We start from the raw sequence: 69,047 nt of genomic DNA on the forward strand, positions 1-69,047 counted from the left end.
AACAAATTACTGTTGAGCAATTGACAGAATTGAGCATAGTTATGAGAATATCTAGGTATGATCATGTATACAGGCATCACGTCCAAGACAAGTAGACCGACTCCTGCCTGCATCTACTACTATTACTCCACACATCAACCGCTATCCAGCATGCATCTAGAGTATTAAGTTCATAAGAACAGAGTAATGCTTTAAGCAAGATGACATGATGTAGGGGGATAAACTCATGCAATATGATATAAACCCCATCTTCTTATCCTCGATGGCAACAATACAATACGTGCCTTGCTGCCCCTACTGTCACCGGGAAAGGACACCGCAAGATTGAACCCAAAGCTAAGCACTTCTCCCATTGCAAGAAAGATCAATCTAGTAGGCCAAACCAAACTGATAATTCGAAGAGACTTGCAAAGATAACCAATCATACATAAAAGAATTCAGAGAAGATTCAAATATTGTTCATAGATAAACTTGATCATAAACCCACAATTCATCGATCTCAACAAACACACCGCAAAAGAAGATTACATCGAATAGATCCCCACGAGAGAGGGGGAGAACATTGTATTGAGATCCAAAAAGAAAGAAGAAGCCATCTAGCTAATAACTATGGACCCGAAGGTCTGAGGTAAACTACTCACACATCATCGGAGAGGCTATGGTGTTGATGTAGAAGCCCTCCATGATCGATGCCCCCTCCGGCGGAGCTCCGGAACAGGCCCCAAGATGGGATCTCACGGGTACAGAAGGTTGCGGCGGTGGAATTAGGTTTTTGGCTCCGTATCTGGTAGTTTGGGGGTACGTAGGTATATATAGGAGGAAGGAGTACGTCGGTGGAGCAACATGGGGCCCACGAGGGTGGAGGGCGCGCCTGGGGGGGGGGGGTAGGCGCGCCCCCCTACCTCGTGCCCTCCTGGTTGATGTCTTGACGTAGGGTCCAAGTCCTCTGGATCACGTTCATTCCGAAAATCACGTTCCCGAAGGTTTCATTCCGTTTGGACTCCGTTTGATATTCTTTTTCTGCGAAACTCTGAAATACGAAAAAAACAACAATTCTAGGCTGGGCCTCCGGTTAATAGGTTAGTCCCAAAAATAATATAAAAGTGTATAATAAAGCCCAATAATGTCCAAAACAGAATATAATATAGCATGGAACAATAAAAAATTATAGATACGTTGGAGACGTATCAGTTCTCAAAAATTGAAGTCTTGGAAGAGCTCGGATGTTTTCTCTCTCCAAATGGACCCCATTTGTTAGGTGGGGGGGTCATTCATGAATATATTTAAAGTTCATGAATATTTTTAAGCATGTGAATATTTTTAATTTTCTAACTTTATTTCAAAATTATAACATTTTTTATAATCTTTGAAATTTGGAAGGAATGATGGTTTTTAATTTTCAAATTTTCGAAAATTCAAGATTTTTTAGAAAAATTGTGAACATCTTATGACTATAGAACTTTGTCAGATAAAAAAGGTACCCAGCTTTTATGAGCTAGCTTGTGGAATGGGAAGCCAAGCTGAGCGACATGAGTAATTGCATTGTTTCTGGAATGGCAGCTTCTAAATACCGTTTAACACCGAGGACAAAACATGTACAAACATCACAAACATGAAGTGAACAAGTTTACTCTCCTCTCGAAGTAAATACCATCTCTAACAATGGTCCTTAACAATATACAAACGGAAAAATACCATGAAACATAATTAAAATCTAAGCAAACACAGATAAAACCAAAACTAAACAACCGACCACAATAACCTACTATAGAAAAAAAACATTCAATCAGTGAAAAACGGCACGGTGAAACGCTCATTAGCCTCTAGTACGTTAGTGCATCTCCAACGCCGACCTCAAACTGCCCCGCATCCGTACTCAGCTGTCCGGACTGCGAAATTCATCCAACGCGGTCTTGTATCGGTCTGCGGCGCTGTCCGGACTATGATGTTTTCGCAAACCGAGACCAAACGTGGGGGGAGGGGAGTTGCGGGAGCCCGGACACGAGAAACTTCAAATTCTGACCCCCCCCACCCCCCCCCCCCCAGCCCACCCAAAAAGAAGGCGGAGCCCCTGTGGGGTGGGAGGTCGAGCGGGCGGAAGCCGAATGAAGGTAGTTGGGCAGTTGGCATGTGACCGCCAATTTTACATCTCATGTAGGTGGAGATGCAAATTTGCATCTCGAAGTGTTGTCATCTTCAAAAGGAGGAGATGTAATTTGTTTTGCATCTACATGATCTGTTGGAGGTGGGTTTTTGGGTCTCGGGGATGCAAAGGATAATTATTTTTGCATCTACGTCATCTATCGGAGATGCTCTAAGTGTTCTTCCTTAGTTGTTTTGCCAAGCTTTTTTTTTTGAGTTTTTTTACTTGTGTCTTGGCCAAGCTGGGTCGCCCTACTCTACGCTTGTCTGCTAGTTCGGATGAGTTGTCAAACATGGGTGCTCCTTTGTTGCAAACGCAGTCCTGATGGATGTCTAATGTGTTTGGTTGAGGAATGAAGTGGAATGGAATGTCATGGTTCCATTCCACTAGAATGGGTCGGTTCCGTCTCTATGTTTGCTTGAGCACAATAGATGGAATGGAATGGTTACATTTCGGTGTTTGGTTGGAGAGATTGAATCGAATGAATTTGGTTCCGCTCACAATAATTTATAACTCCACTCGCAAGCATAAATAGTTTTGAACAACATTTGAATTTCACAATGATTTATCACTGAAATATATAACCTGATATTTGATTGTTTACATATAAAAAATGGTAGTCACAGCAACTTTTCAGAAAATAAATAACAAATGTTGATGAAGCACAAAATCTAGATCACAAAGTATTAATGACAACAAAAATTGTTACTACCAGTCTCAACACAGAGCACACAAAGCTAGCACTAATCAAGCTGAGTACTACTGATTATTGGACGGAGAGCGCCAAGTTAGAAAGAGCCAATCGAAGAAGCTTGCTCTTGCCGCCGCTGATGCTTCTCTTGCTGCTTGCCGAACTGGCTGCTCCCTGGTTGGTGCTGCTACCGCCCAGGTGTGTGGATGCCACCGGCCGGCTAGCTGCCGGGAAGGAGACGAGTCGAGCCGACCGCCGCTTATCTGCGCTGCTTCCCAACAAATGGGCTGCATCTGACCTGCCATCGTTGCTGCCTACTGGGTGAGAGGAACGGGAGGAGGGAGCAATCAGCTGCTGCTTGACGAGAGAGAGACGGGGGAGGAGCCGTCGTTCCAGAGGGCGAGCCGAGGGAGAGGCCGGATCGAGAGGGAGCCGCCCCGTCCTTTCCCAGATCCTTGGTGGAGGGGCAGGAGACGCGGCGAAGCTGCATCTCCGACGAGGGGAAGGAGACGCCGGCGAGGCTGCATATCCAACCGCGACAAGGGGGTGCCGTAGAGGAGGGGGAGGTGTATGGCCGGCGCCATGCCCATCGAGGGAGAGGGAGCGGGGCGCCGCGCAGGACGCCTTCGTCGTTGGTGAGTGGGGGACGACGCGAGAGAGACGCGTTCCGCATGGTCCGGCCAATTTGGAGTAACCACCCGGTTCGGCATATAGGGGGAATATTCATCTCCAGAGAAGCAGTGCGTTCCGTTCCCTTTTTCAACTAAATACAGGAATCGCTTCCAGGTGCAGGTCCGACCCGTTACATTCCACTTCATTCCCTGAGCCAAACACACCTTAAGGAGTTAAGGCCGAAGGCCCTACTCTACGCTTGTCAACGTGGGTGCTCCTTTGCCGCTGTACACTTAGAGCATCTCCAAAAGAGCAAAGAAATAGTTGCTGCCAAAAAAAGAAAAAAAAAAGAAAAGAAATAGCTGCTGCCATCTTTTGTACTTGGGTCTGATTTTGTAAGTTGAGAACTACTAAGGATTGAGAAGAAATATTGATTGCAATTGTTCTGTGCCATAAAATATTGGGAAAAATTATTTGCATCGTCGATTCGCTCTTTTCGTCGCATCACATCTACACCGTTGGCATTTGCAACTACAAATGGGGCTGATGTCGAGGCAGGGATAGTGGGCCTTTAGCGTTGCCCATGCTTAGCGAGCTTCTTCTCGGTCTTTGAAGACTTCCACTTCATTATCTGGGGTGAGGCGTGCTGGAGTCGGATTGCTAACTCGAAGAAGTTGGTCGGAACGTCATCCCCGGGCCACAATGTCATAAATATCGCTTCCATTGTCGGCTTGATCAGATTGAGCAGCTCTCCGATTTGCTTCAGTCTGTCAGGGAGAAGGTCAAGCCGGCTGGTTTCTTGGAACTGCGCCCAGAAAGCCCGGAGTACGTCCTGCTCAGGATCATTGAGCTCTTGATAGTACTTGTGGGCGCTCGCAGCACTCTGGGGCAGGTCGGCGAAGATCTCTGCGTGGTGCCAAATTTGAGTTAGTGCGGTATAGCTATTGCTTCCAAATCGACATTGGAGAAGATATGGTTGACCAGCGACAATCTGCTTGGCTTGCTCTACTTCGTCTCGAGCATTGCGACGGACTAGGTTGGATTCCTTCAGACTATACTCGAGCAGTTTAATTTGGTCACCCAGCCTGGTCTTCTCGGCCTTCAGCTGGTCACACTCAATCTGGCTCTTCTTGAGCTCCTGCTGAAGTAGGTCGGATGCATCCCGGGCGGCCTGGCACGCCTCTTGTTCTTGCACAAGTTTGGCAGTAGTCTTTTGGGCCTCTTTTTGGATGTCCTGGAGCTGTTGGTTGCTGGAATTGAGCTGGTTCCTCAACTCGGTCATACGCCTTTCAACTACTGCATTCAAGTTTGGAGGTGGTCGGCACAAATGTTGCAAATATGCAAGTTATGAAAGGAGTTGCAATAGGAATAGTCGAGCTTACCCATGGAGTCACTAAGACTTTTGGAGAGATTTTCATTCTTATGCTCGGCTTCAGCAAGCAGAGTCTGGAGCCGGGCTATCTCATTCTCCAAACGATTGTTGTCCCGAGCTGCAGCCTGTATAAAAAAAACCCAAGTTACAAGAAGGTTATCATGGATAAGGGCTCCTGCTAAAAGAATTTGATCCCCAGGCCGGCCTTCGGAGGCCGATAGTCTTGAGGGCTACTGGATCTATTTAATTCAAAGGCAGTACGTGTTACTTTGAGAAGATTCAATCCTAAGGTTGGTTTGCTAAACTAACCTAATTCTCGAGGGCTACTGCACATCGGTTTGATCTAAGTTTGAGTTCTACGAGGAGAGTATCGACCCTCAGACCAACTCTTCTGCCCGGTTTGAGTCTTGGGGGCTATTGGATCACTGATTTTGACTAAGGAAAGCTATTCCCGAGGATATTTTGATCCCCAAGACGGACATTCTGCCCCGCCTGCATCTCAGGGGCTACTGCACCAACGTTTTATCTCGAGCGAAATTAAGATGAACTACAACCCAATTTGTTATTAAACCGGACTCCAGCTGGGGGGTTAGCATGCACGAAAGTGCTAAGTTGAGCTACATGACTCATGGTGCAGACCGGATTTAGTACTGGTCCGCACCTTGAGAGCTACTGGCTATACATCTATGTAAAGATCACATGCATAAGTAAAATTACCTCCATGCCGGGAGCAAAGGCGCCCGTCATCCGTATAACGCCAAGCTGCATCTCGTGGGCTTTCTCCTTCAGGTACTTCACCGCATCTTGCTGGGCCTCATTTAGGTAAAGGTTGACCCCGGATTTCTGGACTTCCCGACGCTCCAATACGGGCGCGTCTTCTGAACTATTGACAGACATCTCGCCGGGAAGCCGCTGGGTCAGGACCGTATTGCCCGACGTGCTGGGGCCAGGCAATCGCATGGGCATGTCATCTCCAATGACTATATCGACTAGTGGCCCATGGCGCAAGGTTGGGACAACAGTTGATGGTGGCGGCGGCGGTGCTTGGAGCTCTTGAGTTGATGGAGCCGGGGACTTAACCACCTCGACATTTTCTATAGGCCCGATCTCCCGGTTGCCAAATCCATGAGCCTGGGGCTGGCCTTGTTCGCCTGCGTTAGCTGCAGGCGGGCTTCTTGATGTGGCACCTCCAGATGACGCCACTTTCGACATGGACTTGATCTTTCAGAGTATAGTGTGGACTTGCGCTCTGTTTCTAAGATAGGGCATGTGCAAGACGGTATATATAGCCATCGACCAGGGGCTATCGAAGGATGATATTAATTACATCCAATAAATTTGAAAAAGGAAAGACACTAATGCATACCATAAACGCCATTTTATTTATAGTGACAGTGCAACACATACTATAAACCATGACATGTGCAATTTATTATAAGATTTCGCAGGGGTACAAGTATAGAACATGTTGAATGCGGCATTTAATATTACCCTTTTTTTGGCCTTCCACTATCTGGCTCATAATCACCTACCATATGCAAAGGTTTCTACCCGTTGCGGAGAGGCTGACCTGCAGCTCATTTTTCGTCATGAGAAAACGACGCGCAAAGACGAAAAATGCCATGAAACAAAAAAATAATCTCGAGAACCTTCGGTGCTTTCAGTGTGACATGCTTAATTTGCCACAGGCTTTTCCTTTTGCATTTTTGGTGCAGCTTACATGAAAAAAACTGTGGACGAATCGTGACCAGTTAATATATGTTGTTTAGAAACTGTTTTGAAATTTGAAATTCAGAAATTAGAAACCCTAGTTCTTGGGCTGTTTGCTCGGGTAAGATGGGACCCAACAAGCAAAACGGGCTGAATGTGTGTGTGTGTAAGCCCAACGTGAGATGGTTGGGCCTTCCTTATCCATCGTCCCACCCCCACGGTCCCACCCACCTCTCTCCCTCCGTCCTCGTCCACACTCTCTCCTCGATGTCGCCTGTCGCGGCGCACCGAGCCTCTCCGGCCATGTGGTCCCCGCAGCCTCCGCCGCCCCGCCTCCAGCTCCGGCGACCGGCGGGGACGCCCCTTCACTCCTCGCGCCGCCTCAGCCGCATCGCCGCATCGCAGGAGGACCCGCTGACTGCGCTGACCCGCGTGCTGTGGGGCCGCGCGCTGCCGCCGTCGCAGCTCGTGCTCGCCGTGCGCCACGGCTGGACCTCGGCGTGGCGGCTCCTCATGCGCCAGCTCGCGCCCTCCGACCCGGCCACGGGCGCCTTCACCCGCACCCCGTCCCGCTTCCCGGCCGTCGCGCAGCCCGCGCCCGGCCCCGGCGCGCGCCTCCACCTCTACGTCGGCCTCCCCTGCCCCTGGGCCCACCGCGCGCTCCTCGTCCGGGCCCTCCTCGGCCTGGGCCCCCGCCTCCCGGTCTCCGTCGCCGTCCCCGGCGACGACGGCGCGTGGTCCTTCACGCCGGAGAGCCCCGACGCGCTCTACGGCTCCCGCAGGCTCCGGGACGTGTACGCCGCCCGGCGCGGCGGGTTCGAGGGCCGGGCGTCCGTGCCCATGCTCTGGGACGCCGACCGCCGCGAGGTGGTCTGCAACGAGAGCATCGAGATCGCCAAGTTCCTCTGCACGCTCGCCGACGACGGCGCCCTCGACCTCTGGCCGCCGGAGCACCGCCAGGAGATCGACCGCTGGTACGGCGTCATCTACCCGAGCGTCAACAACGGCGTGTACCGGTGCGGGTTCGCGCAGAGCCAGGCGGCCTACGACGCGGCGGCGGCCGAGCTGTTCGACGCGCTGGACATGCTCGAGGGCCACCTCTCCGGGTCCCGGTACCTGTGCGCCGGCGCCGGCGTGACGCTGGCCGACGTGTGCCTCTTCACCACGCTCATACGGTTCGACCTGGTGTACAACCCGCTGTTCCGGTGCAGCCGGAGGAAGCTGGTGGAGTACCCCAGCCTCCACGCCTACATGCGCGAGATCTACCAGCTGCCCGCCGCCGCCGAGACCTGCGACATGGCCGCCATCGCCGACGGGTACTTCGGGACGCTCTTCCCGCTCAACCCCGGCGGGATCTTGCCCGTTGTGCCGGCGAGCTGCAGCCGGGAAGCGCTCATGAAACCTCATGGCAGAGAGGCATTGCCTTCTGCTGCTGCTGCTGCTGCTGATGGTAGGCAGCTAGGAGCAGCTGCTAGTATTGTTGGCTAGGATTACAGAGTGTTAACTGAATTTGTAGCACATCAAATTACTTACTGAATAATACCTTGGTACATATAGAGGATGAAACAAAATGGCAGAATATTACTGTGACCAAGAGTTTCATGTCATATAAATGCTTTATTAGCGATATATTCTGTTGGTCGAAAGACCGATACATTGACAACAACGTAAGGAAGATTCAAGAACCTTCTACTAGTAAGTATTGTGTATAGCCTACTGGTCCATACATTTGCATCCATTCATGATGCTTCAAAGGCAGTCAGACCCATTCATGATAATCGCAGCTTGTCGATGATAGTTCAGATTTTATCATTACACTGAAGCCCAAGGCGGCACAGTCCATGCTCGATGGTTGTTCCGAAAGGCTTGCAACTGCAAAGTAATAAAATGGAAGTTTTGGAACCAAGGATTCTCACTGTGGAGTGTATGTACAAACATGCATCTGGAAAATACTAGTTGAAAATATCAAAAGACTGCTGGGTAGATGTAAATATTACCATTGTCATGATCTGGTATCACTCTCTCCAGTTTCCATGTACAGTCTGTGCTCTCTAATGTACTCGATTACTTCGTCGCAAGTAAGATACTTTATTGAGAGATGTTTTCTTATACATTCTCTGCAATTTGATAAGAAAAGAAACAGGAATCAACATCCCAGCATCAAAATGAAAGTGAAATTTGAAGGTGGTAATATTATCTAATCATACAGAAACCAGCGTACATGAAATGATGTACCTTACTCTGGATGAACTGATCTGATTTGGCACAATCTCATCAACCGAAATGATGTTATCCTGAAAATTACACAGGGATATATACATCTGAGCAAATCATCATAGTCCATCGGTGTAATAAGCTCCTCAAGCTAGAACTTTCTCACCCTGCATTCTTGCAGTGTCTCGCTGCTGCATATTAGCTTTTGAACATCTTTTCCTTCCCTACGTATACAAACAACACCAAAGTCTTTACATATGGCCCTGACCTGGAAACAGAGAAGGTTGTGCATCGAAGTTACTTCTTCGATAAGGGCAATTCAAACAACAATTAAATAGGACACCGTGATTTATAAACAAGGGGTGCATAAATTTATACCTGATCTGGAATCCAAACCCCTGGCGTGCTGAATGATTCGAGAAGGTCAGAACCACACAAAAGCATTACATTGACACCACCTGAGAGAAAATGCAGGTTATAAACGACTGATTTATGTACAGGGTAAATGCACAGATACATTTGAATGATCATCGAACAGTGTGAGAGAAGGCATTTATGTGTTGCAACAAAAAATCCTTGCCATATATATACCTTGATCAGCTAAGCCGTCCTTGCATAGAGAGTTCTTAACTCGAGATAGAACAGTCAAGGTGCGCTGATAACCTTTTTGCATTGCCTGTATCAAGAACACAAGCATGTGTCCATTAAATACCGCATTATCCAAACTAAAGACATCTTACATTACAACACAAAATCCAATGGCACACATCTACTAACATGAAAAATCAGGTTACCTCCCATGGATCAACCATCACGAAAGACGAGTTTCCGCATGCCAATTCGCAGAGGCGAGCCCGGTGAGCAGCCGGCAAGAGATCCTGGCCAGCCCCAAATTGTGAATTCAGTCACGAGAACGGCGTCAACACAAAGCGATATACATTTCCAGTTCCGCATAGTACCTTCTTCTTGTACGCGTCGTTCACCGGGGACATGTATCCACCCAGCACAGAGTACCCTCGCTGCTGCAGCTCATCCTTCGCCAGCTCTGTATGAATGAAACACATCAAAGATGAGGTAAGAGGTCATCTTTGCACTTTGCTGATCCCATTCTTAGGCTGCCCTTGAGACTTACTACTGAACACAGTAACACACTGAATCACTTACCGAACATGCGCAGGTGCATGTAGGTGGGGGGATTGAAGCTGCCGGTGGCCACCAGCACCACACCACCTCGATCCCCCCCATCCCTGCCGTCATTCAGATGAATCAAGAAACAAATGGTGGATTACGATGGATATGAATCAAGCAATCAAAGAAATCCAAGAGCAAATTCTCTTCCTTTTGCTTACCGATTTGGATCCATGGAGAGCTTCTCCGTGGGGAGGGGCACCTCCACCTCCTCCATGGCCATGGCCACGGCCGTCCTCTTCAAGCCCCCAGCCGAGCAAGAAGCCGGCAAAAAATCTTGGCTTCTCTCTTCCTGGGGTCACTGTGCGCCGCCCGCCTGAGGTCGCGCCGCCGGCGAGAGGTCGGCAGTTCGTCCGGCGTGTGCGGCAGGAGCAGATTCCACTAGCAGTTTTTTTTTTTGGGAGAGAGTTCCACTAGCAAGCTGTGGGGATCGCGAACTGGGCCCGTTAGGCCATTCATCTAAAGGAACCAACTGGGCGGAGGACGCCTGCTAAAGGAACGAACAGGTCCACTGTCCATAAAACGGGCCGGGCCGGCCCACGTAGCCTTGGGCAGCTCCGCGCGGCTCTATAAAGCCGCCTCCTCGAGCCGCTAGGTTTTGGTGCTCTCTTCTTCCTCCTCTCCTCTTTCCTCGGCGGCGGCGCAGGCGGCGCAGCGGCGACAGGAGAAGGCGAAATGGTGAGCTGATCGCCGCGGCTCCGGCGGAGGCCTCCTCCCTCCGCCGCGCTCCTTCTCGTCTAGATGGATAGATCTGGGGTTCTGACTGTTCCTTTGCTGTTGTTGTTGCGCAGACGAAGGGAACGGGCAGCTTCGGCAAGCGCCGGAACAAGACCCACACGCTGTGCATCCGCTGCGGCCGCCGCAGCTTCCACCTGCAGAAGAGCACCTGCTCCTCGTGCGGCTACCCCGCCGCCCGCATCCGCAAGTGTAAGTCCCAACCTCCAGATCCCTAGGTTGCCCTGCTCATATGCGACTCCGTTCCTTCAAAGATATCTCTTTTAGCTAGATGCGGCGCTTCATTCTGGCCCGTGAGGCCGTGATTGCTTAGGTTTTCGATGCTGTTACCTTGAATAGCATGCTAGCTCTGTTGCCCTGATGTACCATGATCTTTGAGTAGCTCATGTTTGATGTGATGTGGTAGCTTTTGATCACAAGCATGATAGTTTGAAGATGCTATGGTCTACTGTGAAATTGAACTGTAGTTCATCTTACATGCTCTGTTAACCCTGATGGAGTTGTTGGAATTAGTGATATTATTAGTATAAGGTCGATTACTTGGTTGTCTGTTCAAATGCTCCTGTATGTGTATTGTTGATCACAAAATTTTGCAGCCAGCCTTTAGTGTTTAAGTTTGATTTAGTGCATGAGAGTTGGATTGATTGTCATGGTGCTCTTGATCTCTTTCTATAATTTGAAGCATAGCTCACATTTTGCTGTTGACGGAAGCAAGTGTTTAAGTTTTCTTCTTCATCTGATAAGAAATTCTGTCTTGAAACAGACAACTGGAGTGTGAAGGCCATCAGGAGGAAGACCACCGGCACCGGGAGGATGAGGTACATGCGCCACGTGCCCAGGAGGTTCAAGAGCAACTTCAGAGAGGGTATATTTCTGTTCTCTCTTTCGTCCTGTTAATAAAATGTGCCAGCATCCACCCATTGTGAGCTCTGTTTTGCTAAACTGCAATCCTCTGAATGTGTTCTGCAGGAACTGAGGCCGCACCAAGGAGCAAGGGAGCCTCTTCCAGCGGCAACTAGGTGTGACAGTCTCCATTTGTTGCCCTAAGCGAAGCCCTGATCATCAAACTTAGCTTTTTTGTTGATTTCTACTGGAACTCTATGTTTCTATGTCAGAGAGGCAGACGATATGGTGCCTGGTTATGTTATTTGCACAATTGTCGTGGACATTAATCCTTCAGTTTTGAATGTTGAATCGTGTCGATGTCCTGTGTTAGATGCTGCATCTCTTGTTCAATGTGCTATTTGTGATGAGTCTTTTTGTTGTTGTTTCAATATGAGATATTTGCTCAAGTTGTTATGCATGTAATAGATCATGACATGGTCACTCACATAGTGTTTGTCTGTTAATATTTACGCTGTGCAGGTCCAGCAAGAACATAAAAATGCAACTTTCAATGTGAATAGCTCAATGGTTCATTTCTCTCGTAGCATTTTGAGTTCCTCCATTGTCTCTCATACATAGAACAGAGAGATTGTATGGAAGGTCGTTTTGAGTTGCACAGTTTCGTTTGCTAACTCAAAAATCATACAATGTTAGATTTTTAGCATTCTTTGTTTGAAGAGCTAAACTGTTCTTTACTGGAGATCCAAAACATTGGAAAATAAATTATTTATGACGTACGCATTTGTATAGCATCTCAGAAAATATCAAACCCAAATATGAATAAAAAGTCAACAGACTCAATAGTCAAAATGTTAACGGCCGAAATTTATGGTTAGAGGTCGTAACCTCTGACCGTCCAAATCTCTCTTATAAAAATGCGAGTTGGTGATGATGGTGTGGCTGCCTTCACGTTATCTGCACCGTCCGATTTGAAACGTAAGGCTAAGGTGGATTGTCCTCAAGCCACTCACATTTTTGCAAAGACATCCGGCGCAGATATCCGAACTCCACATCACGTCATGCTAGGTTCTCTTTTCTCTTTCTCACCGAGTGTTCGAGAACCCTCCCAGATTCCTTTTCGACGGCCCCTCCCCACTTTTCCCCGGCGACCGCCGGCGTTGGGCAAGGGTCCCTCCCTTTTCTAACTGTAGTTGTATTTAGGGTCTGAATAAATCATATTTGACTTGGAGCTTTTGTTGGTATCTCTCCTTTTAGATCTGGCAGTTTAGGTCGTCGGAGACGATAGCGGTGGTTTCTACCAGTGGCAGAGAGTGGGGGGGGGGGGGGGGGGGGGGGGGGGGGATAGCGGTGGTTTCTACCAGTGGCGGAGACCGGGGGGGAGGGGGGACCAGCAGGGGCCCCGGCCCCCTCTAAGATCATTGATTTGCTGCTAATTAGTAGATGAACAGTGTGTAGTTTATACAAAAATATGTGTATTAGTATTGTTTTGGCCCATGTTATCAGAAGTTTGAGTCATTTGGCCCCGCTGATCCTTAATTCCTAGCTCCGCCACTGGTTTCTACCGTGCTGAGTTTGTCCATATAGTAAATTGCATCGTTTTCTCTTTGTGGTTGTTGGGATTGATATCTTTTTGTGTTGGCTCTGATTATCAACTTCGAACATGTGCCCTATCTTCTGTCCTACCAATGGAGGCAACCAGTGGCAGGAACGCCATGAGTATGCTTGGGCGTTTCAAGCGCAGAGGTTTTCTGCCGGAGGAGAGCTACTCGTTTCTGGAGCTGCCGATGCCAAACTACCAATACATGACGAGCAGTGTATGTACGATAGATATTTTTTCAGTTTTCTTCATGTTCGATTAGCTGCATATTTCACGGTATAATCCCGTCCTTGTCTCTGATTCTGATTTTGATTATTCTTGTGGATTTCAGATAGAAGGGCACTTCGCAGCAGGATCATGACGAGAAAGGTGGATAATATGTCTATTTTTATGTAGTTTTTTTTCCAGAGAACTCGCACTAGTTTCTCTCAAAATATGTCAATTTGCAGAGAATTTAGTAATGGAACGGTCTTCAGTGAAGGCTGGTCTAGAAGTGGCAGTATATGTGTAAGCGTTGTGCCAATTTTCAATGATCTGACTGGACTGTTCGTTTCTAAAATTTAGCCAAAAATTATGTCATTTTTGTACAGAATTCTTGTCTATTTGGGTGGTGCCAAACAGTGCCAAATTGCATAGTTGTATGTTATTTAGGATCTCTATTGGCTATTGCATATGACCTAGAGTTGTCTCTGAATATGTTGGCATCACATGGCAATGAAAATTACAACATTATTTATTCCTGGTGCAATCTTAATCAAACAATATACCATTTGATTCCCTACTTGTAAGGTGGTACATAAATAGTCAAACCAGGGTTCATGGCATCAACTATTTTTTTGCTGTATGAATCACAATGGTGCAGAGGCAGGGGAATAGCCTACTTTTCAGAAAAAATGTTCCTTTTTTCGACTATGAGGTAGTATTAGCATAGTTGTACCAGAAATTATTCTGTATTGCTGCAAGGCATTTTGAGTAACATGTGATGTTTCTACTTTCTACACAAGTGACAATAAAACTTCTTCTGAAAAGTTAGAACATAAGTCAGTCAAATATTGAGTTTCACACTTATGTTGGGAGTATCGAGGTTGAACTAAATGGGTGATGTTTCTTTGGCTGGGTAGGGAAGTAGGAAGCATGTAGCTTGGATCAGAGCACAAAAATTTGTAAATTTTTGTTGCACCTTAGTATTACAATGTACAGGGTTGTACAACTTTGATACTTGCTTCAGTGTTCGTGATATTTTCCACCGGATGACGATGGGAGTGTGCCCCCCATAGAGCTCAGAGAGGTCTCTCTGCTGCAGATGTTGTTGTAGGGCCTTCATGTCATGCGTTTGCCTGATCTCAAGCAGGGCCAGGCCCAGGCCCAGGCCCAGGAGAGGGCCAGACCATCTTCTACATCATTGAGTACATGGATACTGACCAAGAAGTTCATCCACGACCACGCCCAGAGCTATGAGAAGATCCCCCGCCACACCGTCAAGGTTTCCCCTCCGTACAGTCACCGATCTAGGTCCTTAGTTATTCATTTTCCCAATTTTTGCATGCAAGGTTTTTCATTGAAAATTAGGCAACGGTGTTCTATTTGCTGATTGGTAAACTGATGATGTTGTGCGTGTAGATATCCCGAGGTACCAGCCCTGCAGACCTCAAGCTGCACCGATGCCTCATGTTCTTCTGAAGTCATGTGACTTTTTAGATGCCAATTTGAAATACTTTGTCAGATTGTAATTCGAGAATCATTTTCCATCAAGAAGAATTTATTTAGTTAGTGTTGAATCAAACCAGAGTCATGCTCTATATATTATGGGGTTAGGTTACATTTGATAATCCTTTGAGTGATGTCAATGACTTGAAATCAAGGATTAGGCCATGAGTTTTAGTAACCCTGTGAGATGCAGTTTTAACTCTATACAGAATTTTTGAGGGTGTCAATCATTATACAAGTTAACTTTAACCCTGTGAGATGCAGTGTTATGCATGGTCTTGATGATTTCAATTTATCAATGAGCATTCATTTCCTTATTATGCTATATTCCAATTCATGTCATCCTAACAATATTTCGGCTTAGGACATGTCCTTTTTTTGCATTACACAAGTACATAATTTGCTACAATGAAGTATTTTGAATAGGACAATATAAACTGAAATTTGCTACACTTCTAACATACATATTGCATACATTGTCAATGTAGAACACAAGAATTAGCACAATGTGATTACACAGTTGGTCACTGAACACTCAAATAACCGGAACCATCAAAGAACACGACTTCAAACATAAATACCATATTCGAAACCACCTTGTGCTTCATCTCTCAAAAATAGTGCTACCTCTAGACTTTTTTTGGGGTTCCGTGGCAACGCACGGGCACCTAACTAGTATAATTATATTTGGGAACAAGGGAGTATGTATCTAATTTCCAGCAATCATCGATTTTACGCAGGGTGTGTCCATGCATATTATGCATAGATCAATCATAGTTTCTTTCACCCATCTCGAGGAATCAAATGTACCCACAAAAAACTTACTTTTCTTTACGAAGAATTCTGAACATTCCAGTCTTCCAAACTTGTTTGACATCTCAATTAGGCGACTTCCCAATGACTTTTTAGACGCTTCCCAATCTATTAGTATAGTAATATAGAAGTGAAAAAAATGATTATGGGTTTACCCTGGCAAGTTCAATAAGCTCTTCCGTGGCATTGTGAAAAAAATCATCTACCAAATCATGGGGCACTTGGACAATCAAATCTCCACACTTGTCAGCTTACCATGTTTCTTGACTGGCCCTGGAGGCCAGAGCTTTGGCATTATAGCCAACTAGGAGCAACAACCAAATCAACATCACTCAGACTCGCATCTCATTGAGTTTGAAGTACGGATCTCAAGGAACAAGAGCAACACATGGATATGCAGAAGACCAAAGGCTGAAAACCCTACCAGCCCGTCGCTTCAATTGGTTGACCCAAACGCCAAGAAGGACCGTGACAACATCCAAATAGAGAAGACGAAAAGAGGCCCACCAAGCCAGAGTCAGTGAGGTGAAGGCCAACCACAAAAAAAACACCTCTGTAGAACCTCCTTCGGACATGGGGAAGCTGCAAAAAATCATGCTCGACACCCCACACGAAACGGCCACCAAATGTCCCTGTCTCTCCCTAGATCTCTTTTCGCCTTTGTGCAGCCGCACAATGACACAAACCTAGCGAAAGACCAACCAAACAACCCATGTCAAAGCAGTGCTTCTCACCGGCGGACCAACATGACACACTAGGAAAAACACTAGAGCACTCAGCTCCCTAGAAAATAGGGTGCTTAGGGCATCTCCAAGGCGGACCCGTAAACCTCCCGCAACCGTCCGGATCGCGCTATCTGGACCGCGAAAGCCATCCAACGCTGACCTGTATCGGTCCGTGGGGCGGCTCGGACGCTCTCCCGCAAATTGGAGAAAAAAGTGTGGGAGGTTTGCGGGAGTCCGGACACCCGAAATGTAGGGCTCTGACACCCCAGCCCACCCAATCCTCCCTCACGGTCCCATTTCCTTCCACTCCGCCCCTTCCCCCTTACTTTGCATTCGCACCCTCCACCTCCTCCACCGTTGTTGTTCGTCTCTGGCCGCCACAGAGGCATTGCCGGACCTCCGCAACCAGCACCGACGCGCCTGCTCGCCGTTCCAAAGGAGCTTTCAGCCTTGGAGCCGTTTGTACCCAAGTACACTCCGCCCCCTGTCGACGACCTCCATGGTGGATACCACGACCTCCATTGTGTCATTGAGCTTATTTTCAAATGATATGACGTTTTTTATAGTATGAATGATGGTGAGCTACTCGACCATGGAGGATGAGTTGTTGTGTGATGCGCGGCTGGGCGTATCCGCGGATTTCATAGGGAGGACCAGAGGGCCGCCCTTCTGGGAGCAAGTGCATCAAAGGTTTCACGCAGGAAAGCCCATTGCGCCCTATGACATGTACATCATGCGACCACACAACGCGAGGTCGCTATCGTATCGCTGGCACACTATCCAGGTCGACGTCATCAAGTACTGCAACTTGGTCAGTCAGCTCAAGTCAAGGTGGCAATTGCACGTGGGCATGGAGGAGATGGTAAGTTTTACTTCCTCTTTCTAAACCTGTTGATTGATTCATTCACTCAATGTTGGTCTACACATTATATGTAGCCCGCATGCACCGCCGTGTTGTACCACAGGTCAGCGGGACGGTCATTTACATGCACACACTGCTGGATGAAGCTGAAGGGGAAGTATGTGTGGGAGGACATGACCCGTTCCTGAAAAACTTGTTGGACATCCGGGATCTAGTCGAATTTGGGACCTTGTTGTGCTAGAGTTAATTTGCATGCTATGTGTGGATGATTTGTGCTATTTTCTATCCGAACTTTGATGAATATCGGCCGGTTTGAATGAATTTCGTCTGTTAGTTAAAATGCGGTTTGAAATGTATGCGGCTAGCGTTGGATGGCTGCCTCTCGCATCCGTGTCCGCGAACCGGTCCCCCCTATCCGCGGACGGATGCGGGAGGTTTTTTGCGGGTTGCCGTTGAATATGCCTTTAGAGGCTGAGGGGATTCATACAATTATTGGAATTTCTGTTTCTCCAATTGGTCAACTATGAATCTTGAATTTTACGGCATGAGTAGTTTTTTACGGCATGATTTTTAATCATGTATACGTTGATTATATTTCATCCCAGTTCTGCCAGACGTCGGCGGACGGCGGGTACGTAATCAACTCGCAATCGTCCCTGCTCCACTTGTTGTAGGTTACTGTCATCTTTGTACATGACTTGCACCACTGCCGTTTAAATCTCATGTATGCCGCCACATAGACTGACGTCACATAAAAGTTGCGCATTGACATGAACCTCATCAACGGTTGATGGTATCAATGCAGCTCTAACAGCTGCGGTTGCTCTAGCCTCATGGCATCTTAAAAGTGAGGGTGACATTAATCAATGCAACGCCACTCTACTAAATTAGTAGATGCTGATGCTCAAAAAATTTAAATATAAACTCTCTCCATACCGAAATGTAAGTCTGATACGTCTCCAACGTATTTACAATTTTTTATTGTTCCATGCTATTATAGTATCAATCTTGGATGTCTATTATGCAAATCTTGGATATATATACAAGTGTCAAAGTTTGATAGTAGTTGCCCAAAAGATTATAGCACCGGACGTGATCATGCTAATTGTTCATGCACATGAGTACAAATGATCACCTGGAGTATTTGAATTCACAGTGCCATCTTGATAGGGAAGATCGTGCTAATCGGTATCATCTCGACCGGGATCGATGCCCCCAAGTATGTCCTCCATGTTGATATCATCTTGACCGATATCATCTTATTCGGGTGGAGTACAATTCAGTCCATCTTGACTGTGATTTGTCTTCCTTTTGTAGGGTGTCGTGCCTTGCCTGTGATGGTGCTGTTGCCTCGGGTCGAGCTGCTGCCTAGAGATGGAGGGTGGAGGAGGAGCCTGGAGATTGAGGGCATTGGAGACTGGAACTGGAGGGCGAGACAACCTGCTCCTGGCTCTTGGTCGAGCTGCTGCCTACTGCTGGCTATGGAGCTACTGCTGGCTCTGGAGCAGGAGCCTGGCCGGATTGACCGTGATCTTGCTCAGGGGAGAGGCGGAGTAGGTGGGGGGAGGAGGGGCGGAGGTGGAGGGCGGACCTGGGGGCAGAGGTGGAGGCAGGACCTGGGGGCGGAGGTGGAAGAAGACCAGATCTGGCGAGGAATTCAAAATTAGCGAGGGTAACCTGGTCATTTGGCAGGTTTTCACTTGGTCGGAACAAGAATCCGAGTGACCTATATTTAGGAACGGAGGGGGTACATATTATTTATTTAGACTAAACTTTTATATTTCTTTACAACTGGAAATTATCCTTCAACATGTTTTTGTTATAATTGTCAAGTACGTAATGACACAACTAAATATTAAGATGAAATGTTGTTACTATACAATTTTAACATCGGCTGTGAAATTTTCAATTTCACTAAATTTTAAGTATATTATATACTTGTGACATAGTTGTTCCATTTTGGGGCATGAAATCTTATTATTTTTTGTGACCTAACCAAATTCTTATGGATAAGAGAAAAATGAAAAAAGAAAGCATAAATACTCATAGAATATTAGGTTGCTTTCATAAAATTGCAAATATATGTGGACATTCATGTCTATTATAGTTTCCCTAAATATCGAAACAGAGAACTAAGAAGTTGATTGTGGTGCTAGAATGCATGCTTGTCTATTCTGTGTGTGCAAGCTTAAGAAGAACATAAATATCTATTTGCTAAATAAATATAGAATATGAAAAATATCCATGGGTGGTTTGTCTTTCAATTGTTGCCCTTCTTGTTTACTTGGTCTTCCATGGCTAAATATATTTTCCAAGTTCAGCAGCTGGAATTGAAGTCATAGACTTGGACTAGTGCTCGAATATCCTGAATTTATTCGAGGCTTTTCAGCCATATTGTTTGGTTGTATGGTCGCCGCAACTACAAGCTGTCTAAAGATCGACCGGCTCAATTTTCTGGATGTGCTCATAGGGACAGGGTGTGCTGCCAAGAACGTAAGAATACGTGAACATACATGTATGAGCATCTATTTGTACCGTACTTCTGAAAAAGCTTGAACTACGGCCCTTTCAAACATCATGAACGAGATTGAAAACATAAATCTTTATCAAACCATATGAAAATAATTTACTACATGGACATGATATTTGTATATCATGTCACAAAATATCAAATCCAGAATTTTGAAGCATAGTTTAAAAATATTATCATGTTTATATGCCAAATTTATGGTCCAATAGGAATATGCTATCCTTAACAAGATTTGACTTTTTTGTTTAACTAGTTGTTGATCAAGAGTGGCGCACATGATACGTTGAGCATGGTCCAATTGTTGCATCACAAGAGTGGCGCATGAGATGCGTTTCGCAACAAGGCGGTCCTTGATAGAGGCAGGGAAAGAAAACCAGCAAGATCTAAATTGTCGAGAGATAGTTTTTTCAACCATATCTCGTGTATGGATCCATCTCATGTGGTTGCTTTGAGATTGGTACTACTTTTTGGTAGTTGTCAAAATTTATCTTGTTTCATAATGTTTTGTTCGGGTTCCTCGCAAGCAAATTGTTTTGTTCGGGTTTTTCTTTTCTGGTTTTATAGTGTATCGTCATATTTCATTGTGTACCGGTGAAAAACAATGCATTTGTGTCAGATCGGATTTGCTGATTCACAATGAAATATTATGTTACGCTTTGAAACAAGAGGGGGGAAAATAATCTGATGTAACATTTGAAATCAAGACAAAATTTAACAACAACCCAAAAAAATAGTAGAATCTTAAAGCAAGCACTAATGGTGGATTCATGCACGTATGATAAGACTATCATTTCTGTGTTAAAAAAAAGACTATCATTTCTCAGATTGTCGATCCAATGGGCCTGGAAATTTTGAAACGCCACCAAATAGACGAACGTGGAACGGGCAATCCAAGAAAAAAAAAGTAGAACCCCTAAAAAAATAAATAGAAATCCACTCAAAAAAGAGAAAGAAATAGGAATGGAAATTTTTAAATGCTAATAATGCTATCACAGCACAGGTTCCAAATTTGATCGCGCCAGAAACATGCCAAATTTAAACGCCGTAGCTGTAGCCAACCCTTGCCCGCGACGGATCCACCCTAAACTTGGACGTGTCTCCCTTAAATCTCGCGTCCTCCTCTCCGCAACCCACACCGACCAACCAGCCTCGCTCCGCGCCGGCCAAGCTCGTTGCCATTGTTTCTCCCATGATAGTCTGGGCGTCCTGATATATCTCCTGCCCGATGTCGGCGATAGTGGGGCACGACGACGGCTCGCCGCCGTCCCCGCTCCACCTGCTGGAGGTCACGGTCATCTCCGCGCAGGACCTGCACCGGCGCCACCGGCTCAGCCACCGGGTGCGCGCGTACGCCGTGGCGTGGATCGACGGCACGCGGAAGCTGCGCACGGAGGTGGACCTCGCCGGCGGGGCCGACCCGACGTGGAACGACCGGTTCCTCTTCCGCGTGGACGCCGGGTTCCTCAGGTCGGAGACCGCCGCCGTCGTCGTCGAGGTGCGCGCGACCCGGAGGTTTGGCTCTGATGTTGTCCTTGGACGCACGGGGATCGTGGTGAGCACGTTCGTGCGCGTGCACTCGTCCAGGCTCACTGCTGCTCCTGCGGTGGCGGTGGCGCCCACCGGCCGGCAGGTGGCGGCGCTGCAGCTCAGGCGCCCGCGGTCCCTCCGGCCGCAGGGCGTGCTCAACGTGGCGGTGACGCTGCTGGGCGCCGCGCGCGCCGTGGCGCCCATCTACCACATGCCGGGGTCACCGGACGCGTTCGCCATGAAGGACCTCGTGGCGATGAGGCCGGCGCCGTTCCTGTCCGAGATCACGGAGGACGGCGAGGCCGAGGCGAGGGATCTGGACTACCACGCGCGCCGCCAGCGGCCGTTGGTTGAGCACTCCGGGCCGCTGGACCCGAGGGGCGCCGCCATCGAGCAGAGCAAGCTGGCCATGAAGCTGGAGAAGTGGAGGGTGGATCTGTCCCCGGACCATGGGGATCATGACGGCCGCGGCGGCGGCAGGTCAGGGAGGTGGCTGCGCCGGACCTCCTGCTTCGGCCGCCAGGAGAGCTGGGAAAGGTAACTGGTGATGAATCAATCAAGGCGGCCGGGTGGCATGGCTGCATGCATGGCTGGCAGGATGTGCGTAGTACAAGAGAGGTCGATTGCTTGCCAAATTAGTTCTTTTTTGCTCGCTATGAACCAGTTTAATTTGTTATTGTTTTATTCCTTATCACGTCGTGTAGCACAAATAGCAATTAGCAAGAGGAATAAATTTATTTTAGACCCTACGACTGCTCGAAATTTACTTTCAGCCAGACACTACCCCCTTCATTTCTCCGAATGGATTGATGCACGCAAACGTACTTAAGAGAAAGATGGTCGTTGTAGGTAGGCTGAAACTTAGAAGCTAGTAATATATTTATTCAATTGATACTCTATATAGTTAGAAAAGTACACGAAATTATAGTCCTTGCACCCATTTCTCGCTCATCTGTCTTGATGTAACGCCCACGATGCGGCTATATCTCCCACGTGTCGAGGCACGACTTAGAGGCATAACCGCATTGTAGGTTTTGTCGCAAGAAGGGTCATCTTCACACAATCCCATGTAATGAATAAGAATGGGATAAAGAGAGTTGGCTTACAATCGCCACTTCACACAATACTTAAATAAAACATACATTAATCAGAGTACACACATAGACCGACTACGGTCAAAGCCAAAAGAAAAGAAGATAACCCAACTGCTAGATCCCCGATCGTCCCAACTAGGCTCCACTACTGATCAACAGGAAACGAATCATAGTAACGACCAAGGTCCTCGTCGAACTCCCACTTGAGTACGGTAGCATCACCTGCACTGGTATCGTCGGCACATGCAACTGTTTTGGTAGAATCTGTGAGTCACGAGGACTCAGCAATCTCACACCCGCGAGATCAATACTATTTAAGTTTATGGGTAGGAAAGGGGTAATGAGGTGGAGCTGCAGCAAGCACTAAGCAAATATGGTGGCTAACATACGCAAATAAGAGCGAGAAGAGAAGCAACGCAACGGTCGAGAAGCTAGAGTAATCAAGAAGTGATCCTGAAACTACTTACGCACAACCATAACACAAGAACTGTGTTCACTTCTCGGACTTCGCCGAAAAGAGACTCACGGCTACACACGCGGTTGATGCATTTTAATTAAGTTAAGTGTCAAGTTATCTACAACCGGACATTAACAAATTCCCATCTGCCACATAACCGCGACACGGCTCTCGAAAGTTTATACCCTGCAGGGGTGTCCCAACTTAGCCCATGATAAGCTCTCACGATCAACGAAGGATATTCCTTCTCCCGGGAAGACCCGATCAGTCTCGGAATCCCGGTTACAAAACATTTCGACAATGGTAAAACAAGTCCAGCAAAGCCGCCCGATGTGCCGACAATCCCGATAGGAGCTGCACATATCTCGTTCTCAGGGCAACACCGGATGAGCACTACGTACAACTAAAACCAGACCTCAAGTTTCCCCGAGGGGGCGCTGCAAGTGGCTCTAGTTCGGACCAACACTTAGAGAAGCATTGGCCCGGGGGGGCTAAATAAAGATGACCCTCGGGTTGGCCGACCCAAGGGAAGGGGTAATAGGTTGTTAGGCAAATGTAAACCAAGGTCGGGCCTTGCTGGAGGAGTTTTATTCAAAGCGAACTGTCAAGGGGTTCCCATAACACCCAACCGCGTTAGGGACGCAAAATCCGGAAACATAATACCGATATGACGGAAACTAGGGCGGCAAGAGTGGAACAAAACACCAGGCATAAGGCCGAGCCTTCCACCCTTTACCAAGTATATAGATGCATTAATTAAAATAAAAGATATTGTGATATCCCAACATATCCATGTTCCAACATGGAACAAATTTCAGCTTCACCTGCAACTAGCAACGCTATAAGTAGGGCTAAGCAAAAGCGGTAACTTAGCCAAACAACGGTTCGCTAGGAAATGATGGTTAGAGGCTGGACATGGCAATATGGGAGGCATGATATAGCAAGTGGTAGGTAGCGCGGCATAGCAATAGAGCGAACAACTAGCAAGCAAAGATAGAAGTGATTTCGAGGGTATGGTCATCTTGCCTGGGATCCCGCAAGGAAGAAGATCAAGTCCATAAAGTAGAAGAACCAACGTAGTCGAACGGATCCTCACAATCGCAACGTTACCGGAACTACCAAGGAGAAGCGCAACCAGAAAGAAGCAAACATCATGGTAAACAACCATCACATAAACATGGCATGATGCACAATCAAGTATGATGCATGTCCGGTTTAAATGACGCATGGCATGGCAAAATGCAACAAACAATACTACAAATTAAGTGGAGCTCAATATGCAACGAGTTGCATATTGACAAAACACCACATCAATTATTTAGTTCTCTCCCGTTTATGTACCCAACAAAATTAATTATGGTTAAGCATGGCAAGAGGTGAAGCATAATAAAACTATCTATTTAGGCAAGTTTAAATGAGGCCGGAAATAACAAATAACAATTCCGGAAAATCCCCATATGTCATTTAGCAATTTAAAGCAAACAACAATTTTAAACGTTTTAAATGTTATTATCATGATGCAGATGACATATGCAAGTTTTAAGCAATTTTATGGAAATGTTGACATGAGCATGATACGAGGCATTTGTCGCCATGGCGGAAGGAAAAGGGTGCCACGGCGGTGAAACGGAAATGGTGCCACGGCAACATCCCGGTTCCGGCAACTCGATTGAGATGCTAGTGCAAAGGAACAAGTGTGGGTGCGCGAAACGTGCAAGAGTGACGGGGAGTGATCCCGGATACCGGGTGTCCCACATGTCGGTGACATGGCTTACGGCGAACGTGCAAGGAACAATTCGGACACGGTCCAAACATAGGGTGCATCTCATACAACACATGCATTCGGTCCACGAACGTCGTCTCGGGGTTATACCTTCGAAGCGTGCCTTTACGGAGCGGGTCGGGTTTGTAGTGGAAGTAGTGGAAGTAGACGTTCTCGTGACGGTAGTGGAAGTTGTGGTACTATCGGTCCTCGACGGTAGTGGTACACGTTTTTCTGTAGATGTTCGGGTCATCGTGGAGGGACTTGCCGCATCGCTGGGCGTAGTCCTACACTTGGTCTTGTCGGATGCACGACAACGGTAGTGGAACTTGGCGCTTGAGGTTCGAATACGGGGTCGCACGTGCAGCCGTTCATAGTCAAACTTCGCGCATCCGGGTCGAGTACTTGGCGAGTCCGCACGTAGAGGTACTTGGCGAAAAATCCTGGAGACGATGTGTCCGCGTACGGTTCTTGGCGGCGTTCTTGCTGGTCCAAAAGAAGCAAGACAGGAGGCCGGCGGAAGGGACTTGGCGCTGGTCGATGCGGGCGAGCGGAGGCGCGTCCTCCTCCCCGCTCGAACGAAGCAGAGGCGGGGCAGGGGGCTTGGACACGTAGAGGCGCTGGAGGTGACGAGCTCCTGGTCGAGCAGAGGGCTCGGGCGCAGAACTTGAGATGACGAAGGCGAAGGGGAACGCGACGAGGCGGACGGCGGCGGCTTGCTCGCCGGCACGGCTGGAGGCGGAGGTCACCAGTGCCCGCACATGGTGAGGTGAGGAGGAGGCGAGATGGCGCGGCAGCGGCCTGGTTCTGCGGTGGCTGGCGGCGGATGCAGGCGACGAGGAGGAGGCAGAGGGGACGGGACAAGGGCGCGGCTGCTGATGGAAGGGGGCGCGACGGCGGCGAGGAGGCCGGCGGGGCTCCGGCCTGGTTCTCTTCTCCGGCGAGGGCGGAGCGCGGGTCTCGTACTGGAGGCGCGCGGATGCGGGGGCGAGGGGATCAGGCGCGATGCGGGTGTGTGAGTGGCGGCGGTGTGGGAGGACGAGAGGGAGAGATTGAGAGGAGGGGGTCGGGGCTAGGGTTAACAGGGCACCGGCTGGGCTGCGGATGGGCCTTGGAGGCTGGGCCTAGGAGGTTAGACGGGCTGGTTGCAGCTTCGGAGCAAAAAGGCCAACCTTTTCGCTATTTCCCACCTACAGAAAAATAGACAGAAGGAAAAGGGAAGGAAAGAAAATAGCTAGGGGTTTTGGAAAATGCTGAAACTTCTCCTACGGAGTCTAAGAATTATACTTAGCCCAAGAAAAGAAGTTTCACGCAATGGAAGAGTTTAATTCAAACTCATTTGAATTTAATTCAAATGGTTTGAACTAGGACGAGGTTTTAGGAGTGCCCCAAAATATTGAGACTTTAGGAGGAGCCTCAATAAAAGAGATAAGAATTGTTGGCAAAGTTTGAGGCAAGGAATTGAGATAGAAAATGCATGGAACTTAAACTGCAGGTGTGTTATGGTGATTCCAAAGATAATGGAATATTTTTAATATAACTCCCTAAATATTAGGAGGATATGTTATAAAGAGAAATCACCATGTGAATTCCCTCGATTTAAATAGATCAAAAGATCTATGCAATTTATTTAGTTGAGGTTTAAAAAATTAAAAGACATGCTGGCATGATGACATGATGCAATGCAAAAATAAATAGAGCAAGCACAAAAGAAACACACGGTGATCACGAAAATATGGAAGTCTTCTGAAGCGTCGGTCTCGGGGCATCACACTTGACCTTCCCACATAATATGTCCGTTTCCCACTCTCCTTCGTTACCCTTACTTGCTGGACGGGAATTTAGTAGGTTCTAACCCTGAAACTTCATGATGTCCGTTATGGCGGTGAGCTTCTCCCACTCATAGTGGTGATTTGGTCTCTATCCATCGCCATCATCTCTACCCCTTCCTTATTTTCCATCGAAAGTTCATGATGCATGTTCTTATTCTCTATTAACATTCATTTGAGGTTCTCGTTGAGAATGCCAATAGCATGGTTCTTTTAGTTATGTTTGTTGCTACCTTCTTCTGTCATTGTTTGCAAATTTTTCCATTTAGGGCCTTACTCATGATGGGCGAACTCCTTCACGTTTTAAATATGATGTGATTGGGATATGACCCTGCCCCCACCATGTCAAAGCCATCCCTAAGTTCTCCCACAATGCACCTGCCAACACCTATTTTCCTGGAGGCTTTTCCACTTGACATTCACAAGGATAATTTGCTACCGAACGCATGGACCCTTTATGGGCTTAGGTGTGAAGGAGCAAGCATGATAGAGTGGCAAGTAGATGCACAATCACACGCTTGGAACTACCAAACTCGTCAGATAGGCTCTCAAGCGCCAAACACATCTGATACTATCGAATTAAGCCTCAGGAGCAACCAGGCCCCACCACGAAGCCATTGAGTCGAGCAGAGGGTCCTCTCAATGCCAAGCTATCTCTAGAACTTTAAAGCACCATCCCCGACACTACCAAACCAACAACATTCCTTGGATACTACATGCGTCGAGGACTATCGGGGTTAACCATTCGGTAGTACCAAACCTCGTTGCCTGGGTACGATCACCATGTGACTCCACTAGATTGTAAGTGGCCTTTGGCACACTAAAACGTAGGTTATGAGGCTAGACTATAAATAACTCTTCATCCCCTCCTTAGGACTAAGTTTATGCGGCGCTCGCTAAGAGCGGTCTCAGGCCCTTTGCCGCGAGTGGGTGACTACAACATGGGCCCATCTAAATTGGTGGTTGAAACACTCTCGTGTGCACACCACCTTATCCATCCGGTCTGCTCCGCTGGCGTCCTATAACCAACAACAGCAGCGGCTGATCTCATAGCTAGGAGGATGGCACACTCTGTTCTTCGCCGCATCTGCATGTTGCCCGGGATCAGCCCACTACTCCTTGATATCATGATATGTCAACGGCGCCCTGGCCTTTATGTAGTTCTGATTACTAGCTCCTCTCAAGGCCACCATGTGCTTCTGCACATCGGGCACGGACGTTGTGCTCGACCTTGCCACCTCTCATGGTTCTTGCTCCTTTATTTTTATGTTGCGGGTCTTGTGTCATCTCCACCTAAATTCCCATGGTCTATGGGATCTGCGCGTGTCTTGTATGCTTGCTCCCACACCACGTCCCCGTATTCCATCAATCCTGGCTCACTTTCCTCTTTGTAGTTGTTACCGACCAGAAAGACAAGGACTTGTGTTATATCCATCTCTTATCCACTGCCATGGAGGATCTCCACACGACGAGGGCCCTCTCCCAAGTGCAGCTAGTGGTACACGAGACCAGAGGAAGGCGATCGATGGCTGAAGACGAAGGCAGCTTGGTCCTGCTCATTGACCATGGTGGCACAACCCAGCCTTGCTTCGCCGCCAATTGCGACTTGGGTTTTCAATTCAACCCCATCCCCATTTCTCCCTGACAACCTCCTTCCTCTGTCGATAATCAACAATGTGGGACCCCGATACCTCACCAAAAATGTGATGTGGCATCCAACGTGTTGTCCAGCTGTTGCGCTCATGATGGGTACCCCCTGGTAGATGCTTCTACATGGACGGGAAGGGCCTCTCAATGCTCCATAGGATCAAGGGGTAACAACATTAACATCCACAACAATGGAAGATGGTGAGCACCAAGCCCACAAATCCATCTAAGCATTTCCAGTTTTGTTGTTAGATGATAACACCATTTTGGGGAAAGATCTTACTACGACATCATTAATGGCTTAATGCGTCCAATACAATCACTTGTAAGATTGTTGAAACCCAAGTTGTGATCTACGTGCTCCTTAAATAATGTGACAAAAGCTATAGAAACTGTCTGGTAAGATATATATGTGTGTTGTTGTGTGTAGAGGCTTCTCAAAACTGTTCCAACCCGACAATTCTTAGATGTCCCTTTTCAAATTTATTTCATGTGGACTCATGTAATCAATCCATGCCTTTTGTTGGACTGTAGGCTTTAGAGTTCTGATGTTCTGCAGACACCTGATGTTGACCGTGCACTTTTCCTCAACTAACAAAATTATTCGTTCGTATGTCTTTGAACGAGTATGCCAACCTTCATTCTTGGATGATTGCGGCGGGCTAGAAATTGAACATATCCTTCATCTGAATTTGGATTATTTGTTATCCGTTAAGGGAATCAGATAAAGATAAAAGGTAATCGTGTGCATGTTTTGTTGTTTCTACCTTTTCCTACAAGAAGGTTATAAAACAATTTGATCTTGGGAATTCGTGTCCAGGTCTCATTGTTTTATAAATTGTACACGTTGGTTTTGCAAATGATTTTGGTAAATTTACATTTTATGGTATTGCTTATCATCATTTTTGTGTAGCTCATTGTACATTGGTTGACTGTACAAGCTATTTAGGTGTGGGACCACTATTGATGGAATAGCACCCAACCAAACCATGTGATTGTTATCATGTTGTGAATGCACATGCTATTCAATTGCACATGGTGATCCTTATATATGTTTATTAACAATGCGTGTGCTAGGGAGACATGCATATGTCTTCTTTGCTATGTACGTAGAGTGATGAGTAGGATAGAAGTTGAGGCCTCCTTTGGTTAATGGGATAGGATTATCACGGAAATAGGAAACTTGTAGGAAATGAGATGACATGTATCTCAAATCCTATGAGTAGAATTAGGAAAAGAAATCATTTGATTCACAGCATAGGAAATTTTCCATTGAGACTAGGCTAATATTTATTTTTCCATTGAAATGTGAAGGATAGGAACCAATACTATGTAGAAATAGGAATCCATTCCTATGAACCAAAGTGCTCTAAAGGGAAAAAATCTACAAGAATCGTATCCTACATAATTCCTATGAAATTCCTCCAAACCAAAGGAGGCCTGCCTAAGGTGCAAAAAATAGAAAGAAAACAATCATATGGGACGTCAAATTGGAGCTCGATGCTCAAGGCACTTGAAATGGATACGTTATGACTCCCGAGCCCATCCACCCACTGTAGTTTTTTCTACGGATAGCCTTCATGTGGGCTTTATTGCACAAGGAATGTAAAATGACTTCATTTATAATGTCATTTAAATTAAAATCGGGAGGATCTCCATCCCAAACAGAAGAGGAACTAGAATCAGAAGCATGTCTTGCTAGTTTATGTGCCACTTTATTGACTTCCCTTGGGCAATGCTGAATAGAGACTGTGCCAAGGCTCTGAACCACCTCACTGTAGTTAGATATAAAACACTCCCTCCGTCCCATAATATAAGAAGTTTTTCTAACATATGTTAGCTTGCAAAAACATCTTCTATTATAGTACGAAGAGAGTAACATTTGCAGTAACCACCTCAAGATATCGTGTATCCCACTCCAATCGTTGTGTCCAATGTCCAACGAACATTTATAGATGTGCACAGTGATGATGCCCCATATCCGCTTATTTCAAAAAAAATAAATCATTGGACATGTATATTTTATGAAATACATCTATATTTAAGAAATATATACTTTTCATCGCATAGTCTATATTTGGTCCCTCAACTCTGAAACCGGACAACTTGCACCCTCAACTACCGAAACCGGACAAGGTTTGTCCTTGCACTCGTTATTGACTGGTTTAGGTGCTGACTCACCCTTGTTTTAAGCGGTGCTGGCTAAAATCCATGTTTTTTTTTGAAAACCACGTACTTTTTTCAAATCCATGTAATTTCTTCGAGTTAGCATAGCTTTTTCAAATCAGTGAATTTTTTAAAGTCGTGTACTTTTTTCAAGTTCATGTGATTCTTTCAAATTAGTGCACTTTTTCCAAATCTGCATACATTTTTCAAGTCCTCATACTTTTTTCAAACTTGCAAGTTCGCACATTTTTTTCAAATCCACGTACTTTTTCCAGATCGGCATATTTTCTTTAGTTCCTTTTTTTTCAAATTCATGAAGTTTTTCCAAATAAAGTACACGCATTTGAAAAAGTAGATGAATTTGAAAAATATACTATTACTTGAAAATAATATCGGGATTAAGAAAAGTACATGAATTTGGAAAACTTACACAAACTTCAAAAACAAAGTGGATTTGGAAAAGTATTCAAATTTGAACAACCTTCAGGGATTTGAAAATTTTCACGAATTGGAGTCAACAGTGTCAAAACCAGGGTGAGTCACCACCAAAACATAGTCCATGGACAAACCTTGTCCAACTGTCCTGAGCTTCGGCCCATTTAGTGCTCCCTTCGCTCATTCAACTTTTCTCTCGCTCATAGTAGGTAGGTCGTTCGCACTAGTTTTTTTCCTTGATTTTTTTTTGCTCACTTTGTCTTAGAGTTTACGGATTTCAAAAACTATGAAACCAAAACTGTTTTATGGTTTAAAAATGGTCTGCAAATTTGAAAATTTTCTTGGATTTTAAACCAATATGTGGATCTAAAAAAGGTTCACGGATTTATAAAAATGACAAATTTGAAGAAAGTTCATGAATTTGAAAAATGTTCACTTATTTGGAAAAAGGTTCATGAATCTGAAAAATTCACCAATTTTAAAAAGAGCATGGATTTAGGAAAGTTCACGAAATTGAAAAATAAGTTCATGATTTTCACAATAGTTCAAGTTTTTAAAAAAGTTCATATATTTCGAACAAAATTGAATACTTTTCGTGCATTTGATAAAAAGTTCACGAAGTTAAGAACATGTTTGTGGATTTGAAAAAATGTTCTTAAGAAAATGATCACGAATTGAATAGATGTTCATGATTTTAAGAATCGCCAATTTTAAAAAGTTTACGATTTTAAAAAAAGGAAAAGAAAATGAAAAGAGAAAGAGAAAGAGAAAAAAAAAGTAGAAAACCAGCCAAACAAAAAGCTGAAAAAAACAAGGCGCTGCTTTTCTCTAGTGTCACATTTCACGGACAACAAAATGGAAAAGTAGTAGTAGCATGGCAGGCTAGCTGTCCCAACTTTTTTTTATCATAATCTCTACATGTTACTGTGGCTTGTTTTTTTGAGACAAACTCTGAAGCTTTATTGCACTGGCACAATATTTACGGAGACGAAATCAAGTCCTTGGGGTTGTTCTAACCAAACATGGCGGCCAGCCCCAAGGGATAACGAGTGTTTCACAAGTTTGTGAGCCTCGATATTTGAGCTCCTAAATTCATGACTAGTATTACAAATTTCAAAAGTAGCATGTCGGTGTATTATTTAATGTATGACTGTGCAGTAGATCACCTAATTCTTCTGGTGAATATCATAATCCCAACTTGTTACTGTGGCTGGAACGAAACAATGAGGTGGAGTTTCAATCTCACTTCTCGCTACTGGGCCAGCCCAGGTGAGCTTCGACTGAACACAGTAACCAAACATGGCGGCCAGCCCCAAGGGATAACGAGTGTTTCACAAGTTTGTGAGCCTCGATATTTGAGCTCCTAAATTCATGACTAGTATTACAAATTTCAAAAGTAGCATGTCGGTGTATTATTTAATGTATGACTGTGCAGTAGATCACCTAATTCTTCTGGTGAATATCATAATCCCAACTTGTTACTGTGGCTGGAACGAAACAATGAGGTGGAGTTTCAATCTCACTTCTCGCTACTGGGCCAGCCCAGGTGAGCTTCGACTGAACACAGTAACCAAACATGGCGGCCAGCCCCAAGGGATAACGAGTGTTTCACAAGTTTGTGAGCCTCGATATTTGAGCTCCTAAATTCATGACTAGTATTACAAATTTCAAAAGTAGCATGTCGGTGTATTATTTAATGTATGACTGTGCAGTAGATCACCTAATTCTTCTGGTGAATATCATAATCCCAACTTGTTACTGTGGCTGGAACGAAACAATGAGGTGGAGTTTCAATCTCACTTCTCGCTACTGGGCCAGCCCAGGTGAGCTTCGACTGAACACAGTAACCAAACATGGCGGCCAGCCCCAAGGGATAACGAGTGTTTCACAAGTTTGTGAGCCTCGATATTTGAGCTCCTAAATTCATGACTAGTATTACAAATTTCAAAAGTAGCATGTCGGTGTATTATTTAATGTATGACTGTGCAGTAGATCACCTAATTCTTCTGGTGAATATCATAATCCCAACTTGTTACTGTGGCTGGAACGAAACAATGAGGTGGAGTTTCAATCTCACTTCTCGCTACTGGGCCAGCCCAGGTGAGCTTCGACTGAACACAGTAACCACGACGCGAAAAAAGTGAACGTGAAGAAAAAGCGCGATAGCTAGGTTTCGAACTCAGGATCGCAGGCCTTTTTCTCCAAAACCTAACGCGAGAACCACTAGACCAAGCAGGTTCGCATGTTCTGTTACAAGGAAAAAGTTCTACTTAACAGTTATTTAGTGAAACATTAACGTAAATCTGAAAATTAGTTGAAAAGTTCACTGATTTTGAAAAAACAAGTTCATCAATTTTGAAAACTAGTTCACCAATTTTTTAAAGTTCACAAAATTTTAAAACCTTTCATCGATTTTGAAAAAAACTTCAACGGTTTTGAAAAAAGTTCATAGAATTTTAGAAAAAAGTTCATGGAATTTGAAAACAGTTCATCAAAATTAGAAAAAGTTCATTGAATTTCAAAAAAAATCATCGGATTTGAAAAACGTTCATCGATTTGAAAAAATAGTTCATTGATTTAGAAAAAATGTTCATGGAATTTGAAAAAAATATTCATCGAATTAGAAAAATGTTCATCAAAATTGGAAAAAGTTCATTGAATTTGAAAAAAGTTCATCGGATTTGAAAAAATAGTTCACCAAATTTAAAAAAAGTTCATCGATTTTGATAAAAGTTTATTGAACTTGAAAAAAGTTCATCGAATTTGAAAAAAAGTTTGCGCGTTTAAGGAAAGAAAAAAAATGAGAAAAAAAAAATGAAAAAGAACAAGAAAAAAACACCCAGAAACTGACCAGCGAACGACCTAGATAAAGATTAAAAGTATGGAAAGAAGTTAATGTGCACAGGCGCGTCTTTATCCTGGTGGTTAGTGCGCTGCACTTTCAATCTATCGATCCAAGGTGCGATACCTCGCTTGCGCACCTTTTTTTTTTGCCTCGAATAATATTATTCAGAAACGGGCCGGCCCAGGCGGCGCGGGGGTGTGCGCCCGTTTGCGTCGTTGCCTGTAACGGGCGCAACGGGCGCCGTTTAGGAAATGCCGGCGCCATGTAGGAGTTGGGCATGTCACAGGTAAACAAAATGATAGGACCTTAAAATACATTTTCTTTAGAGATAGGACTTTAAAAGGAAAATCCTATTCGACGCACTTTGCGTCAAACTATCGGCGAATCGCACAGGTGAGTCGACTTAGCGAACGACTTGGGCCGGCCCATCTGTAACGTACTTACAGTTTTCAGGTTCCGGTTTTGGGAACCTTCTAGAGGAAGGATTCCCAGCCGATTTTTACTGGTTTTGGGAACCTTCTGGAAGGCCGGTTTTTTATCTCTTTCTTTTCTCTGTTTTTTATTTTCTGTCATTTTTTATTTTTTTTCTCTTTTCCTTTTTCTTTTCTTTTCTTTTTTCCTTTTCAAGTTAATTTCTTTTTTCAACAAATTCTCAGCAATTTAAAATTTTCATGTTTCTTAAAACATGTTTTTCCAGATGTTGTTCCTATTTTCAAATTTTGTTCCTAATTTCAAATTTTGTTCAGAAATTTCAAAAAAGTTTTAGTATTTCAAAATTTGTTCACTTCATTTCCAAATATGTAAATATATTCAAAAAAGTTTTTAAATTTTCTGAAAACGTTCGTATTTCCTAATTTTGTTCACAAATTCAAAAAATACCGATTTTATAAAATGTTCATGCTTTCAAAAATTGTTCACAAATTCAAAAAAGTTCCTGTTTCCAAAAATTGTTTGCAAATTCGAAAATCTTAGGGGAATTTCATAAATTGTTCGTGTCTAGAATAAATTGTTTATTTTTAGAAAAATGTTCGCATTTTTACAAAAATGTTCATATTTCCAAAAAGTTGTTCGCAAATTCAAAAATGTTAGGCCAATTTCATAAATTGTTCGTGTTTTGCAAATTTCAAAAAATGTTCGTTTTTTTCAAAAATTATTGCGAATGCTTTTGTTCATTGTTCTCACACCTAAAATCACGTCTGGTCGCAGCTATTGGCTTGAAGTAAGTTCAATTGCTTTGTCTAAAAAAAGTAAGTTCAAATGCATTTTAAAAGAATGAAGTAAATTTAGTTTCTAACGGCGACATTTTTCTTGTTACATAGGAACTCACCTTTGGCAGGAATATCGATCGATCTAGCGAGTAGTAATCCGCCTAATTAGGGCAATTTGTCTTAGGCCCCATTGCACAAAATTCAAAAGCGTAAAACATTCCTGCGTTTTTTGGGAATCAAGCATGATCAGGTATACACTCTTGTGAAAATTTTCGTGAAGGACTAGCTTCGATCGACTCCAGGGCCAAGAAAAGAAATTTAAGATTACAAAAGGCATGAATAGTAACTTTTGCATAGTGTCGAGTATGTTTGTTTTTCGCCCAGAATACCACAATAGTAATTCCTCAGTGAAAATTTTCACACGAGTATTGCGTTAGATCATGTTCATTGCAATAAAGTTTTATAAATTTTGACTCTTTTTGATTTTTCTAAAACTGTTTTCCATTTCGATTGCATTGGTCCCATGTTCCAAAGATCCGCGTTGAGGTCTAAAAAAAAAGATTCTCGTTGATTTGTGTACACACTTTATATTATCCCAAAAAAGACGATCTAGAGGAAACGGGCATAGAAAACGCTGTCCACATCATCAGCCGGACGTGAACACGTCAGAGCAGAGGCATGAAACCAGCCATATTGGGCAGGGACGCGTGAAGCTTGCATGCATGCGCAACTTTTGCAGCTCCGTCGACGAGTGCTCTAACGGCAGCTACATATACCCCGTACCGCTCGTTCCATAGCTCATCAAGCAACTCGATCGACCACTCCACCAAGAACACATTAAAATGGACGCCCAGAACAAGGAGGTCGACGCCCTGGTCCAGAAGATCACCAGGCTCCACGCCGCCATCTCCAAGCTGCCCTCGCTCAGCCCGTCCCCCGACGTCGACGCGCTCTTCACCGACCTCGTCACCGCGTGCGTCCCCGCGAGCCCCGTGGACGTGACCAAGCTCGGCCCGGAGGCGCAGGCGATGCGGGAGGGCCTCATCCGCCTCTGCTCCGAGGCCGAGGGAAAGCTGGAGGCGCACTACTCCGACATGCTCGCCGCCTTCGACAACCCGCTCGACCACCTCGGCGTCTTCCCCTACTACAGCAACTACATCAACCTCAGCAAGCTGGAGTACGAGCTCCTCGCGCGCTACGTGCCCGGCGGCATCGCCCCGGCACGTGTCGCGTTCATCGGCTCCGGCCCGCTGCCGTTCAGCTCATACGTCCTCGCCGCGCGCCACCTGCCCGACACGGTGTTCGACAACTACGACCTGTGCGGCGCGGCCAACGCCCGTGCGAGCAAGCTGTTCCGTGCGGACAGCGACGTGGGCGCCCGCATGTCGTTCCACACCGCCGACGTCGCGGACCTCACCGACGTGCTCGCCACGTACGACGTCGTCTTCCTGGCCGCGCTCGTGGGCATGGCTGCCGAGGACAAGGCCAAGGTGATCGCACACCTTGGCGCGCGCATGGCGGACGGGGCGGCCCTCGTCGTGCGCAGCGCGCACGGGGCGCGTGGGTTCCTGTACCCGATCGTCGATCCCCAGGACATCGGCCGAGGCGGGTTCGAGGTGCTCGCCGTGTGTCACCCCGACGACGACGTGGTGAACTCCGTCATCATCGCACAAAAGTCCAACGACATGCATGCGAATGGACTTCGCAACGGGCGTGGTGGACAGTACGCGCGGGGCACGGTGCCGGTGGTCAGCCCACCCTGCAGGTTCGGCGAGATGGTGGCAGACGTGGCCCAGAAGAGAGAGGAGTTTGCCAACGCGGAAGTGGCCTTCTGATCGCCGTGAGGTCATCATCCGTGCGCCGATGCTAAATCACTTTGCAATCGTACGTGGTAATTTTCCTGCTCCTCCTACTACCACCATCAATGTATGCATTTCAAATCATGTATTGTTTGTATCCAATAATATACGTGGTAATTTCTGTTGGAGTCGTCACCGTTTGTCGGGGAGTTTGATTATGTAAATTGGAGTGTTTGGTGTTTAAGGCGTGACCGTAATGGACTTTACCGGCATTGTTCACTTTATATACTATACTAGTACAACACGCATATTGTGTCACCCCGCAAAAAAAAAAAACACACGCATATTGTGTCGTATAAATGACTATGACCCTACTTGAGATCTCATCCCCTGTCCCATGGGGCATACCACGTAGATTGGTCAACGTTAGTCAAGACGAGTCAACGAAAAGCAAGCCCACTCAATATGGTCAATAATAATCCAAGAAAGCTCCCGTGGGTCCAATCAAGCCACCCCAATCGATGAAAGTCCAATCAAACCTTCATGGCCAACAAGTCCCAAAAAATCTATGCATGTTGGTGTTTTTGTTTTTTATATAACCCGACACCATGTTCTAAATCAAAAACGACCACTACCTCTGTAAACTAATATATCTAAAACATCTTATATTAGTTTCTGGAGGGAGTATTACATACCAATCTACAACCAAAACCAAACTCACAATAAATCTTCTCCTTTTGCTCACTTTTCTGGAACTTGCAAGTTGTAGTTTTGTTTTGAGAGAAAAATGCAAGTGGTAGTTCAAAAAGGTGGAAAGGAGAGCAGGAACCACGCCGAAGGGCCCACGTGTCAGCGGCCCGTACTAAACCACCTCCCCTTATCCCCTCTTCCACCGTCCCCTGCTGCTTGGCCCTGTGCCGCTCCACATCACCACCTCGAGCTTTTGCTTCGTACCTCCCCCTCGCAAGCGCTAAGCTCGCGGCCGGGCGCCATGGCGCACTCCTGCCTCTCCGCGGCGCGCACGGCGGCGGCGCTGCGCCTCCCGTTCCAGGCCGACCACGCCGCGTCCGTGTTCCCCCGCCCGGCGCGCGCGTCGTCGTCCCGTCCGCACGCGCACCGGCTCATTGCCGCCGCGCCCGCCGTGCCGGTGCCGCGGAGGAGCAGGCGCGCGCTTGCCGTCGTCGCGATGGCGTCGCAGGAGGAGGCCACGGCTGTCGAGGAGGCGCAGGAGGAAGACGTACAGGAAACCGCGGGGCAGCTGGAAGAGGAGGAGCCAGCAGGGGACGTCGAGGAGCAGCAGCCGGAGGAGGAGGAGGAGCAGGGTGCGGCCGAGGAGGCAAGCTCGGACGGCGGCGATGGTAGCACCGGTACCGGGAGCAGCGCCACCAAGCTCTACTTCGGGAACCTGCCGTACAACTGCGACAGCGCGCTGCTCGCCGGCATCGTGCAGGACCACGCCGTCCCGGAGATGGTCGAGGTACGCGCACGCTGTTTGATGAAATGCGTCGGCGGATCGCTTCCTTCCCGATCTCAAACGCCTGCGTTTTCAGGTGCTCTACGACCGGACGACGGGGAGGAGCCGGGGCTTCGCGTTCGTGACGATGAGCACGCTCGAGGAGTGCGAGCGGGTCATCAAGAACCTCGACGGCACCGTGAGCACTCTGCTCAATCTATCCACCATCACCCCGTACATCTTCCATGGATTCCTGATATGCATCGATCGTTCTATGTTTCAGCTGTACAGCGGGCGCACGATGAGGGTGAACATGGCCGACAGGCCGAAGCCGAAGGCGCCGCTGTACCCGGAGACGGAGCACAAGCTCTTCGTGGGCAACCTGTCGTGGACGGTCACCCCGGAGATGCTCACCGACGCGTTCCAGCGCTGCGGCAACGTGGTGGGCGCCCGGGTGCTCTACGACGGCGAGACCGGCCGGTCCCGCGGCTACGGCTTCGTCTGCTACTCCACCAAGGAGGAGATGGACCAGGCCATCGAGACACTCAACGGAACGGTATAAATCAAAATCAGTGCTCGCCAACCTTCTCCTTCTCACCATCTCTCTTCTGTTTGCCTCCATGAAAAGCTCTGAATTGCAAATCTGGCAGACCACTAACCAAACACTAGCACATGAAAACTCTCCGAATGCAGAATGTAGCAATCGAGATAGAGCTCATGAACCTTTGCCAAGATGAACTTTGTTCTGTTCCTTGTATTCTGCTTGGAAATGCAATTCATTCTTCACAACACCAATAAAAAGAGTAACAGAGTTTTCATGACATAACTGAACCTAGCTGAATAATAACACGTCCTGCAGGAAATCGAAGGCAGGGAGATCCGGGTCAACTTGGCCTTGGGGAAGAGATACTAGAGAGCTGGATCGTTTCTTCACATTGGAGAAACTCGCATGGGGGTTTATGCAATGCTTCCTCACAATGCAGATCACAGAGCAACAAATGAGCCATTGATTGCTCGTGGAAGCACATTCCGAGAGCAGTGACACATGGTTCTTGCACCGCTGATCTGATATGCCAACCTGGTGTATATTTGGTGGCTTCGTTCGTCGAGATGGAGCGGGAGAAAGCCTTACTTTTCTAAAAGAAAATTTGATATGTATTTTTTTTGCGAGGGAAAATTGATATGTATTTAATGATGTGAAATTGTGACTGAAAATTATCGGGGTTGCTGGTGAGCATATATTTCCATGGTTCCATGATCTTGGAACTGCATTCTTTTAGATCCTCTTGCAACTTGGTTTTATGTTTGGTCCCACAAATTATTGGGTTGAGGATGATAGAGTACCAAATTTAAGTGTATGTATTTGTCCGAGATGGATACGTTACCATTCTTTCCACTAGCAGTTATGTCAGATTCATGTGAACACTAAGTTGTTGTTTGGAGAATCAACTCAAACATTTTTTTTTCTAACTCAACATTGTCAATGCATATTGCAACTGCAAATTAATGTACATTGCAATACTACTTTTTTGAGAGACAATATAGTCCATTAGAGGCAAGAGTACAAGACACATAAACAAACTTCAGAGTACCATGAAGCTCGTAAGTTGTAAGTATTGTGACAGAGCAATCATGACAGTGACAATTATGGTTGTATGCATCATTTTGATGCATAGGCCGGGGGTAATCCCTCTTTTTTTTAAATGACAGTGACAATTTTTTTCCACCTTTTCTTGGTTTGATTGCGATCACACGCTGACACGTGGATGGAGGCTAACAAAGTAGCAAAGTTTTCTTTTCATTGGGTATTAAGAGGAATTTGGGGGGAAAGATGACTTCCCAAAAAGGAAAGAAATAAAATAACAAATGAAGTGAAATTAGCTCATAGCTGCTTTTATGTTTTGATACTCTCGAGGGAAAAAATATTGTTTGAGACCAGGTATATTTGGCTATCTATACAAATTCAACCTCAGTTTTGTAGTCCAAACGATTTTATATAGGATTCTTTGGATTCTAATAACCTTATAAAAATCTACGGTCCAAAGAGTCGTCGAGAGACTACCAAAGTTTTCTGGTAAAAGTATTAGTAATGATCGAAAATAAAGTAAACAGGGACGTCTTGCTTAAAAAAAAAGAAAAAAAGTTCAAAAAAAATGCCAAATCAAGTCGGAGCCACTAGTGTGAGTGACGTGTCTCCTCCTTGTTGGCATCACGAGGAGCAACCAAAACCACCGGTGTCCATGATATCCAAAATGTCACAAAGAAAGTGCAATAGTTTTCCCCAAAAAGTGTTAGTAACATGAACCAAAATGGAGATATTTTCCATTTTTCTAAGAAAAAATGAAAATGAAAATAAATCAAGCGGGAGGGAGCCACTGGTGTGGTGTGAGCGTGACATGTCTCCTCGTTGGCGCGACGAGAGGCAACCAAACCACCGGTGTCCACCAGACGACCACATCCTCCCAGCCCGACTACGAGAGGAGGGGCAGCCTCCTCCACGCCACACACCACCACTCCTCACCGCACGCACGCACGCCTGAGCCGATCGAGCAGACGCGCGCGAGCCCCGCACACCTCGCCGCGGGCCATGGCCATCTCAGCCGCCTCCAGCCTCGCGCTCCACGCGGCCCCGTCCGCCACCCGCCGCCGCAGCGTCGTCGCCTCGGCCTCGGCCGCGCGGTTCGACCGGCGCTCGGCCGTGCTCCTCCTGCTGTCGGCCGCGGGTGCCGGGTCGTCCTTGGCGGCGGTGGCGCCGGCCGCGAACGCCGCGGGCAGCATCGGGCTGTTCGGCATCCGGAAGAAGCTGGAGCGGGCGGAGGAGGCCGCGCGGGAGGTGGGCGAGGCGGCGGTGGAAGCCGTGGAGGCCGGCGGGGAGGCCGTGGCGGAGGCCGGCAAGGAGGTCGCCGGGGAGGGCATGCAGCTGGCCGCCGAGGCGGGGCTCGCCGGCGACGCGCTCGTGCAGGCCGGCGTGGTCGCCGGCGCCGAGGCGCTCGGGGTCCTCGTCGGCTTGTCCGTAGTCAACGGCATCCTCAAGCCCGAGGCCTAGAGAGCTTGGGCTCGGCACGTGATGTTTTTGCTGGCCCATCCGGTGTTTGGGTTTAGTGCTTACAGAAGGAACTGGCTATCATTATTTGTTCATGACTTTGTGGTGTGATATATTTTAGTATGATTTTATAGAGTGATGGATGCTCATGGTTCAACTATGTTATGTACGGAGTAGTATGCAACAAGATCATGCAAATTGCTTTGTAGGGAATTTTCGCTGCATTAATGTAGACAACTTACATTGTCTCATGATGCTAAGTACCTATTCGGCAACTGCCCAACGCAAGAAATAATCCTCAAACCCAGCTCCTCGATCTCGCTTCCATCTTCCCGACGAAAATCGTGGTTCAAAAGAACCATTCGGCAACAGGACTCCCAGATCCATGATCGCTAGTCTTGGGCTGGTAGCCGCTTAACATGTTTAGCTCGATTCTGGCATGGTAGGGAGGAAAGGTACTTGCTTTGTTCTTTTCTTCCCTGGTACGAATCATTTTCTTTCACGTCGCGGTGGTAGCTCTTCGTATCGCCAAAACATCAGCTCCTCATTTTGCACTACAACCCGTCTTAGATTTGTGAAGCTAACTTCACGGAGCTGACTTGTTTGGCCCAGCTTCGTCTACTGACTTTGAGAGGCCAGGAGTTGGGCAGTTGCGAATAGACCGTAAGAGTATGATTGGACACTCTAAAAACAGAACAACTTGTGATGGTTTGATAACAATTCTAATGGAAATGAACCAAGTGGAGCTTTTTTGGGGAACGTGGGATATATTGATCATATAGGTTTACAATCTACAATGGTAATAGATGCTACATTGGGTAGGACACCATCATTCGAAAATGACAATCAACTAGCCTAACTTCGATTACTTTGACAATGAGTAATCGCAAACTTTCTAGCTCAAATATCGTCTTCTTAACATGTTGAAAAGAAGCAAGCCATGACGCAATCCGCAAAGGTCTTACATATCAAGAGCTTGGCATGCCAACATATAGGCGATAATGGTAGAACAATGACATTTCTCACCTTTCGAAGGCTCTCCAGGCGAATGAGAAGCTCTACTTCTTCTGCATCACAACATGCATCTTGAATAGTCATGAAAGCATGCGTCTTGCCCCACACCTCTAAAAGCAATCCATTTGAAGACAGAAGGAACGACCCATCCACATTTATCTTAGCGAGCTTGGTTTGGGTAGTGTCCAACTTACTAACTTGCCATGATTTTGTGTCCCCCACCATGTGTGCTACAAGATTCACAAGGTGATAACTGTTTGCTAGATCGAAGACCAGTTCATGGGCTGCTAATAGTGTTACGGTCCAGGGGTGCCTCATCATACCAAAAGCCGGCCTGAGTAGGCCGGCTCGGGATCCTTAGGTCAGTTTAGGCCCTGGGTCAGCATCCTAGCCCATGGGCCCCACGGAGAGAAGGGTTCGTAAGATTTGGAGTGTACGAAAAGGAAGCCGGCATCCAGGAGGACCCCCCTGCAACCCTAACCAACTAGGATCATGTAAATCCTGGAGCCCAATATCCATATAAGACGGGGTAGGACTAGTTGATAGGGATAGAACCTTATAGATTATTTTCAATTCCTCGATCATCATTGTACACCCCTATAGACCAAAATTAATAAATACGAGCAGGAAGTAGGGTTTTACCTCCATCTTGACGGTCTGAACCATGTGTGCTCCGGTCTACTCGCCTAGCCAATATAACGTATCGAGGGATTTGCCAGAAAGAACTCCAACATACGTCAAGAAATATAATGGTTTTATAAACCTTAGTATTCCCACTACCGTTTTATGGGGTAGTATTTCTAAACGATGTCTAGATCACTTTTTTCTAAACCTAATAAAGAAATTATGATTTCTTCAAGAAGTCATAGAAACCAATCTAGCCTAACACACACAACATGGTCCTCACTTGGTAGCTACCAAAAAACCTCAACTCATCTCATAATCGAACACAGTGTGGGCAAATACCTTTTTTTTTTGCTTTTCTTTGAAATAGGGTGCATTACCCCTTCTTTGTATTATAATTGTCAAGTGAGCTCCTAAAAGGAATATTGACCGTCACAACAACATTAGGTGTTCTAAAAGACTGGGGTTTAGAGACCTTCACAGTTTTAATCTTGCTTTACTAGCAAAACAGTGTTGGCGTCTGATTCAGAATCCAGAATCTTTGTGTGCTCGAGTTCTCAGTGCTAAATACTATCCAGATGGGAATATATTGAATGTAGGGCCGAAGAAGGGATCCTCTTTTACTTGGCAGAGTATCGTTGCTGGGATTCAAACGTTCAAACGAGGATGTATTTGGAGAGTGGGTACGGGATCACATATAAACATTTGGCAAGATCCTTGGGTACCAACAAGTGAGTCCCGAAAAAACATAACACCGCGGGGATCCACTATGTTGACAACAGTGGAAGAATTAATTGATCCACATACAGGACAGTGGGATGAGGTGTTGATTCGCGATGTTTTTTGGCCGGTCGATGTGTACAGAATCCTACAAATCCCACTGAGAGTGCATATCATGGATGACTTTGTTTCATGGCATTATAACCGGACCGGAAACTTCTCAGTTAGGTCGGCTTATCACACAGAATTTAAACACCAATTTGGGCGACAGATGGATCTGTCTTATCCACAAGGGAGCCGAGAACAGGACATATGGAAGCATGTTTGGGCTCTTCGAGTGCCTGGGAAGGTCAAGCACTTTGTGTGGAAAGTTATCCGAGGAGTTCTACCATGCTTTGGAACTCTTGCAGGGCGTCATATACCAGTCTCCGGGCAGTCTCCGGGAAGTGTCCGGTCTGTCGGATTGGCTATGAAGACACGCAACACTGTCTATTCCAATGTCCTCGAGCCTTGGAGATTTGGGAGAAACTTGGCTTAAAAACTGAGATTCAAAACGCAGCTCTACAGGACAGATCGGGCTCATTCACGATGAGCACTTTAATGTATAAAGATGAAAGCACAGAGGGCTTACCGATGGCAGATCTAATGGCAGTGGCTAGTTGGTACATATGGTGGCAAAAGAGACAGATAGTAAAGGAGATACATATCCCACCACCGGATCGGACAACTGTTTCAATCCGAGTCCTGGCCACGAATTTTTACCGTTCACTCGTGGTGAATCAGCCTATAAGAAAACGTGACCACATGTGGCAGAAACCGGGAAGGGGAGTAGTGAAGATAAATGTGGATGCGTCCTTTTGTTATGAGAATATGAATGGAGGTACGAGAGCTATTGCGCGGGATGATCGCGGTGATTTCATTGCTGCAGCTAGCTGGTTTATACCGCATGTGACAACAGCAGAATCTGCGGAGCTGATGGCCATTCGTAATGGTTTCTACCTTGCTTCTAAGATCGGTTGCAATGCTTTCCAGATAGAATCCGATTGCTATAATGCGGTCCAAGTGTTTAATATGAAAGAGTACTCGGGACAGGACTCAGCTATTGTACTTGAAGGAAAAGAGTTGGAACTAGACGTTGCTCATTACGAAATAATTGCTTGCCTACGGGAAGCAAATGAAGTAGCTGATTATATAGCTAAATGCTCCCTCTCTAGTAGACTCTCGGAGTTCTGGGATAGCTCAATCCCGGACTTTATTTCTCAACTTGTTGTAAACGATCTCGCTATCATTTAAGAAATAAAGTTTTTTTACGTAAAAAAAGGTGTTCTAAAAGACCATGTCCATCATCTATGTCTGGAATTCACAAAACTACTCTACTTGTTAAATACAGTCCGGTGTTTACCATGATAAAGACCATAACATAGTTTAATGTCACTTCAAAACTATATATTTTTTGAATATTCTAATATGAATTACGTACAGACTGAAATGCATGAACCTACACTTTTTTTAACATAGTACGGACGCAAGCGCTCATACATACGCGCATACACTCATCCCTATGAACGCACACACGCACACCCTACCTCTATGAGCACCTTCAAGAAACTGAGCCGGCATATCATCTTGAGATTACGAAGTGTGAGCAGCAGGACTTCAACACTGGTGGGATGAGATACCACTATCCCTCTAACCATCCAACCACATGTCGGTTAGCGCGTGAACCTGCACATTAAAGTGCACATATATACATCTGAATCAGAAAAACAAAATGAATAACGTGAACCGAGGGAGTATGTAGTTTTTCTGTCATTTTTCTCTCGAATATTCATGTCACCATACCACATATTCTCTCGTATATTTCTGACGTGGGCAACTCAGAAAAACGAAATCCGATTTGAGCCCAATTCTATTGGAAGAGAAGTGATAGCGTGGGCCCACAGCCTTGTCGGCAAAGACGTACTAAGACAAAACGAGAAAAAGAAGTGAGAAAAAACAATACTGTTTCAGAAACCAATGGCCACCGCCGTGCTCCGCTGCCCGCTGCTCGCCTCGCCTCTCCCGGCCGGCGGCGCCGCCACCGCCTCGTGCTCCGGCTCCTCCCGCCCATCGCGATTCCTTCTCCGGCGGCGGTGGTGCCCGAGTCCCCTGCTCGCCGTCTCCTCCGACTCCTCCAAGCCCCTCGCCTCCTCCTCGACCGGCGGCGGCGGCGCCGACCCCGACGAGGAGCCCGTCCTTCCCCTCCTCCAGGAACTCGCGGTAAGCCACTCGCCGCACCGCCTGCATTGATTCCAAGATTTGGTGGATTGGTTTTGATTGCGTTGTTTCGTTCTGTTGGTAGGATTGCTTGGTGCTCCCGCCCAAATTCCTGTCCCTGCTGCCCCGCGACCTTCGCCTCGATGTAAGCAGCCACTACCCCCTTCTCAGCTCCGATCCAAGCTCATCTGCACATTTGCTACGGCTATTTGGTTATGAGCTAAGATAATCAGTTAATAACCCTACACTCACTAAGGATAATCCCACTAAAGCGTCAGAATGTGGCTGGCAAAGTGTTGCCTATCTTATGCTGAAGTTGAGGCTCACCATTTGTTCTTGGACTACTTTTACTTAGTGGCTAAACAAATGTGGAACTTGGTTAGGCACTACATGCCAAGCCAAGTTATCGAACAACACATACTGAAATTGCATCACTACGGGCAGTTTGAATTGTAAATACAACTTTAATCCATCTAACAATTTCTGCTTGATTTTTCTTGAAGCTCAATGACGCGGCATTCGATCTCTCCAACGGGCCTGTTCTCAATGAGGTACGTAGCTCAGAATTCAGTGATTCAATCTGATAAACATTGGAGTTCTATTTTGGTGCAACCGTGTCCAACTATTGTTGTTTCTTTGCTGGGAGACAGTGTGGCCAAGAGGTCGGTGACCTGCTGCTGGACCTGGGAAAAGCATGGGAGATGGCTAACACAGAAGCATCAAACAACCTTGCCAAGCAGCTGCCGTCAATGGCGCCCTACTTGACCGCCAGCGCGAAATCAGGCACGGATCTCATCTGTATATTGTTGGGATTTGTGTTCTACATGACATGGTTTCTTGACTGAAGGTTGTGTTCCTTGCTGTTTTCCTTACATAGCGTAGCATTTGGCAAGCGGCTGGCATCAGCTGGAAAGAAGTTTCAGACTATGGGCCAGTATGGCAATGGAGAGTTCAAGAAGGTTAGCAATTCACTCTCCCTCTATCCATCCTTTTCTTCTGAAATTATTACAGGTATATTTGTTTAATGCTGGATTACGATTTGATTACGTCGCAAACATGAGTCCATGTCGTTACCATACAATTGGGGCCAGTAAGCGGGCTAATTCATATCCAACATTTGTGTAAGATTGGTTGCAGAAGGATAAAAACATCTGAATGTTAGTGTATTAGTGACAGGAATCCAACCTGTTGGGCAGAAGAAAACTCTCAAATTCATCATGTCACGATGCTTCAGCATGGCTTCATGCTGTATTTCATTGCTAAATTACCTTGCATCATGTTCTTGATTGTTTTCGAAAAGGTTGAGTTCATCCACATGTATCTACAAATGTATGTAACATTCTTTTATCGTATTTCTGTAGATTTCTGAAACAATGATCAAGATCGGTAAGGTTCTATCAAAACGCCCGGTGATTCAAGCTGAAGTAGAGGCCACTAAAGAAAAACGAAAGCTGAAGGTAAATTTGCCTCTCTGCACCTTGATCACCTATCCACCTTCAGGTGGACATTGTACATGGTTTAATCTAATACCTTTATCTTATCAGTTTGCAGGAGCTGAATTTGAATTGACAGCACAAAATGCATATATCGGTGCTGCAGTTGGACTGGTTTTCGGGTAAGTTCCAGTCCCATAAGCCTGTACACCATCTCTTTCAGTTAACGAAACTTGTAAAGATAATTAGTTTTATTTTCTTGGTCAGCTGTTGTGCATGAATTATACTAGTGCTATATTTGCCTAAGGAACATGCCACATGTGACACTTTTGACCAACACCAATAAGTAAGTAGATAGATTAACGGATATAGTTACCGGTTTCTCAAAATATTTTAATGGACACTTCTCATGTTTGCGCTGCATGCATCTCATACTACTACATTTTATAGTGGATTCGATTTCATCTAAGTGATTCGTTATATTATCCAATAGTATTATCTTAACAACAGACAAGCTGTCGGTCAATAGAATCATTCTATGGATATGGATTCTAATGGCATCCAGTTAATCAAGGATACATGCACATCATGCTTCACGTATAAAACCGATCGACACCCAATCATGTCCATTACATAATTCGATAGTGCACGCTCTTTCGCAATGCCATGAATACTCAACCGAATGCTTGTTTGACATCCCGCGTCTACCCTCCGATGCAGGTTTTTCTCCTGGCAGCTGGCCCAAGGCGTGCAAAGCAGTCCAGATGACAGCCAGGTAACCGAAGGCTACATAGGTTCATTTCAGTCATGTATGCTTCACCATCCATCCTGCCACCTTCTCTGAAAGTTCTTCTTTTTCTTTCTGATGCAGCCGCTCAAGGTCCCGCTGCTGCTTCTCGGCTACACTTCGACGGCCCTGTCCGCGGCCGCGGCGGTGGGGCTCGTGGTGCTGGCCCTGCAGATGAACCCCGAGGACAAGTCGGACTAACTGAACTGTCTTTTAGTTTCTTTTTTATTTTCTTGAGTTGGAACTGCCTTTTTCAGTTCCTGAAACCGCTGAGCTTGTGCGGCGTCTTAACCCCCCGTGGAAGACTGTAAAAACCTGCAATGCTACCTTGAGTTAACTATAAAATCCGTTTGCCCTCAGAATGTAAAAGAAAGGCAAATAATTCGCTGCGTCGTCGCTGTATGGATCATTTTGTACAAATGATAAAAGCGTCCTTTGTTCGTGTGGAACTGGTGGTGTTGCCTTGCTGAAGTGAAAGGGGTGAAACACCCTGGGACTGTACTGCTTGCAGCTTATGCCATCAATTGTTCTACTACAATTTTTTTTGTGACTGTTATTATGGTCAGATTATGATGTACTACCAATGAAATCCGCGAGGGCTGTCGAAAACACGACGGGTTCATAGGTGTGCGGCCAGAGGCCGAACCCTAGTCTTTTCTTTTTTCCTTCAAAGATTAGCTGAACAGCGGGGCATTTTATCGCTATGTAATTCCAGATTCCAAGCTCTTTGTTTGGAAGAAAATAAATGGACATGAGTTTTCTCTGAAATTCCAAAGCTCCAGCCGGCCTTGTAATCCTGGCTCTGTTTTGTTTGGTACGGGACCTACTCCGTTTTTTCAGAGGATTTTCCGTTAGGATCTCAGACCGATCTGCCAGCCTGGCCTCCCAATAATCTCGCATATCCCAAACCCACAGCGAGCCCGCCCGGCCCAGCCCATTTCACAAAGCTGAAAACCCCCACCACCGCTTCCCCTCCTGCTGCTCTCGTTCCAGTCCAGTCCACCTCCCTATCCCCACCCCTCCTCCTCCGCCCACAAGCACAGCGGAAGCGATCGGCAATGGCGTCCTCCACCCAGGGCCAGGTCATCACCTGCAAAGGTAACCCCATCCGACCCCGCTCCACTCCGCTCCGACTGGTGTCTGGAATTGTTGTTTGTTCTGATCTGGGGTTCGGTTTCGTGCGCGCAGCGGCGGTGGCGTACGAGGCGAACAAGCCGCTGGTGGTCGAGGACGTGCAGGTGGCGCCGCCGCAGGCCGGCGAGGTCCGCATCAAGATCCTCTCCACCGCGCTCTGCCACACCGACTACTACACCTGGAGCGGCAAGGTCTCCTCCCCTCCCCTCTTTCTCTCCCCTCCCCTTCCTCGAATCTAGGTTTCGTTCGCGGTGGTTTCCCGGGGGCCTGTCGCCAGCGCTGGCACTGCTGCTAGTCACCGCCGCCCCCCAACCCACAGCGACTTATCCAGTGCTGGTACTTGGATTTTTCCTCCCGTCAGTAGTATTATTCCACTGGGTCACTCGCTTGTGAAGCGTCTTCAGGAGTTAGACTGCGACTGCTGAGGCTGTTGCTTTTTTTTTTCCTGGATTATTATCAGTGGTCGCAGTGAGTCTGAATAATTGGGGATTAACTGAATTCCCTCCATCCGGAAATACTTGTCGGAGAAATGGATGTATCTAGACGATATTTTAGTTCTAGATACATCCATTTTTATCTATTTCTCCGACAAGTGTTTCCGGACGGAGGGAGTATGTAGCATTGTACACACATTCGCTGTCGTGCGGGAATGGCTGTAGAGTGACCTGATGTACAGAAGAAAATGTTTGTAGGAACTTGAAAGCCTACTGCATGCTGTAGAGATATTTACTAGACTTTGTGGTCATGTCATGAAAGGATTTCATTTGCTATGCAGGATCCCGAGGGCCTCTTTCCTTGCATTCTCGGTCACGAGGCTGCTGGGTAAGCCCACAAATTTGTGCGGTTTCAAGCATTATCATGCATAGCTAAGATAACTGTGCACTGATAAGTTTGCTTTTGTTGCTGCTAATAGAATTGTTGAGAGCGTTGGCGAAGGAGTGACCGACGTGCAGCCTGGGGACCATGTCATTCCTTGCTACCAAGCGGAATGCAAGGACTGCAAGATGTGCAACAGCGGGAAGACCAACCTCTGCGGCAAAGTTCGCGGCGCCACAGGGGTAGGGGTCATGATGAGCGACCGCAAGAGCCGCTTCTCGGTGAATGGGAAGCCCATTTACCATTTCATGGGGACGTCGACGTTCAGTCAGTACACTGTTGTGCATGACGTCAGTGTTGCCAAGATCAACCCGCAGGCACCCCTTGATAAAGTCTGCCTGCTCGGCTGTGGTGTTTCTACTGGTAGGCTCTAATCGCACTTTCCTTGTACAGATCTGATGTTTTATTCATCAGCAGTCTAGTTTCGCCGCCACACAAGATTTTCCTGTAATTCACATGCTTTGAAACAAATTTTGCGTGAAAATGCTCATTGACTTGTTTGATAATCTCTGTTGCTCTATGGTTCCAATGATTTTGCTTATTTGCATTTCTAGTGCAACAGTTAGCCTCAAGTGGGTTGGTTTTTCTGTTCTGAAATCAGTCTTCATTTAGGGCCCCTTTGTCTTATAACAAAGCGTAAGACTGCGGGGTTTCCTATAATTTAGAGAGCATCATTTGTATCATGATGCTGCAAGGTTCCTACTCTTCTATTGGTAAAAAAAATTCTGAGAGTCGATACATGATTCCATACTGTTGTTTACATGTGTTGTGTGCTGACAACAATATGTGTAGCACCTTGACATTCTCGTGACTATCCTCTAGATAATTTCCAAAAGTAGTTATTGCCTCAATTTCTTTATATCTTACACATTACAATCATGTAGGCCTTGGAGCAGTATGGAATACTGCAAAGGTTGAAGCAGGTTCCATTGTTGCTGTTTTTGGGCTTGGCACAGTTGGACTTGCAGTAAGTAAAATATATTTGGATATACTTATATACCTGAGTGTGTAAACTACTAAGCTTCAACACCTGAACTTCCATTTTTAGGTTGCTGAGGGGGCAAAATCAGCTGGTGCTTCTCGGATTATTGGCATTGACATTGATACCAAGAAGTTTGATGTTGGTATGATTATAGTTCCTGTCCTTTTCTTCATTGTAAATTCCGCCCCTCTGAAAGCTTAGAAACTACTCATAGTATGTTAATATTCCTCTAAGCTGCATAATCTTTTTGTTCAACTGCTGAAAGAGAGTAACTCACATTCGTGTCTCTGCCAGAAGACAAAAGTTCTTGTGCTATGCATGCTGTTTGTGGAAGCCTTTTTAAAACTTCTGCTTGCTTTGAATAGAAACTGAAACTGTTCTCCTGCGGCTAGTGTGCGGAACGGAAACCTTTAATATAGTTGTTGCTTGGGTTAAATCCCACATATAATATCTAGAATTCAGTTAATATAAACCAGAAGTTTCCTAGACTTTTTCATGCCTTTCTTCAGTGCATAGGGCTCCTTAACGAATCACATTGGTTTCTAGGCTCATTAAGATCTACTCCCTCCGTTCGGATTTACTTGTCATAGAAATGGATGTATCTAGACATTTTTTAGTTCTAGATACATCCATTTCTGCGACAAGTAATTCGGGACGGAGGGAGTATATACCATGAGTCTATTTTTTTCTCTTGTGGTAATATGCTAGTATGTACTCCCTCTGTCCCATAATATAAGAACGTTTTTGACATTAAGATAGTTATCAAAAACGTTCTTATATTATGGGACGGAGGGAGTATTACAAATGTATCTTTGCAAACTTGATGTGCTGTACTTGTTAATACTGATCACATTGCCTTTTAGTACTGGATCACATTGCAAACTGGATGCTACTTGTTAATATTTAACAATGAAGTTTGTATTGTAATTCTGTCTTCTTTACTTGCTGTTTGCAGCTAAGAACTTTGGCGTCACAGAGTTTGTGAACCCAAAAGACCATGACAAACCAATCCAACAGGTCCTTGTTGACCTTACAGATGGTGGTGTGGATTACAGTTTTGAGTGCATCGGAAATGTTTCTATCATGAGGGCTGCACTTGAATGCTGCCACAAGGTAAGCTGGAGTTGCAGCTTATGTATATGGCATGTTCATGAACTTTGTGGACTCATGTCACATATTATTCACAACTCTTCGTAGGATACCTTACCCAGGCCAGTTTAGAGTCCTGACTTAATCTATCATCGAATATCTGTATCTAAATAAATGAAAGATGTTTGAGCCGAAAGGAAAAATAGTTTAAACGCGTTGTAATATGTTACATACCTGTTTTTTTATGGAGATATGTTTCTTACTGTTTTGAAATTCTCTCTTACAGACCCCTTTCATGATTTTCAGCACACCCAAAGTACAATATCTTGCCTTGACTGATTTATTTTTCTTAACTGTAGGGCTGGGGTACCTCCGTTGTTGTTGGCGTAGCTGCGTCTGGCCAGGAGATTGCCACAAGGCCATTCCAGCTCGTCACCGGCCGTGTCTGGAAGGGAACAGCTTTCGGCGGCTTCAAGAGCCGGAGCCAGGTTCCATGGCTTGTTGAGAAGTACATGAACAAGGTATCAATCATACTCTCTCGAACAGAAATAATCCGCAAGTTAAGAGGAGTTTTTTTTTTCCATCTGAAGCAAAACCTGACCACATATCATTCACATCCACAGGAAATCAAGGTGGACGAGTACATCACCCACAACATGAACCTTACCGACATCAACAAGGCGTTCGACCTGCTGCACGAAGGCGGCTGCCTGCGGTGCGTGCTGGCGATGGAGCACTGAGGATCCTGCTGTGTGTCTCGCCTGCTTCAAAGCCGAGCAGTTTGCGTCGTGTGAAATTGTAATGCAGATCTATCCTCCGCCCTGGGACTATAGAACTCGTTTGGCCCCGTTTGGCCTAGAAACTCTTGAACACGAACCGCTGCTATAATAATATGTTGTGTTGGATGGTTGCCTGGTTGGGATCGTTATGTTTTACTTGTTGACTCCCATCTCTATTGGCTCTGCAAATATGTGCTTGCAACGGCAACTTATGGCCAGTTCTTTTGTGGATTATGGGTGGCTGTCAAAATAAGCTACCGCCTACCCATTTTATGCTAGCAGCCCAACCTAAAGTTTCATTCTAGAAACCTGCTCCCTACGTCAGGAATTAACTGTTGCTGAAATGAGTGTATGCTAGTTAATCCTTAATTAGTAGGCTTTTAGAATACCCAAAAAAAAGGCTTTTAGAATAAATTTTATGTTGGGAGCAGCTGATTTTGACAGCCACTCATAAGCCCCCCCAAAATTGGCTTTTAGCTTCGTCAAATATCAGCTTGAAATCACTGGAACGATTATGTCAGGAAACTAAAAATATGAGATCCATGAGCACTAGCGCCCATGACATACTTTTATAGAAGGAAATCATCTGGTTGAGGCGCTAGAAATCCGCTCCCAACAGGTCACTGTGGCCTAGTTCTCTATGCCAGAAAACTGAGAGTAGAAGTTCTACAGAAAATCTGAAAAAACAGAGAGTAGCAGTATCAAAACTTAATAGTACTGATAATCTGAGCCAAAGCAGATTTCACATTTGGGGAAAGATTCAACAGTGAACGATACACAAGTTTACAGTATGATGCAGGGAAAATAAATATACATTACATCCCAGTATACAGCAACGGTACCACAGCAGCGAACAACATCGTACATTGGCTTGTTTGATTGATGATAAAGGAGCTCAGAGTATTTTGATGCTTATAAAAGGCCTGTCAGCACTGGCAAAGTTTGTCCTCTGTTGCGTTGCGTGAAGAATGACGATGCCAAGATTTAAGTCTGGTGTCAAAAATTCTGGAGCCATGAAGGTTGTTGATATCTTGGTCGGCTTCTGTAACCTCAGCGATGTTTCTTTTCATTGCTTCTCCTCGACTTGGACACTACTGCCTGCTAATTAGAATTGGTGAATATAAATGACCGCAAGACCAATATAACACAGTAGAAATTTTGTGTCGACACGAATGATCATGCAGGATTTTGTTAATGAATAAACCAGTGAGCAAAATTGCGCCAGACCAATTCATGCAAGATGTGTACAAATACTTGCAAATATTACTCTACGTCCCTAAGAAAGTACACACAATACTTAGGACAGAATCTTAATTCTCAAACATGGATTCATAAACAAACCACACAGTTATGCACATGAGACCTTGTTCGGTTTGGTGAGGATTGAGGGGTATTAAATCCATTGTAAGTCAAAATCCTCCTCATTCCCCTCCAATCCTCTCCGGAAACTAAGATTCCAATTTCTCTCTATACCGACTATGCTAAACGATAACATCAAGAGAAAACTTTACAGACGTACAGTATGCTGTTAGTGTTAGATATGAGCACAATTCAGAGAAGCCTAGGTTTTCTTGAAATATTTCTTTTTCATTTCACTTACACGCCTTACTGCAAAAGAACACTACAATTCACTGAACTTACCATGCAAAAATCCGCTCTATGGCTAAATGTATATCTATTTATAGCTTGTGAATTTAAACTGGTTACTTGAACCTATGGAAATCACTGAAACTGACAAACGCTAAATGCAAGACGTGTCTTAATAATACAAGGAATCAGTGTCATAATGTGCAAGGAAAGAACAGAACCGAATTGTATGTAAGCTACTATGATTTTTTCGAGTAATTACCGATTCGAACTCGCGGCTTTCTCTCGCCAGTGGAGGGTTTCTTCTTCATGTAGCAGCCATTCCAATCACCCCCGTCCTGCGAATAGTAATCCATCGGGTATTCCCCTCCAAAATCATCTCCACCACAATCGCCACTACTACAATCACCATTTCCACAAGTTCCTGAACCTGAACAACAACCACTGCCACCTCCACCGCCGCCATTTTGCCTACTCCCCTTCTCCCACCACCCAGGAACATACCCCAGTGCAACATCAAACTCAAATGTTGTGAGCACCGGCCTCTTGAAACCCTCCCCCCAATCGATCGACAACCGAGGGCATGCAATCTGCACCCATGCATCCACGGAATCCCCGAATAGCTCCATCCTCGTCGGGGAGAGCTCCGACATGAGCACCACCGTGTGATCCAAACCTTTCTCCTCCAGATGCTCCACCACCCGGTCAAGGACCTTTAAACTCCCCTGCCGTCCCAGCGTGCCGAGCACAACCCCCCAGCTCTTGGCCTTCCTCGCCGCCAGCACCGCCTCCTTCCTCGCCTGCTTCATCCCAACATGGTCATACTCCTCCAGCACAAGCACACCAAGAAAGGGATCAAACCGGTAGGCCTTCACCGCAGGGTTGGCAATCATGAAGGCCTCGAGGTGGAACCTGCCGTCGGCGACGAACACCACCACGCCCACCCCCTCCGCCTTCTTCAGCGTGGGCGCCGTGCACCCGAGGATCTCGCCGGCGGAGAGCGGCTTGGCCTGCGGCACGACGATGTCGCGGTAGCCGTCCCGCGTGAGCATCTCGCGCGCGGCGTGCACCGCGGCGATGAACTGCACGGTGCCGGCGAGGGCTAGGCGGGGCGCGGCGGCGGGGTCCGGGAAGGCGCCGCGGACGGCGGCGGCGAGGCGGAGCGCGTCGACGCGGATCTCGACGAAGACGTAGAGCACGGGGAGGAGCGAGGAGGTGACGGGGACGAGGCAGGAGTGGCCGTAGTGGACGAGGAGGTCGGCGGCGAGGGCCTTGGCGGGGCGGTCGCCGAGGCAGCAGGCGCCGTAGGTGGGGTCGGCGAGGATGAGGACGTCGTTGGAGGGGTCCTCGGCGAGGAAGGGGCCGAGGAGGTGGGAGAGGGGCAGCGAGAAGAGGAGCAGGCCCTCGGGGAGCTGCAGCGCGGCGCGGCGCGCGCCCGAGGAGCGGATGCGGTGCGCCGTCTTGTGGAGCTCGAAGTTGTAGGCCGCCGGGAGGAGCGAGGTGGCGGCGGCGGCGAGGGTGGGGTCGTTGAGGATGGAGGCCGGGATCGGGGTGTGGATGAACCGCTTGGGGGCCGGCTTTTTCTTGGCGCTGCTCTGGGGCGCGCCGGCCGCGGTGACGGCGAGCGAGGTGGAGGGGTCGCCGGCGTCCATGGCGGCGGCGGCGGCGGCGGGTGGGGAGAGACGGGAAGATGGATTTGTTTAGCTTTTGCTCAGTACGAGGGGAGCCTCCCCAAGAGGAGCAGCAGCGAGAGAAGGCCGATCCACACTGCGAAAAATGCAAAGCCCGGCTGAATAATGGGCCAAAATGATCTTCTTTGGGCCCAGTTTAACTCGTCGTCTTCTTCCTTCCTCCCAATGTCATTCTTGGGGAAAATTCTACCTTTGTTTTTGAAGGAACTTTCAATCCATTCATAATCAATCATGCTAGTAAAGAGAGCACCAACTATATTTATTTTACAACCAGGTCCATGGACCACCTAGAGATGACTAAAAGTACTTGAGCGGGTTGAAGGCGCGCCACCACCATCGCTCTTCCCTCACTGGAGCTAGGCAAACTTTGTTGTAGTAGACTGTTGAAATTCATCGTGCTAAGGCCTCAAGGACCAACGAACTAAAGTAGCAACCATCGTCGTTGAAGTGAGTCGCAGATTGAAAAGATCAAATATGTAAACACACAAATGAAGACGGGATCCAAACAGATCCACCGAAGATCAACACCAACCGAATCTCACAAGATCGGGCGAAGACACACCTCCACACACACCCTCCAAGGATGCTGGACGCACCACCAGAACAGGGATCAAACGTGGGAGACATCATTCCTATTAAAGGGTATCGCTGCCGCCCTACAACGTCAACCAAGACGTTGAACTTAACAAGAATTCATAGGGAAAATCCTATCCGATGCTCATAGCTTCAAATACTCACTCCTGGTCATCACCAACTATCAGCTTTGCCAATCCTAGCCATTTCCGCCATAGCTTCCTACACATCGCCGCCTCTGTTGGGGAACGTAACATGGAAAATAAAAAATTTCTACGCACACGCAAGATCTATCCATGGAGATGCATAGCAACGAGAGGAAGAGCATCTTCATACCCTTGAAGATCGCTAAGCGGAAGCGTTTTATCAACGCGATTGATGTAGTCGTACACCTTCACGATCCGTCCCGATCAAGTACCGAATGTACGACACCTCCGCATTCAGCACACGTTCAGTTCGATGATGTCCTCGCCTTATTGATCCAGCAAGAGGGGCGAAGTAGTAGATGAGTTCCGGCAGCACGACGGCGTGGTGACGGTGGTGGTGAAGAACAATCTCCGCAGGGCTTCGCCAAGCACAACGGAAACTAGGCGGATGATAAACTAGAGGGGCGGGGTTGCCGGCACACGGCTTGGTGTATCTTGATATGTTCTGGGTGCTAGCCCTGCCCCTCTATTTATATTTTGAGCCCTGGGGTCGAAACTTGGAGAAAGAGCCTCCTCAAAGTAGGTGTTGCCCGCAAGGAAGGGTCTTTTTCGGACTTCCGAGACCAGACGCCACAGTCCTCGGCGTCTGGCCCAGACGCCACGGGCCTCGGCGTCTGGCCCAGGGCCAGACGTCAAGGTCTCCGGTGTCTGGTCCCTGACCTCTACAAAACATCCTTTTGCATCGACCTAAAACCCCGTGGGCCTTACCCCTTGGCCTAACCATATCATCCTATATATCAATCTTTATCTTAGGACTATTCCAGAGCTCCTCGTCATGTCCGTGATCTCATCCGGGACTTCGAACAACATTCGGTCACCAACATACATAACTCATATAATACTATATTGTCAACGAACGTTAAGCGTGCGGCCCCTATGGGTTCGAGAATGACGTAGACATGACCGAGACGCTTCTCCGGTCAATAACCAATAGCGGGACCTGGATGCCCATATTGGTTCCTACATATTCTACGAAGATCTTTATCGGTCGAACCTTTATGACAACATACGTAGTTCCCTTTGTCCGTCGGTATGTTACTTGCCCGAGATTCGATCATCGGTATCTCCATACCTAGTTCAATCTCGTTACTGGCAAGTCTCTTTACTCGTTCCGTAATGCATCATCCCGTAACTAACTCCTTAGTCACTTTGTTTGCAAGCTTCTTGTGATGCTGTATTACCGAGAGGGCCCAGAGATACCTCTCCGTCACACGGAGTGACAAATTCCAGTCTCGATCCATGCTAACCCAACAAACAGCTTCGGAGATACCTGTATAGCATCTTTATGATCACCTAGTTACGTTGTGACGTTTGATGGCACACAAGGCATTCCTTCGGAGTCCGGGAGTTGCATGATCTCATGGTCGAAGAAACATGTATTTGACATTAAGAAAGCAGTAGCAATAAACTGAACGATCATATGCTATGCTAACGGTTGGGTCTTGTCCATCACATCATTCTCTTAATGATGTGATCTCGTTATCAAATGACAACTCATGTCTATGGTTAGGAAACCTTAACCATCTTTTGATTAACGAGCTAGTCTAGTAGAAACTCACTAGGGACACAGTATTTGTTTATATATCCACACATGTATTTAAGTTTCCGGTCAATATAATTCTAGCATGAATAATAAATATTTATCATGAATAAGGAAATATAATAATAACAGCTTTATTATTATCTCTAGGGCATATTTTCATCAACCTCAACCCCTCTTCTCTTCCTTGTTCCGTGGCATCGTCAGCGGCAAGAGGAGTGGGGCTCGCCTGTCTCATTTTCTTGTCCTTAGGTTTTTGTTCACTTGGCAACATCGACGAGTTGTTGGTGGCATGACGTGTTGGAATAAGGTTTTTAGATACACGAAGAACCCTTTTCAATACATGATGATTTTTTATACACATTGAATATTTTTACGTACCGTTAACATTTTATAAATACATGATGATTTTTGATAGAAAGTTCATGATTTTATAAAATGTCCACACACTTTAAAACCATATAACTAAAATAAATTTGTTGACATTTTTGTAAAAGGTGTTTTTGTTTAAAACAATAAAGACTGTAAAAATCACTAGAGCCAAAGTAAAATGCGAGCCCAAACTGGATGTGCCTTGTGCGCCATCCCCCTCTCATTGGCTAAAAATGGAGAACTATGCACGGGTTGGCGCCTTGAGAGACCACCGAACAGACCACCTGCTGCATGTCATCGTTGCCACATTTCTTTTAAGTGTGTGAACCTTTTTATGAACCCTTTTTTAAGCATCTAAACTTTTTTGTTAAATGGTACGAACAATTGTTTTGAATGTCATGATTTTTTTTTTGTAAAATGCCACAAATAATTTATTACAAATGTGCGAACAATTGTTTTTTCTTGAGCAGTTTTTAATGCGTGAAAAACAAATTCAAAAACATTTGTTTTATATACAAACATTTCTTAAAATTACATGAACAATGTTTTGAATTACATAACATAATTAGCATATTTACCCAAAATATCCAATAATATATATGAATAGAGAAGACAAATCTATACCTCTATACTATTATATAGTGTAGGAATAACTTTGAATATCGGCTGTTAGATGAAGCTGATCCAACAGTTGGTAGGTGATAAATCCGAGTAGTCTTAGAACGTTGGATATTCTCTCCACCATATTGGGTTCTGCTACGTGTACTAATCCATAAGATTCCACGACACTTCTTCTTTGTTCTAGATTCTTCCAGACTTCAATTATTCATGTTTTCCTCTGTTAAAAGAATGGACATTCAGGATCTATTTTTTTATGTTGTACAATATGCACTTAACACATACACTTCTCATTTGTTCTAGACTCTTCCATACTTCAGTTCTCCCAAGTATTTTTTTTCTTCCAAAAGACTTGACATTGATTTTTTACTTTAGTTTTTATGTTCAAAGCTAATGCAACATCTTCCCAAAGTCCAATTTTCTTTGCAAACGAAGTACCCAACTGTTCTTATATGTATCACATGAGTTTTGTGTAGCATATACCACATTCATAAAATATTATGTACTTATAATTTGATTTCGAATGGGATGAGTGATGAGACTCAAACCTAGAACTTCAATTTCATCTGTGCAGTACTCCAAATGTATATGTTTGTCTATTATAATGTTGTGTGTCGATATTGGGTCACACATCACTCCCGCATGCAAGGCACATGTAACTTACTAGCAAATAAAAACTAGAGGTGGAAAAATAAAAACTAAAGGAAAAAAAACTATGTGCATGTGCTGTGGTGTATGCGGGTTCGTCTAGAGACGAGCGCTAGGCGAGTGGGAACTTGGGCCCAGCCCATTTAACAATCACTATAGGCGAGCACCCCGTGCGCCTTGCAGCATGCTGCGAACACGCTCATTGGCGAGGCTGGTGGTGGGAGCCGATGAGGAAATTCCATGGTCGAGAGTCGTCATTCGTGGATAAGCCGAGATAAACTTGGACCTGTGCATGTGAATCATTAACGAACGTGCTACGAGCCAGAGTGATGTTATCATGCTTTTTTATATGGATTAAATTAATCAAAAATACTGCTAATATATACAACCCGTCAGGCGTTTCCAACAGCAACGGTAGATGGGCCTGGTTTTAGGAACCTTCCGTCCTTTTTTTTCTTTTGATATTTCTGTCTTATTGGGTTTTTAGTTTTGTTTCGGCTTCTTGTTTGATGTTTTTCCTGTGTCTTTTGTATATTTTTTTCTTCTCTTTATTTGTTTCAACATTTTTTCCTGTTTTTTTGTTCTTTTTTCACTTTTTATTTCTTCTTCATTTCATTTTTTATTCATGAACTTTTTAATAAGTACGATTTCAGTGTACGGGTACTTTTTATATTCCCTGACTGTTTTTCAATTTTCATGAACATTTTTAAGTGTCATCAATACTTTTTAAAACGGTACAAACATTTTTTATATGGTATGATTTTTTTTTGAAAAATTCCGCAAAAATGTCATGAACCATTTTTCAACGTATGAATATTTTTTAAATGGTACAATTGTTTTAAAATGTCATGATTTATTAAAATTTATTATTGTTTTAAAAATTTCATGAACATTTTATTAAAAATGTGCGGAAATTTATTTTTCATGAATTTATTTTTGAATGTATGAAATAGTTTCAAAATTTTCAAGAACATTTATTTGAAGTACATGAACAGTTTTTTTAATTTAATGAACATTTGTGTGAAGCAATATAAAATAATTATCAGAATTTACCAATAAATACAATAATTTTCATGAATCGCCGCGTATTGTGAGAAAAAAATAGTGTTAAAAAGAAGAAAAAGGGTAAAAAATAAGTGTGCATGTTGTGTTGTTTTTTGTGGGGGTAAGTATGTTGCTTTATTGATCAGCGAGATCCATAGGAATCGCCGCGGATGTAGCCTGCCGGTGCCGTCCCCAACGTACTTGTAATAAGGGTAGCACATCGAAACGAAATAGAAACTACAACTTGCAAAATTCATGTAAAGGGACGTAGCCATCCGATGAAGACTGGATAAAAGGGAAGCGCGTATGGGAGCACACGCAGCTTGCGTGCTCCCCTCCCATAGAATCATCCGTACCCCCTTCGCCCATTCTTCATCCGACGGCTACGTATTTTTTCCTCCTCCCGCATCTCTTTTCCAGCCAAAACAAAAGCAGAAAAAGGTCCCGTATTTCCACCCCCGCCGCAATACTTACGTAATACTCGGGCAGCATTAAATCTCAAGGGAAAATAAACGTGAGCCTCAATTGTTTGCCGCCAAAACACAGAAATAGGGCTCTCCAAAGTCCAAACCTCTCTTATAATCCATACAGAACCATACAAATCTCACTTATAATTGCTTGTCGAGAAGTTGCTCCAACGACTGAATAAGCAGGCCATCGTTTTGTCCTGAATGAAAAATTTAATCTCTGATGCTTAATTAATTTGGAAGCATTTGGCACCTCCGCAGAATTCAAACTCTGCAAGCCAACAAAAAAAAAATCAGGTTCCGAAAGCAATTCAGAAACAGCCGCGTCAAGCGAGCCAAAGTTAAGCTTCATTATAGGGGCAGCCGCTCTGCTCTCTCCTGCTTGACAGTAGAATGTGTTGAGTTGCTGCTTGTACCAAGTGATATGCTAGGGGGAACACATCATCTCATCCATATGATTTGTTGATTGAATTTGAACCATTGTAGATGTAGATGGCCTGGTGGAAATCTCAGGAATATTTCTCACCGAGAACAGTAGGACTGTAGGAACAAGGTTTACTTGCACAAGAATGACTGGAAACTATGACACTGTTCACTGACTTGAAGAGATGTTGCATATGATATATGAAAGAGATCATAATAGTGCAAATTCATGTAGAGTTGCCATGGACTGGAAGATAGTGCTTTAGAACTTCAGCATTTTCAGATGGCCATGAAGAGAGTGGGCCAAAAACAATTGATCTTCAGCTACAAATAGCAAAGGAGAAGAGAAAATTATTGCTCCTGTCAACCTCCAACTGGCAAAGGTGAAGCACGAACCTCCTCCTGACCCGCACTATCGGTCTTGTAGGTTGATTAGGGATAGATCAGAAGGTTGCGTGTTCGATTCACGTCGGGTTCAATTCCCCCGATCCTAATCCGGTCTGGTTTTCTTCCTTTTTCCTATCATTGGTTTTTCCTCTCACAAGAAACCATTCGTTAGCTAGATCTGGATCTGGATTCACTGTCAACGGCTCCCTGGGGCGCTGTGGGCTAAATTTGCTACATTCTCGTCTATCTGACTCGGGACGACGACACCATCCGTTCTATAAGCTGAATAGTTATCTGTGACTAGTAGAATGCCCGTGCGTTGCTACGGGCTACAATGTATATAAATGAATTAGACAAATAATTAAGGTCATCCTCAATGTCGAAGCTCATTCTTTTCTGGTGAGCGTGTTTTGACATCAAACGGTCGTCTGGACAGTCCTGTCAACCTTATATCTAGACCAGGGGGGTTGTCGTTGTCCAAACTATCCTCCATGTTATCTCCGACATGCGAGCACAACACAAAAATCCCTTCCCTTTTCGTGCGTGACCCTCCCCTTCTCGCTTGGTTTTACGTCGTAGTGGAACATTTCTCGCTGGTGCCCTCTCCTTGAAAACCAGATGATGCCCAACTCACCTTTGCCAAAGCACCTTCTCTCCTTCACACCATACTTCCCCATGGACTGCCAAAGAGGAGTCCCCCGCCAACTACCCTACTATCCGCCTTGATCCCCTACCCACATGTTTGTGCTGATCCGCCACCGCCATCAAGGGGGAGGAGGCTTGCGCCACCCATGACCCCCCCCCCCCCCCCCCGCCCGCCCACCATGCCAAGAAGGCAAATCCAATGTCTCCAAGTCATTGTCACGTTGTAACATAGAATTGAATGTCATGTGTTACCACAAAACAAAAATATGCTGTTCATTGTTGGGCATGCAACTGATAGACTATTGTGTTCATTATTTACTCTTGAAGCAACCACTGTGTCTATTGTTGGAAATTCCATAACCTAGAATCATCGCACTCAGCATGCAAAATCACCAAAGGAAATGACACAACAAGGAGGCACACCTCAAATTGCCCAACATTAAATCAATCTGGTCTATACATGGGTTATGCTCATTTCCCATTGTCATTGCCGTGCAGAAGCATGGTGGGCACATCATCTCGAAAGCACGTACATGCATGAATTAAGATACAACCACTCCCGACTTGAGTACGATAGATCATCTGCTTGCTTTCCTATCCAATCTTCCAAAAAACAAATTGATTTGTGAAAATAAAATAAGATTAGACAACTTAGTTTTTCAAGATTGAATGTTTCCTTCACCTCTCTCAATAAATTATAATTTATCGCGAGGAAAAAATTCTAGAGTATATTAGTCATTGATAAAGTTAAAGTTAGATCGTATGTATCATACAACTACACAATCTGTAGATAATTGAATTGTTACCGTTGTGCTTATCAAGATACTAAGCACCAATTTACCTTCACATGAGATCCATAGGACATTGAAAAGGTCGTCCCTGGTCGGGATGATGACCACGCAGCCCCCCTCCTGCGCATAGGGGTGTTGTGCGAGACGTAGGTTGTGAAGCTGAGATTGGCTGGCGTGAGGATTCGGCATCGGTAATGAGGCCCTTGGTGGAGGATCCCGCGATAACGAGCTCGGTGATGGAAGGATAGGCACCACGATGGCTAGACAAGACTAACCAGGGTGTGGCGTCCATGAGAGATCATGAGCTCTTTCCCATACCCTCCTCGATGCCATTGGGGAAGTAGCGCGGGGCGCCGATCACCAGTGATGGTGACGGCGGTCACCAGAGTATTTCTAAGGTTATGGAAGTGCCACCTCCTGATTAGTAGCACCGTTGGGTTCGTCCGTACCCCTTAATGGTTCCCATCGACCAACGCCACCAACTGGTCGGAGGAGGCGGCCCCTATAGAGGTGATATCTGAAACATTGCACTGCAGTTATACACACACGTTGCAAGTGAGGGGGGAAAGAGGTTGTGATAGTTGGGGTACCAAACCGAATCATGGAAGAAACAAAATGGATGGCGACGACTCAGATCTATGGCTTGGCGTTGTTAGAACTAACAAACGGAAGCCGCACCGGGCCCTCGCCACGCTGTCCCAGGGCCGCCGCCACCTCATCTGATGCCGACGAAGCCGTGGCGGCTGCCCGGGCACGAGCCTCCATGTAGAGTCCCAACATGGCGTGCACGGCGGGGATGGCCCCGCAAGGTGGAGAGATCCAATCTTGATGCCTCTATGGAGCATGGGTCCGCTCCAAGGGCCAGGCTTCCTCATCGCCGCCGTATTTTTAGTGCTCGCAATCTGAGGTGGTGCGGTCATCGGCCGCAGCGAGCAGGATGAGCGGAGTGGCAATGTAGAGCACCCAGCTCTAAGGTGTTCTTTTTCGGAGGGGTAAGTCAGCGTGGGGGTGAGGAGGACAAGAAAACCGATCGTAGACAAGATAATACACAATTGGATCAAACTACAATATATATTCTAGTGATTCAACACAAATCATCTCTAACATGTACGTTTAGGGCACATTAGGTGACATTGCTGATTTTCCACGTCAAATGACTCGTCTTTTTCTTTTTATTCTTCCTCTATGAATTATCTCCGTCTCCGAGATCCAAGCTCAACAAACATAAATTATAGGATCGGCCTACCTAGCGCATTATCAAAACTATGTTGTCAACACTTTTCACAACATGGAGCAAATAATAAAAATTGTGGATGATGGCAATTTAGTAGAAATATTACCTCTAAATAAGGCACATGCTTTCATTCTGACTGATTTTTATTATTTAAAAGGCATGTGTGACATCTGAACCTACTTATCTAAATACCCTTGCATTGCTACGGAATAACATTACGATTTTCAACCATGTTTAACGAACATCCAATTGTTCCTCATATAGATGAATATAAGAATTGTTGATAATGACCTTTTTGGGGCATACAAGGTGTTGCTCTTGCTTTATCCCACTTTAGCAGCCACTATGTACCCTTCTAGCTCCCTTTGAAAGATAGGAAACCAACTGCAGACATAAAAAATAGTAAAGAAAAAGGAGAGCAAATGCTTGATTGTCGGCAAAAATGTACATCCCTTTTTAACTAATAATAGGATATTCAACAAATTCATGTAAACTATAATTGCACTATTCTCCTAATAGCATACATGACAGTTGAGCTTAAAGTATTATAACATAAAAACAGAAATGTCGCTGACGATTGGTGAGGGAAGTCACACGGAAGATATGGTGCACAACATATCCTATGTCCTGCAAAATTATTCGGTGACCTTCTAGCATAGTATATATATCCATGCCTGGTTGCTCTGGTGTAGACCATAGCCTAATATATAGGAGAAGAGGCAAATGTTAATAGACATGCTCAAACAAAAGCTAATTGCAACATATATTTCTCATTATGTTATATATTGCATACCAAGTGGTGAATATAAAGAAGATGCCAAGGATAAATAGAGGCATATTCTTTGCAGCAGCAGCTGAAACAAAAAAAAAATCTCCAGGGCAAAAACTTCTGCAGATATATTGACAAACTCATGCATGATAGCACTTGTGCAAAATTTAAAGATACAAATGCACAATGGAGTCCGCTCGTACTGTGACAACAACCATTTTGTGTTATCCCCTTTCTCAAGTGATAAAAAAATCTCTGAAGTGCACGGGAAATGCATATGTGTGCTAGCTGAACCTCCACTACTAAATATGTACCGAACTGCCAGAACAAAGCAATTGTTTTCTCTAGAGGAATATTGAATTCCCAATGAATATCTATCCTGCAGATAAGCTACATGTATATTGGTGGATTATGAAGCTTGTAAAGCACACTAAAGTTTTCAAAAATGTAAGAGCGGTAACAACGCGCCATGCAGTTAATTATTCTAGCTCAGAAAATACGTACTTAGCACCCTTCTATGACGAAGAGTCATTGGAGATCAAGTGCCAACTCCACAGTCCACTGTATTAAAATAATTCCCAAGTACTATTTCCAAAAAACCTATTGTCAAGTTGAGTACTGAAACTGAGTTATAGAGATAAATAACAAAAAACAAAATATACGTTTGTACATATGGACAACCGAACAGTTTGTGCACACAGTAAACTTTTCGGCTAAATGTGAATTCGACACATCAATTTAAAGAATCCAAGATCCAGAGAAGGCAAAATATTCAAGCAAGGAGATCCTCGTAGAACATCAGCATTTACGATGGCCAAATTCAGGCTATCATATTACCGAGTTTTGCCCAAGTAAATTCCAGTACGAGAACCAAAATCCCCTTCAACCATGATAGAGGTGTTACTTGTGTGATGTGAGCCCGCCACCCTCGTCAATTATCTTCTTGTCCTCGTTAGGTGTTGAGGCACATCTCCATCGAGTCCTTAGTCATGTATGGGGAAAACGATAACCTGCCACCATCAATTTGCATGTTGTACCAGCCATAAATATTTCACCAATACAGTGATTGGAGGAGTTGCTTTCTGTAGGCTCCTCTCTTTATTTTAATACAAGATTTTTCACCATTATCAGTTACAGATATCTCAGCAAAGAATGATTAACCAAAAATAAACAAATATGTCATTTTTCCTTATACTGGCAGATTTCTACCGTGAGTTTCTATATTTATGCAAACTTCACGAATTTCTAAAGTTTCATCAGCTGTACAGGAACAAATAAGGAACCACCATGCATCCAGATGGGAAGGGAGTAGTAATTACTAACCTTGAAGAACTTGATGCTCGGGAATGGTTATTATGCGTGCACGAACAAAAGCAGTTGGTTATAACTTGTAAAATTATTCAGACCTAAATGAATAACTGTAATTAATGTTCAAGCATCAAAAACTATTTAAGCGGACTCTCATTCTCACGCTTCAAGTCAATCTCAACATTGTTGAGCATGACATCTTCTTGCTTCAGTTTCACAACAGAAGATTTCTTCAGATAGGAAGGGGAGAAATAGGAAGCACTTAAAGAAGTATCTGAAACTATTGTACTTGAGTCCAGAAAGAAGTCCAATGATTCTTGGCACTTTAGTCTATGATGTGTAAACAGTCCAGAAAGAAGTTCAACTTCATCAAGAGGAAAAAACACAATACCATGCCATCCACTTGGCCAGTGTTGCCACACCCTTTGCCCACCTCTTCCTTGCTCTAGCCTCCCGGTTCGGCCGTTCATTCAGAACACCGAGTTACCATGAAACTAAGCATGCCAAATTTTCCTTAATAATATAAACAGGAAATCAGTGAATGGTCAGATGCACGAGCGAAACAAGCATTGCAGGGAACAAAGGCAATATAGGAGATGAGATGAATTATGCACAACAATCCATGTTGATATGCCAGTCACTTGATGTTAGCATATTACAAATTTCCATGAATTGTAAACAAGATATATATAGTGGTATGTTAATGTGTAGATCTGTAAAAATATCAAGAACAAACACACTTTATTTGGGAGATATAGAAAAAGGATATAGAAAGAACAATGATTCCACTAATCTTGTTAGATTGTTAAATGTATAAAGAGTGCTACAACCAACACATTTGATATTCCTTCAGAATTGATGCAGTGTACAGAGACATACATGCAAAACATGCAGTGTACAGAGAATTGAACAATTGATGCAGTACAGAAACACATGCAAAAACAACGAGTTAACATCAGCACTTTACTCTGCCAAGATTAATTACCCACAATTAAAATTATAAGAAGCCAATAAAAAAATCTCTGTCCAAAATCTCCACAGAGCAAGATTCCCATAGATGGCAAATTAAGGGCGTCATGTTGAAACCATGAGAGCCCAAAAGGTCCATCTACCAGGAAGAGCAATTGCACTGCAGAAACACACAGCTCCCTTCCCAATCATTTTCTCTATATTTATTTTACTGGTACAGAAAACTAAAAGAAGATTTCACAAGAACAAAGGCAATAAACAAACATCATTGCAAGGATCTTTGGATCTGATTTGCACAAACAGGAAACTGAATGTCAGAAAATTTGGGTAGGTCAGGGGGGCCCTGGTAAAACAATGAACTTGCAAAACCTAACCTTTGTATCGCGTCGGTTCAGACAGCGGGCTGAAGGATGGAGAGGATGTCCGCCCAAAGTGACCATGATGGTGGCAGACTGCACCAGAACTACTGTGATGGTGTTGTTCCCTCGGACGGCGGCACGAATGACAACTGAAGGGTGGTTGACGGAAGGTCGGTGCTGAGCGGGGAGGCGTCTGGGCACAAGATTGGATGTGGGTGAGGCTCAAGCGTGAGGTAATCCGGGGTACTGCAAACATCAAGCACCGAGAGAAATCATACTGGACAAGAATTGCTGGTTTAATTAAATCAAATGCGCGATCTACCAGAAGAAACCATGGCTGAAGATGTACCAGTCCCTATCCTCCATGGGCACATGCACGCCCATGGGCGCGACCTGCTGTGGTGGGGTGGGACCGTGGGAGTCGGAGCCGGAGTAGAGCCGCTAGACTCCTCCTCAAAAAGCTCCCCGACGGCCTTGGACACGGCGCGGGATCGGCGGGAAGGTTCTCGCGAGAAGAGGCTGATGTTCTCGAGCTCCTCCGATGTGACTCGGCCGCCGCTGAGACGTGGAGGATCGAGGGAGATGGAGGCGACGACAACCATCTACGGCTAGGCTACCATCACGGCGAGATGGGCGGATGCCATGCCAGCGTGGGAGAGGTGTGAGAGAGAGGGGCTGATCTTTTTCAACAACCGTATCAATCAAAAACCAA

At 45.6% G+C, this 69,047-nt stretch overlaps 10 protein-coding genes across 10 annotated transcripts; 8 read left to right on the top strand and 2 right to left on the bottom strand.

The window, feature by feature from the left end:
• Positions 1–6,759: 6,759 nt before the first annotated feature.
• LOC109779041 (uncharacterized) lies at positions 6,760–8,155 on the top strand. Its single transcript, XM_020337619.4, has one exon. The coding sequence runs from the start codon at positions 6,796–6,798 to the stop codon at positions 8,014–8,016; it is 1,221 nt and encodes a 406-aa protein (XP_020193208.1). The 5' UTR covers positions 6,760–6,795; the 3' UTR covers positions 8,017–8,155.
• On the bottom strand, positions 8,126–10,364 carry LOC109779042 (nicotinamide/nicotinic acid mononucleotide adenylyltransferase). Its single transcript, XM_020337620.4, has 10 exons — positions 10,092–10,364; positions 9,907–9,989; positions 9,702–9,787; positions 9,537–9,620; positions 9,334–9,418; positions 9,121–9,200; positions 8,909–9,010; positions 8,764–8,822; positions 8,526–8,645; positions 8,126–8,400 (listed from the first exon to the last, which is right to left on the bottom strand). The coding sequence occupies exons 1-9, from the start codon at positions 10,151–10,153 to the stop codon at positions 8,531–8,533; spliced, it is 756 nt and encodes a 251-aa protein (XP_020193209.1). The 5' UTR covers positions 10,154–10,364; the 3' UTR covers positions 8,126–8,400; positions 8,526–8,530.
• A 109-nt stretch (positions 10,365–10,473) lies between these two features.
• LOC109779040 (large ribosomal subunit protein eL37y) lies at positions 10,474–11,880 on the top strand. The gene is made up of 4 exons (XM_020337618.4): positions 10,474–10,608; positions 10,722–10,857; positions 11,429–11,530; positions 11,635–11,880. The coding sequence occupies exons 1-4, from the start codon at positions 10,606–10,608 to the stop codon at positions 11,682–11,684; spliced, it is 291 nt and encodes a 96-aa protein (XP_020193207.1). The 5' UTR covers positions 10,474–10,605; the 3' UTR covers positions 11,685–11,880.
• A 9,090-nt stretch (positions 11,881–20,970) lies between these two features.
• Positions 20,971–22,016, top strand: LOC109779039 (uncharacterized). The gene has a single exon (XM_020337617.2). The coding sequence runs from the start codon at positions 20,971–20,973 to the stop codon at positions 21,811–21,813; it is 843 nt and encodes a 280-aa protein (XP_020193206.1). The 3' UTR covers positions 21,814–22,016.
• A 13,489-nt stretch (positions 22,017–35,505) lies between these two features.
• On the top strand, positions 35,506–36,757 carry LOC109779038 (probable nicotianamine synthase 4). Its single transcript, XM_020337616.4, has one exon. It carries the CDS (start codon positions 35,558–35,560, stop codon positions 36,548–36,550), a length of 993 nt encoding a protein of 330 aa, XP_020193205.1. The 5' UTR covers positions 35,506–35,557; the 3' UTR covers positions 36,551–36,757.
• Positions 36,758–37,410: 653 nt separating this feature from the next.
• LOC109779037 (28 kDa ribonucleoprotein, chloroplastic) lies at positions 37,411–39,246 on the top strand. The gene is made up of 4 exons (XM_020337615.4): positions 37,411–37,991; positions 38,065–38,166; positions 38,251–38,523; positions 38,827–39,246. The coding sequence occupies exons 1-4, from the start codon at positions 37,506–37,508 to the stop codon at positions 38,878–38,880; spliced, it is 915 nt and encodes a 304-aa protein (XP_020193204.1). The 5' UTR covers positions 37,411–37,505; the 3' UTR covers positions 38,881–39,246.
• A 1,175-nt stretch (positions 39,247–40,421) lies between these two features.
• Positions 40,422–41,223, top strand: LOC109779036 (uncharacterized). The gene has a single exon (XM_020337614.4). It carries the CDS (start codon positions 40,555–40,557, stop codon positions 41,011–41,013), a length of 459 nt encoding a protein of 152 aa, XP_020193203.1. The 5' UTR covers positions 40,422–40,554; the 3' UTR covers positions 41,014–41,223.
• A 4,123-nt stretch (positions 41,224–45,346) lies between these two features.
• Positions 45,347–48,293, top strand: LOC109779035 (uncharacterized). The gene is made up of 9 exons (XM_020337613.3): positions 45,347–45,627; positions 45,710–45,769; positions 46,128–46,175; positions 46,275–46,407; positions 46,507–46,583; positions 46,986–47,081; positions 47,169–47,239; positions 47,778–47,832; positions 47,929–48,293. The coding sequence occupies exons 1-9, from the start codon at positions 45,385–45,387 to the stop codon at positions 48,043–48,045; spliced, it is 900 nt and encodes a 299-aa protein (XP_020193202.1). The 5' UTR covers positions 45,347–45,384; the 3' UTR covers positions 48,046–48,293.
• A 427-nt stretch (positions 48,294–48,720) lies between these two features.
• On the top strand, positions 48,721–52,860 carry LOC109779034 (alcohol dehydrogenase class-3). The gene is made up of 9 exons (XM_020337611.2): positions 48,721–48,942; positions 49,033–49,169; positions 49,754–49,800; positions 49,892–50,217; positions 50,739–50,821; positions 50,903–50,978; positions 51,792–51,949; positions 52,285–52,446; positions 52,549–52,860. The coding sequence occupies exons 1-9, from the start codon at positions 48,903–48,905 to the stop codon at positions 52,663–52,665; spliced, it is 1,146 nt and encodes a 381-aa protein (XP_020193200.1). The 5' UTR covers positions 48,721–48,902; the 3' UTR covers positions 52,666–52,860.
• A 570-nt stretch (positions 52,861–53,430) lies between these two features.
• LOC109779032 (uncharacterized) lies at positions 53,431–56,062 on the bottom strand. The gene is made up of 2 exons (XM_020337610.4): positions 54,554–56,062; positions 53,431–53,802 (listed from the first exon to the last, which is right to left on the bottom strand). Exons 1-2 carry the CDS (start codon positions 55,941–55,943, stop codon positions 53,771–53,773), a joined length of 1,422 nt encoding a protein of 473 aa, XP_020193199.3. The 5' UTR covers positions 55,944–56,062; the 3' UTR covers positions 53,431–53,770.
• Positions 56,063–69,047: the final 12,985 nt, after the last annotated feature.

This window comes from Aegilops tauschii, chromosome 6 (genome assembly GCF_002575655.3).
Source record: "Aegilops tauschii subsp. strangulata cultivar AL8/78 chromosome 6, Aet v6.0, whole genome shotgun sequence".
In the NCBI taxonomy this organism is placed as follows: domain Eukaryota; kingdom Viridiplantae; phylum Streptophyta; class Magnoliopsida; order Poales; family Poaceae; genus Aegilops; species Aegilops tauschii.

Excerpts from the sequence above, each read along its gene's own strand:
- LOC109779041 (XM_020337619.4), top strand. The coding sequence starts at position 6,796 with ATGTCGCCTGTCGCGGCGCACCGAGCCTCTCCGGCCATGTGGTCCCCG.
- LOC109779042 (XM_020337620.4), bottom strand. The coding sequence starts at position 10,153 with ATGGCCATGGAGGAGGTGGAGGTGCCCCTCCCCACGGAGAAGCTCTCC. Across the intron at positions 9,419-9,536 it reads TGATGGTTGATCCATGGGAG|GCAATGCAAAAAGGTTATCA; the intron begins GTAACCTGATTT and ends TTCTTGATACAG. Across the intron at positions 8,823-8,908 it reads AGACACTGCAAGAATGCAGG|GATAACATCATTTCGGTTGA; the intron begins GTGAGAAAGTTC and ends TGTAATTTTCAG.
- LOC109779040 (XM_020337618.4), top strand. Across the intron at positions 10,858-11,428 it reads CGCCGCCCGCATCCGCAAGT|ACAACTGGAGTGTGAAGGCC; the intron begins GTAAGTCCCAAC and ends GTCTTGAAACAG. Across the intron at positions 11,531-11,634 it reads CAAGAGCAACTTCAGAGAGG|GAACTGAGGCCGCACCAAGG; the intron begins GTATATTTCTGT and ends TGTGTTCTGCAG.
- LOC109779039 (XM_020337617.2), top strand. The coding sequence starts at position 20,971 with ATGTCGGCGATAGTGGGGCACGACGACGGCTCGCCGCCGTCCCCGCTC.
- LOC109779038 (XM_020337616.4), top strand. The coding sequence starts at position 35,558 with ATGGACGCCCAGAACAAGGAGGTCGACGCCCTGGTCCAGAAGATCACC.
- LOC109779037 (XM_020337615.4), top strand. The coding sequence starts at position 37,506 with ATGGCGCACTCCTGCCTCTCCGCGGCGCGCACGGCGGCGGCGCTGCGC. Across the intron at positions 37,992-38,064 it reads CCGTCCCGGAGATGGTCGAG|GTGCTCTACGACCGGACGAC; the intron begins GTACGCGCACGC and ends CTGCGTTTTCAG. Across the intron at positions 38,167-38,250 it reads TCAAGAACCTCGACGGCACC|CTGTACAGCGGGCGCACGAT; the intron begins GTGAGCACTCTG and ends TCTATGTTTCAG.
- LOC109779036 (XM_020337614.4), top strand. The coding sequence starts at position 40,555 with ATGGCCATCTCAGCCGCCTCCAGCCTCGCGCTCCACGCGGCCCCGTCC.
- LOC109779035 (XM_020337613.3), top strand. The coding sequence starts at position 45,385 with ATGGCCACCGCCGTGCTCCGCTGCCCGCTGCTCGCCTCGCCTCTCCCG. Across the intron at positions 46,176-46,274 it reads ACGGGCCTGTTCTCAATGAG|TGTGGCCAAGAGGTCGGTGA; the intron begins GTACGTAGCTCA and ends GCTGGGAGACAG. Across the intron at positions 47,240-47,777 it reads GCAGTTGGACTGGTTTTCGG|GTTTTTCTCCTGGCAGCTGG; the intron begins GTAAGTTCCAGT and ends CCTCCGATGCAG.
- LOC109779034 (XM_020337611.2), top strand. The coding sequence starts at position 48,903 with ATGGCGTCCTCCACCCAGGGCCAGGTCATCACCTGCAAAG. Across the intron at positions 49,170-49,753 it reads ACTACACCTGGAGCGGCAAG|GATCCCGAGGGCCTCTTTCC; the intron begins GTCTCCTCCCCT and ends TTTGCTATGCAG. Across the intron at positions 52,447-52,548 it reads TTGAGAAGTACATGAACAAG|GAAATCAAGGTGGACGAGTA; the intron begins GTATCAATCATA and ends TCACATCCACAG.
- LOC109779032 (XM_020337610.4), bottom strand. The coding sequence starts at position 55,943 with ATGGACGCCGGCGACCCCTCCACCTCGCTCGCCGTCACCGCGGCCGGC. Across the intron at positions 53,803-54,553 it reads AAAGCCGCGAGTTCGAATCG|GCAGTAGTGTCCAAGTCGAG; the intron begins GTAATTACTCGA and ends TCTAATTAGCAG.